This window comes from Aphelocoma coerulescens, assembly GCF_041296385.1.
Source record: "Aphelocoma coerulescens isolate FSJ_1873_10779 chromosome Z unlocalized genomic scaffold, UR_Acoe_1.0 ChrZ, whole genome shotgun sequence".
Classification (NCBI taxonomy): domain Eukaryota; kingdom Metazoa; phylum Chordata; class Aves; order Passeriformes; family Corvidae; genus Aphelocoma; species Aphelocoma coerulescens.
In genome coordinates, this window is record NW_027184085.1 from 58,503,909 (window position 1) to 58,575,997 (window position 72,089).

Consider the following 72,089-nt stretch of genomic DNA (forward strand, 5'->3'; position numbering starts at 1 on the left):
TTGAAATAAGGAGATATGGATACAGATATAGATGATATAGATATAGATTAGATGATACAGATATAGATTATATAAATAGACATATCCACACACAATTATTTTATAATCAGAGACAATACTTGGCAATTACAAAGTAATTTTTGTACCTGAGCAGTGACTAGACCCTGCTACATCAAAAAAGTCCAGAAAAGTCTCAGTACAGGTGAAAGATCTGTAGTATTTCATGGGACTACCGGATTACCACTCTGTTTATAGTCCTGACACTGCAGAAAGTTTCTGAGCAGCTCATACTCTTGCCAGGTACTAATTGCTTCACCTTGGCTTGAGATCATTGAATGTTGTAAATCTAAAAACGAAGTATATAATGTAAGATGATCAGGTAAATGACAGTAAATGGAAGTAAGAACAGAAGCTCCAGTAGGAAATTAATCCCACTTCTCCTAAACGTCCAGTTTAGAATAAATGGAATTGTTCTTTGGAGATTCTACTTTCTTTTCAATATCTTCCAAGAAATTCTAAATCACAAGCTCAGGGTGAACATCTCTTTCTTTAAGGCTGATGAAGATATGTCACATAAATCACAGCTAGCATTTGCAACCTATAGAGCTGGATTTAATTCCTGAGGTCTGCTCTCTTTTTTCCTTAATTCTCTCAAGTTCCATTCCTGCTGAGGATCAGTAACTCTGACTGAGGTGAATTTGGTTGAAATGGTCAGATATTTGGAATAGCTGGGTAGTCTAGCAACTCCCCTCCCCTCCCCTCCCCTCCCCTCCCCTCCCCTCCCCTCCCCTCCCCTCCCCTCCCCTCCCCTCCCCTCCCCTCCCCTCCCCTCCCCTCCCCTCTGTCCTCTCCTGCTCCTATTATTTCTTTCAGTCATTTCCTGTTTCTGATCTAAACTTTAACCTCAGTAGTGCAAAAAGTCTTCTGAGTTGTGAAACATCTTTTCTTTTGTAACTGTGTAAATTTAAGCATCTAGCACTGAAAGTCCTCAAGGACAGATCTTAATTTTTCTAGATATTTATAACATAACAGGCACCATGATTCTTTCCTTTGAGAATAGAAAGTTATTCAGATATTATACACATGTAGTTAAACATGAACAGGTGTTTAAATACACACTTAAGGAAGACTAATTATTTAAGAAATTTAATATTATAGGAACTCATAAAAACTAAATTAAATAAAAACTTTAATTTAAAAAATATTTTATGCATAAATACAGTTGAATAGATAGTTGGCTGGGGTTTATGCTCAACAACTAAACACAACTGGGGATGTTAATATATAATGAGGAAAGACATCCTGACACCAAAGTGAAATTCCAGAATGTATACATATCTTCTGGCAAACAGATAATCTGATAGAAAGATCTGTTTCTGTTTTGTGATGGCTGCAACCCACCTAGGCAATCTAGCACAAAGACCATGACAGATGGTAGGAAATACAGTTTGAAGGCAGGGAATTTGGAAAACATTTTGGCAGAACAGAAACTGTCAGGTAAAAACCTACCAAGCCAAAAGAGATGTTACTCTCCTGTGAAGTTACTGCACAATTCCAATGTGGGGGAATTATATTTTTTCCAAACTACACTCAATCACAAGTCCATAGCAAGTACAACAGAGAGAGAAATATTGCAGAGACAACAAGTCCAGCTCTGTGAGATGTCATATTTAAATCTTGTCCAACAAAAGTATAAATCTGACGTTTAGAGTGCTGATACTCAAGCCTGAACTCATCTTTATCTTTTGAGGCCTCATTCAAAAGTATATGTTCCCACTAAAGTCATGGAAGCTGACCTGCAGGAATGGCACTGAGGAGCTCCAGATGCTGGAAGTTGCAGCAACGGTGACAGGAGAGGGAGCAAGTGAGTACTTGCACAAACCTAGAGCCTCAAAGCAGACAGCCAACCAACTGAGCATTGAGCAGCAAGATCCTGAGTAGCATCTTCTTCTTCCTCAGCACAGAATTTTGTTGTGATCATCATCACCACTATCATCACCATTGTCATCGTCATCATCATCGTCATCATCATCATCACCATTTTATCCAGTTTATGTTCTACATTGCTGTGAATGTGTCTAACCATGAATTTATTCTTGCCATTGTTGTGATTAAAAAATGCAATGAAACATAAAGTTTATGTATTCTTCTTATTCTGAACACCTTTCCACGTAAATCAACCTCCCCACAAAATCTGAAAAAAGTTGATGAGCTTAGAAGTAGATTTGTAAATTGAGCCAATATGTCTCTCTCTGAAAAACAATGTGCCACCAGCAGCCTCAAAGAAGACTGCCTAATAATTGGAATACATTAATAACTATGTCTTATAGAAGCTGAGTTTGGAATTCAGAGATTACTGAATCATTTGTAAAATATTTCTGTATGTGCTGTAAAGAAACACAATTACAAATTAAGCTATTAGCTGCTTCACCTTCAACACATTAACACTGGCTGCCTTTGAGGAAATAACTTCTGAACAGAAGGACATGTAAAGAAAAAACACGTTTTATGAGTTTATGTACATCACTTTACCAAAGAATTCATTTGGTTCTCAGCCACTTAGAAAGAAAGTACTTGGAAAATAGAAAAACAAAGTCCTCCCTTGAACACATCATTTCAAAAATGTTGTGCATTTTATGTGGCAACTTCTGAACACCCCTTGGCTACTAAAGACCTTGTTGTCAGGGGTGTTGACCTGAAGTTCTTACTGAAGCCAAAAATTGATCCAAACTACAACATTTGTAGACGTCAGAACTATATGTTAGAACATGAGCCGTCAAAAGAATATACTGCAATCCAGCCTGCTACGTTCTGGCAAGCCAGTCTGAACAGTCATAAGAAAAATAGCCCAAGAAATTTTACTGAGAAATGTTTATGTCTGAACTACACTTCACAAGAAGCAACCAATCCAACAGTGTTACCTTCCCTGACTTCACCAAATGTGGTTGTTTTGGGGGTCAGATCAGTGGTATCATCAGCATGTTTCTTCGGCCGAGCAGATAACAGGGATTCTACTGCCTGGTAGAGACTTATTTGTAACACTCACAACAGTGAAAATTACATGTATAAGTCTGAAGAGTAGACACTTTGATCACATCTGCTGCTCACATCACTGCTAGCTGAGCTTCAAATTAGTCATGCTGTGTAGGTAAGTTTACTCTCTCCATAAATCTGTTACTGCTGCTTTCCAGCTTCATGCTCTGTCATTTGACAGCCTAATGTTGTTCCTTGAACACCATTTAATTCAGGCAATTTTGAAAGTCAGCAATGTGGAGAGTGAAGCAGTGCCAGCAAGCTAGGAAAAACCAAATAACTCACAAGAAGATATTTTAGTACATTATTTAAATATATTCAGCATCCATGAAAATGTCACATTATTCCATGAGTTATTACTATGGTAATGTGAAAGAGAAAGAGAAAAAATATTATTTTAACTATACATACAATTAATTAAAATATTGTGAGGATAAACTTCAGGAAATGAGCCTGAAAATGATGTTTTTTAAAAGGGCAATATGATTCCATATTTTCTTTTCTTTCCCTAATATCTATGAGCTTATAAAATAATAAAAAATACTAGCAATGGAGGGAGAGGGTTATCCTTTTTTTTTGTAGCCTCTATACTTGCAGGGAAAAAAGTACTTATCACTACATGCAATGTCAGCCAATATCTTACAGAAGTCCTCCCTAATGGACTGTGCAGCTCTTAAAGCTTTCTGAGTGCATTTTATCTGCTAATAAATGGCTTATAAATACATACCATCTGAATACTCCAGCAGGTGAATACCAACTTTTGTTAACAGACTTTTTAAGTGTCCATCCACTTTAAAGAAAAATAGAAGTGTGTTCTGCCATTTTTTTCTCTCTTTTTGCTCTGTTTATTCCTAGCTCTAAAAATCAGGGCTGACTTTTGTTTTTAATGATCCAAGATCAGTAAACTCAATGAAACCTTATGGTGGTAAGGTTGGAATAGGTGTACCATAAAGTAAACAAATGTTGAATGCATAATAAATCTATATAAGTTAATTAATTTGTGTTATTAAATGCATTTACAGATGGAACAGTTTGATACAAGCCTTATTTATTTAACTATTTAACACTGAAAAATTCAGAGGCAAATATAAAAAACAATGCATTTATGTTTTTCTACCACTCTATCAAAACAATTCTTTAAATACCAATGCTGTTGGAATCTACATATTCCACCAAAGAAGTTCCTAACCTCAGCTCCATTTCCTTTTATATGATGTCAGATATTTGAAACACTCAATGAAAACTCTATCTACTTTTGAAACTATAAAACCAATTCAAGAAAAAACTGTTCCTCTAAGTTCTTTCCCTCAAACATATTTTATGATTTCACTGTAGCTAGGTAAATTAAAAGAAAAATTCTATTATTCTTATCTTTATATAAAGTATTTTTCTCTAGTTAAAACTTTGCTCTAAAACATTTTGCTTAACAGAATGAATATTCATTTGGTAGAAAGAATACAACTTTAATTCAAAATTCCTCAGGATCAAGGATCTTAACTTCCATATCTCATAACAGAAATGGTTTGTTGGTTTTTAGCTTACAGATACAGTGCATGATTTGACTTCTACAGAAAGTCAAGAATGTCGTTAATTTTGACTTCCTATTTTGAACTTTAGTTATTCTTCAAAACAGAGATGCTTTCCTGGAATAAGACAATAGTGTAAGATGATACTGGGATACTTGAATTGAAAGAAAATGGCTTAGGCGTCTGGCTAGAACCTGGGTGTCTAAACTCAGTCTCAAAGTCACAGAACGAAGAGGCATGTTACTTTGATTTAAACAGCCTTTGATCCAGAGCAGTATAACTGTACTAAATAAAATAAGATTCTATCCACTTAGTTCAATAGACTTAGATCAGAAAGAATATAAATGGAGAAGACATTGCATCTTTCGATACAGTCAATGTTTCTTCAAAATGACTCAAAGGCACAGAAATAGTTAATAAAAATATTTATAAAGATGGAGAGCTACTATTTCTGTAGATGCAGCAATCAGTACCAAAACCATGACCTGGGTATTATCAGCATCCGCTCATGATTTTGCAGCATAACACCAGCTTGAGTCCAAAATCAAAATAGCCTGTCAGTTTCTCTGCCTTTGTTTTATACATATAAACTCTTGTCTCTCTTAATAGTTCTTCAGTAACTTTCTCCTGTTGCACTCCTGCCTGCAGACTGTCTGCCCAACGAATGCCATCAAACCACATTACTTTGGTATCAATCTACCTTAGGCTTGATGCAATTTCCTAATGGAGGCTGTGATCTTTATCTTTCTGTGAACCCAGAATGGCTCTGGTCATGTCCTATCAGAAATAGGGAGTGGAAATTAAGATGGCAGCTGGCATTGCAGGATAGAAGTGGACTAGCCTATTGTTAAGTAGAATTGGCCAAGGGTGACTGTATAAAAGAAAGATGCCCTTGTGCATTTAGGTAGAAAATAGTAATTTTTTTCTTTCTAAACCACAGGAACTTCTAAAATGCTTAACTTTTGAACAACTTGTTATATTTTGTAATGTTAGAGAAAAGCTAGATCCCCTTAAAATTACAATGGGAACATATTTTTTTCAGGGCAAGAAACTGTCACCCATTCCATCTTCCTTGAACAGAGTACATAGAGTCTGTACAGAGGAGATAAAATATGATATTGTATCACCTAAGCTTTATTATGTGATGGGGAGAATCTACATTATCTTGGGAGACTATCATCTGGTAGATAACAAAATGTGTAGTCTCTTCAAGTTTACTGCTTATTCTAATATATTCATGGAGAATCAAGCCCTCAGTTAAATGAAAAGTGAGAGCACTTTTGCAGCTGCCAATATGTAACTGTTGGAACTCTGCAGAGGCAAGCTAGGTTCAACAGGAAGCATGTCACCTCATGAAAAAAGACACCTTCTCAATGAATATGCCACTCTGGTTCATCTTCATTTTCATATACCTGAGTTACTTGGAAGTGAGAGAAAAGATGTTTCTTAAATGCTTAAATCTGTCATAATGTAGTGTATTTCATCAGACAAAAGCTAACCTGAAATAAAAGTTCAAGCACACTAAAGAGTTGAACATCTGTCATGTGGTAAGCTTTGCACCTCTAATTAGCTCATTTGCTTGAAAAGCTGAAGCTATGCTTAGCACGTTAACAGTGGTCTCAAATCCTATAGAACAATCTAGTACTTTTGTCCTCTTATTGAGTAAATAGTTGCTCAAAAATGCAGGAGACAAGAAAAATCCTCTGCTCTGCTCAGTGAGAAGAAAAAAATTTTCTGCAAAAGACCTTTTGCAATACAGGTCCTGACATTCAAATAATGAAACTCTGGTTCTAAAGTTTATGTGACCTCCATATTTCAAAAACCTGTCTAGCCTACATAACCTTGGAGGATGCTTTTCAAAACTGTGCAACAGGACACACACCATCTTCTGACCATAGCTTATTATTAATTTGCAGATAAGATTTCCCTTTTTTTCATATCACAGAAAGGACGAAAACAAAAGATACAAAATGCTTCTGCTACCTACATTCAGGAAGTTCATTCATAAGTATCAGGGTTGTCTGGATTCATCGCCTGTACCTTCACTTTGAACCCACATCTTTAGAAAATGCTTTTTCTTTCACAGGAACATACCTCAGCCACGAAACAACAAACAATAAAACATGGAAACTACGTCTAAACAGCAAGGATATTCCTCAGGAAATTCTCAGTCTTACTGAAATGTTTTCCCTTTGTGTCAGTTCCTTTCAGCTTAGTGCAGGCAACTGTCTCAGGAGGTTGTGTCTTGGGAAGTTTTATCTGATTATGATCTTGGGAAATATCCCACTGTTTTTCATACAATTCCCAAGTATTCCACTATTTCCTCAAACAGACATTCTCAGAACAAAAACATGTAACAAGTATCTGTTTTCTATGAAAATCAAAACAAAAGCTTTTATAGGTGGGGACGACTTGCAGAAATTATTTATTATGTGCAATATTAAAGAATTATAACATTAACATTTAAATTCACTTATCCTGATATTCCTCTTCAAATTTTTATGGTATTTCCTTGACATTAGGAAATACTAATGCATTTGTACTCTGATTAAATGCATCAGAAATCTTAATTTCTGAATTATCTGCTTACTGAATTTATTTAGCAAAAAATCTTCAGAGCAAGAGTCTTACAGAAAAAATGTCTGGTCAAAATGCCAAAGGAAGAACTCTTGAACTTATCTCTGAGTCAATAAACAACATGAGTCAATAAGTAACACAGTCACAGTCTTCTGACAACCAATTCAAAAACTGAAGAAAAATACTAAATTCAGTAAATACATGACTGAAGACATGCTGCTCCATCCTTACAATATTGGCATGCTTGCTTATTTCTCAAAACCAAAATGATTATCATTCATGAGTGGCAAAAAGTTTCAAGGAACAGACATAAGAATAGTAGATTAGACTCCCTAGATTATTTACCTCATCAAATACAGGGAATTTTCCTAATTTATAGGCTTGTTTCAATATGTACCCAAAATGTTCATTTGCTCCATGACTTTGCAACCATTTTCCATGGGGCAGAATATCAGCATAGGTTTTTTTCACAAGCTGCTGTATGTACACCACATATTAATCAAGAACATGAAAGAACTCAGTCTAGCACCTACAGCATTTAATTTGGCAAACTTAAATACAAACTCACTGGAAAATTCAATCAATGCAAAAAAGTCTGGACATTATCTTTTATTTCAAACACAATCATATGCACTGTCTCTCAGTCACCAGTGTACGTGTCTCTGAAGAGGACAAATGCTTTGCTCTGCCTGGGCACTTTCCTCAGTCCATCACTTCCTCCTCTACATCCTCCTTCTCATTTGATCTAGTAGTGATTTCTTATCAGGTCTTGAGGAAGTTTGAAAGGGCTGAAGTTAGCTTCCATTATATAGAGGAGAATTTAGGCCTCTTCAGCTATTTGTGATGAATCCTGCCTAACCCAACAAACACTGTGACAGTCATAGCAACCGCACAGTGCAAGACTCCAAGTCAGGTGTCCTGCTCAGCCTGTGCAGGGTGAAGCTCCTGCCCCAAAAAAACCTTGCTACTTCTGTGAGATAACCTGAAGAATAATATTCCATTTTTAAGTCAGACTGTCAGGCAGACAGAAACATAAGAATCATCACTCCTTCTTCTAGAGGGAAGAGGAACTTTGACTACTACTATTTAGGAGACAGTAGAACAGGGAATCTGGTTTCCGGTCCTATTATTCTGGGGTATTGACAGTCTATTTTACCTTCTTCTGTGCTCATGTGGCTATGTATCACCATCATCCCCCATTCCTTAAAGAACCTAGAAACAGACTACCTTAGACTACCCTCTGTCATTTACAGATACCTGAAAAATATCATTTGCAGATGCCTGAAAAATAGTTACCTTCTTTTTGCATAAACAGCATCTTAATAAGTTTGGATTGATTTTGGGTTTTTTAACAGGTAGCTTTGGGCATGTATAAGCAACTAAAGTGTTAAATAGGGGGACAGTCAAATTAATCTCACTTTATATTTGCACCTTCTGGTGTATGTTGACCCATGGTTTTGACTTTGATCCCTCTTGAACCTGTTCAGAGCTTAAACAATTATACGGTGTTGACATTTCCTGGCTCGGTTCCAGTCATTACGATTTTCATGCAAGATATTTCATACAGATCTTGTTAACTTTCCAGATTAATTCTCGCCCTTCATCATTTCACTGCATTATTGTACCTAAGTAATGTTCTACAGTAGTTCCTGCTGTTTTAAACACCACAGTCTTTTGATAATACAGAATTAAGCTACTTGAAGAATGTCAAGCATTTTTATTTTTATTCAGATTTCCGTACTTGTTAAGTACTCTTGAGGATTTCGGGGGGAATTTTTTGTTTATTTGGTTTCTTTCTTTTTCGTTCCTCTGAATAAAATTTGACCCATTCAACCTAAAATATTAAGCTGCAATATTTTGTAGTGTAACATTTCTCAGAAAAAAAAAAGAGAAATTCAAGTATAGAAGAACATTGAAACATAATTCTTGCTTCATCTTTTTTTGTTATTTGTCAATCCATTAGCAATATCTTAAGTCAACTAAACTGATTTTTTACTTTGAAAAATATATGCCTTTTTTTGATGACAGCAAAGTTGTCAGAAGCATATTCAAAATCTCATGTTGGAAGCAGGTTACAGACTCAGTAATATATAACCTCTGTGGTCTGGGAAAGGACAAAGGTAGAGACTGAAATATGGTTTAGACAATCAATAATCACCTATCATTAGTAGTATCTTTGGTAATGATGACAGAATAGTAATTAAAAAATAAAAACAAACCCAAAACACAAACCCTATTGGGATTATTAATTACAGATGTCGTTTCAAATAAACTAAAAAGCTAAACTAAAGACAGTTTTAAACTCTGGGTTTGAGCCCTTTTGCACTGCTGAGAAAAAAATATGTGGTTAATTTTTCTTGCAGCAAATTTCTTATATCTAAAAATAATCATGTTTGATTATGATTTTTCTTGATTTTTAGTAAGAACCTCAATATAGTTCACAAGAATGAAGTTCTTAGATGTTCACCGCATTGCAATTCTAAATCACTATTTCCATTAAGATTGGACTAAAGGCAACCTGACTTCTAATTTACTGAAATAACAGTCCAGCTATGATTTGCTACCATTATTACTTTTTAAATGTAAAAGTATCAGAGACAAACGCATTTAAGAATAGCCACATAATTTTTTTTTATGTGGCCTGAAGAAAATGGTAGAATTAGGTAAGGAGAAGCATAGGGGTAAGACAATTAACCTATTAGTCTCAGAAAACATTTTCATACATACTACCCTAATGTCAGAAATTGTGCAAAGACAAATTTAAAAATACTTCTGTTTTCTGAGGAAAAGACAAAGACATTGACAAGAGGGGCTCTGGGAAATTTTTAATTTCAACTGAATCATTGCAGCCTTCAATCACTGTGGATGGTCCTTATTGTCCATGCACAAAGATCTTCCACAGAAAAGCAGAAATCTTAACTTTATGTCTTTCAAAATGAACCTTCCTTTATACTTCAACTATTGATTGTTTGCAGCAGTAATCCTGTTCTGTTAAATGATGCCTCTGAAGACACTCTATGCAAAGCAGTTAAATATACTTCTGTGTATCTATGAGAAACATCACCAGTGAACTTCTCAACGCTCCCAGGAATGAGTGGGTACAAAGTAAGACTGTGGAGTTCTGTGGAGAGAGATTTTTCCTGAGTTTGTTTAGGCTTTTCTAGTTTTGTCCAACATACTGGGGCTAAGAAATGTCACTGGAAGTTGGACCAAACCCAGCTCTGAGAGTTTTGTACTTTTCTTTGATAGCAAGGCCCCTTCTAATTTGTCCTACTTTGTTAGAGTTGTCATCCTACTTCCCCTCTGTTTTGCCTTATCCTTGGGCTTAATCACTGTAATTTGCTCAATGGGTATACAATTCTCTTTGTCAAAAGCTGGAACAGCATCTGTTGGTAACACCTTGTATTTGTACATCTACAGGACCAGATGGTTAAAAACTTTTGAAAGAGCTCAGCCAAATCAGCCACCTACCAAAACCAGAAGGGGACTAAGGAAAAATACTTGTGAAATCTGGTCTGAAAACCAAATGACCTATTAGCTGCTGGGAAGATGACACCTCTTCATTTGGAAGAAATCCAGGACCTTCAACTGAAATTTCCTCTAAGGAAGAGAATTTTTGTACACAGATAATTTTACAGAAATATCTTTCTTCAGTCAGTCTCGTGCAGCTATTTATTATCTGCATCGAAATACACAGACATGGCAAGCGAGTTTTCAAAGGTGAATGCAGAAGTGTTCCTATAAAATTTTTGATCTTCCTTCACTGACAAATTGCTGCCTTAGATCTGATGAAAATCTTTTCTGTGCTAGAAACCCAAATTAAAATTCTGTTGACAACATTTACTTAAGAAAATTAAAATGCTATTTGAAATAAAACTGTTCAGGACAGCATGGAAATGAAGGTTCAGAAACTAGGAGATTCATATTTGAATCAAGTATTTTCTGTGGCTATTTTTTAGACTTCTTCCACTACATGAGATTTAAAGGGTTTCTATCCTTTGAAAACATTGATAGAAACACAATAAAAAGCAAAAGGAAAACTTCTGAGAACTGTATCTCAATGAAATCTAACTCCACCCTTTTGGTACCGCTGCTTAGATACTTCAGGATATTCAAAATAAGTTGGCCACTACAAATGAAATGAATCCCTTTCACTCCCACACATTTCTATACTCCTGATAAGGAAATGGTGTGCATGGCAGGGGATTTAGCAGACTACGAGGTTACTCAGAGGCCATGCACCATCTGTTTAATCAAATGCACACATACCATCACTCTTTTAAAGCTCGCTTTTTTTTTTTAATCTTTCTGGGGTTTTTGTTTGGTTGGTTTTGGGAGGGTGGTTAGCAGCAAATGCACTTTTATGGATCATTTTACTTAAATCTTCATCTTTGCAAAGAGTACCAGGCAGGAAAAAATCCAAAAGTCTTTTGATTGGAAAAATAAATAGTGAAGTATAAACCAACAAAACATATTTCTTTGAATACCAACTTTTGTAAATTATAAATAGTATTGCAAGATGCTGAGGGGAATTAATCCTTCCAATGGCCATGTAATATAAGCTCAAATATTGTTCAATCTATTCTCCCACTATACTAAGGAGGAAGCTTCGGTCATATTATTGGTGATGTTATTAAACAAAAGAAAACCAAATCAAACCACAGCAAAACCAAACAACAACCACCTCCCCTACCCCCCAAAAAAACACACACAAAAAAAATCAAGACTAACCAAAATCAAGCTAAACAAAACAAATCCAAACAAAACAAACCCAAAGAAACAAAACACAACACACACACGACCCACCCCCCGGCCAAAAAAAAGGCCAATAGCAACAACAAAAAAAATAAGTGTTTTGAAGTATTTATAAGATTACAAAGGCTTCCCAGAACTGTTTCACTTTGTATTTCAACCTTCAAAGAAAATTGATTTGGAAAGAAAACCTTATACTGTAACTTCAGCCTGAGTGAGAAAGTAAGTGAGAAGTAGTGTCAGAGAAACACAGCAATATAGACTTTTAGTAAGAGAAGACTTGGAGAAAATATCATATGGTGAGAACAGATGACATGGCTGGGCACAAGGGAAATTTCACTGGTACGGTTTGAAAGGATATCTAACGTGCTTTACAACCAGCATGTCAAAATTTCTGTCTAAGAAACAAAACAGAGAGCTGTTTCAACGACACTGAGAAAATGGGTCCAACTCTGGAATAAGGCTTTTCTCAGCACCAGACTTTTTAAATTCTATGCCCTTTTTTCCAGAGTCTGACAGTTCCTACAAGATATAATGAAATAAAAATTAATATATTCTTTTTTTAACTGCAAAGTATTGACAGCAGACTCCCCTCTACTGATGCAGGTAATAAACATGTGGGGTATGTGTGGTCAAAGGTGTTGCTTGGATGTAAAAACAGTAAAACTGAGAAAGGAATCAGGTGAATATGTGAAGCTAAGAGATTTAATATCATTTCTAATTGTAAAAAGAAGTTCTCTACAAGCTTGTATCTTTTGCTTCAAGTTCATAATATTTCCCTCTCATGTGAATTTAATAAAAACAGCAGTGTTGTTTCATATTTCCTTTTAGAATGGGCAACAACAAAATCTCCATTCTGCCTGTCTGTGTAATTTCATAAAATATGCAGAGACTCCATGAGACTCAGAGAGTCAAACTGCTGGTTCTGTTTGGGTCAAAACAATCTTATGCAAAAAGACGAAAAGGAATCCTGTGCTGTTCAACAGCCTAGGCTTCATCTTTCTATATTTACCTGTGCTTTCTTGGCAAATTTGTTTGCCTTTTGCTAGATTTTCACCTTGACTGATCTTACTGTTCTGTTGTAATACTCTACAGGGGCCCATCTGAAACTCAGTTCAGAAACAAGCCCCGATTCCTCATAAATTTGTGCAATGTAATTGACTAGAAAAGCTTTCAACAGCTTTTAATCATCTCAAATGCTATGCAAAAGGCACTTTTCTTATCACTAGATTCTGCCTCTTACTTCTCTCCAGAGAGCTTTCAAATTGTGATTGAAACACTGGTTTATAAAAAGAAAAAAATATTACAAGATAAGCTTCACCTTAGAATGCTTCTATTTAATAGGCTGGTCTGTGTATGTGTGACTTAAATGGGACAAAATGCTTGTGATAATTTTGACCTATGTGTACACTCACAAAGTTAAATGAAAGTCTAGTATTAACTGTTCTTAGGTTATGCCCATTTATGTTCACTGAAGAGACCTGAGGTTTTGGAGCAATTTGAGTTTTTCATGCTAAAGATGCATGATTATTACTCAGGAATATGGGACTCAGGAATTTATAGCTGAGGTGCCATAGCAATATGATAAACTACAGCATGGTAACAGAAAAAAAATCCCAATCCATCAGGTATAGGAAAATGGTAAAGTTATTGCTTATTGTTGAGTTTCAAAACTGAAATGTGATAATAGTTTTGGTGTCCAGAAGCTCTCAATGAACTGTAAATATTAATCACTACTTATATACTTGACCTTTAAAAAATTAAAATTTTAAATGGAAGAATACTATCAGTAAAGAAACATGTCTCTAAATGTTGAAGATTAAAGCATTTTCTAATGAGTGGGAGTGCCCAAAATTAAAAGATTGCAAGCAAACCCAATTTTTTTACATACTGTCAAAGAGTTTCAACACTTATCACACGACTCACTCAACTGATTCAAAGGAACCTCTTTTTCTCTTTTTTCTGTTCCAGGGCTCCTCCTTTAAATTTGCCATGTGTTTATGTTTAAACACAGGCAGTACTTGTGACACTCATAACCTAAGCATATCTGAAACTATGCAAATCAAACACCATATCCACTTCTTTTATATTATAGCACTATTTATAAAAACAACCTGTTGCTAAAACACTGAAGTATAAGGACATGTTCTTCAGAAGCAAGAGATACTGCAAAAATCCTGCAAATTATGCGTGCAGCATTATTTTCCTAGCCCCATGCTTTAACCAACTGAAGGTCTGAATGCCTAAAAAAACAAACTTTCAGCAGTATAAAAAAAGTTTCATGTGCTCTAATTAAAAGTCAGAATCATTGACAAATGAGAAAAAAACACTTGTACTTCAGCCAGATCCTGCCCAAGTGTCAGGATTTGTCTTGAATATATATTCACTCGGTTGTAACTCTGATGTTAGTCTTCAACCATAGCTGCACATAAATCAGTTTTCCCTGTTTTAAGTTTACACACTCATCACTTAACTGCTGGATGACTCACTATGTGCCTTTGAAGGCAAGTACCCATTTTTTTCCAAAAATAAATATGTCCATGAATGAAAGTAGTACGCTAAGTACGTGAAAGCAAGCATTGCCTTTTAAATGCTTCTCCATGAGCAGATGACAGCAAATTTAAAAGAACGTGATGTTCTTTCTGCACATATTCATAACACACCATTTTCTTCTCTGGTAAGTGGGCATTTCTCTAAATAGGAGAAGAATTAAGGACACAAAAGTGTATGCATCCACAAGTGCCCAAATAGTAACATAAAATCAGGATGTGGAAGCCCCAATTTTAATTTATTTTAATAAAAACAATTTTTAACAGTGCAGAGTTTTACTTGCTCCTACTATTAATGCTTTGTCATCCCCGATATATTTCTGTATTCACTTTAGGAGGCTAATGAAGGTAACCTTTCCTCAGAAGAAAAGTTTTCCTTAATACATGGAAAGAAGTAGAAATAATTTTTAGTCTTTTTACATGAGACTCATGGCAATATATTTATGAAATACATGTTGACAAAAACAGTTAAAATTTTTCCTGGTAAAAGTAAACAAAAAGTATGGAAACCATTCTGAAAAACTTATTAGCATATTCACACTTCAACATGTCATCCAAACGGTACAAAGTTACACAAAGGCACACAGCATCACATAAAATCTAAGACATTTTGCACATAGTCAGCTATTTCAGCACACAGCTTTAATACAGGATTCAACTGTATAAATAGAACATAAAATACATTCTAAGGAAATAATGAAACAATAGGAAAAACAGATCTAATGTATGTCTACATCTTTGAAGTCTTCATTTAAAAATGAGGCTGCTGCTTCTATTTCAGCCCATCCTGGCAAACTCAATGGTCTTGCAAAGTATATAATTTCAGTAAAATATGTACTGATATCAGCACTGCGGTATTTTGCATCATTTGGTCTGGTAAGAACCACAGCAGACCACAAAATTTGCAACAAAGACAAAAATTCCATCTGGATTCCAGAAGGTGCACTCCTTAACAAAATGAATTCTTACACCTAACAAAATAAACTCTAATCTTGATGGGGCAAAGTTGTAGAATCATTGAATCATTAAGGTTGGAAAACACCTCCAAGATGATAAAATACAACTTTTTCACCAAAGAAGATAGAAGTTATCCATCTTTTCTAATTATGTGTATCTGATTTTTTCAGTGTAATGGGTTATCAGCCACAGAAAGGATTTAAAACAAAGCTGCAGCTTTATAGGATCTATTACAGCCCTCCCACTCCCACAACCTGAGGGCAGAGTGAAGGTTTGAGTGGTGAATTGAGGCTGGAGACCTGTAGGTTCACCCTGCAGTGCCCTGCACGACTCTGATCATGAGCTTCTGAAGCTTGCTGAGCATGGAACAGAAACGGGAGCAGGGCACACAAGGGGCATTTCAAGGAGAGGCCTCCAATCTCAGCCTCCCATCCCCAGAGAAGCCATGATACATGAATGTTTTGTAGTTGGAGCTTCCTGCTTTCTGTTTCCTGATGGGACCTTGGCACTGATAGTAGTGATATGCTTCTCAGGAGTTTTCTCTTAGAGATAAGCCTTAACAAGGGAAAATTAAAATTTTTTTCTTGGTCCCATCGAGGCATTTTTTTAAAAAAGCTTTTTATACAGCTGCATAAATTTTCAAGATTTTTAGTAATATTTGAAGAATTGCAAAATTAGGAAAGAGACTCCTTTAAAATCTACTAACCTTGTGTTAGTGTACTCTTTACTCTTTTGATTAACATCTCAGTTCTGAATAAACTGGGAATTTATGTTCTCATTTCATTCCATAATGCAGGTGGCTCTTAAATATGCAATATGTGTTTGCTGACTTCACCTTGCAGTTTTGTGATCACTGAGTAGATTTATTTAATTATACTGTTTTCATTCCAGAATCATGCCGGGAACTGGTCATCGAGCAGCCAGTTACCTTGGTTTTCATGTCACATTTTACCAGTTTAACATTATGGTCAGTACCAGTCATAAACTGGGGCAGTTTGGGTCAGATGTAGCTCTGTACACCACAATCAGGCTACTACAGATTACCGTTTCAGAGAGCTAAATCCTATTTTTTATGTAATCCATCAAATAGTACCAGTGCAACAAGTCATACCAAAAACAAAGCCGATTTTTCTTCCCCAAGTATTTTCCAGATCACTGAGCTGACTGAAAATGCATGAATGAGAAGCACATAATTTCACAAAGAGTTTAGGGCTTGTTGCTGACAAGCAAAAGAATTTCTTTGGTTTCTAAAGTGAAAATATTTAGTAGAAAACTTATTAACCAAGAATAAATTGAAAACATAAATTAATAAAATTTATAGAAACAGGTGGCAAACATTCCTTACTGAGAGCAAATCTATTTTTAGTGAAAGCTAGAAGTGAACTCTAATCTATTGAGTACAGCTTGAAAAAATTAGTATTCTCATTAGAAGTTTGTCATTTTGTTTAGCATACTTAATAGTATAGGAAATTAGCCCAGCCAAAAAATGTTGGTTTATGTAATAAACACTGCTCTGACTGGTCAATGTGATAGGGATTATGACATTTATCCCTTTTGCTCAATACAATAAAGATCTATAAGGGAAAAAAAAACCAAAAAACAACTACCCTCCAGGCTTAATCTTTATTGCAGAAATAAAATTGTATAAAGAATCTTTACAATAATCCTCAATCTGTAAAATAATCTCCATTTAGATTTAACAACACTGCCAAAATAGGTTAAAAAGGTTAGGAGCAGCCCAAACCTACATATGCAGTAGCCAAAACCCACAGCATTATTAAAGTTCAAGAGAAATGACAGCTTGCTTTGTCAAACTGCACTATGTTCCTCAGATCATCTAAGCTCAGCGTGGCAATTTGTCATTCACAAACTCAGCAGCTGGAGAGCACCAAGGAGTGCACAGCTTGAGCAGGACACCAATTGGGCCCAAATTCAGGGCTGGTAAAATATTGAGATCACGACACATCAACATATCCTTTCAGTGGGATTAAAGGTAACTATTATGGAATACAGCTTTTTATTTTCCAGACAGCTTTTCTTAATTCCTGTAATCACTGAACACCAGGGCTTTAGTAAAATGTCAAAAGCCCTCTCCCTGCTTTGGGACCAGTTAGCTGACCTTTGCCAAGAAGGCACTACTCAGTAAAAAACTGCTGTGCAAAAGTTGAAGAAATGCTGATTAATAATCAAAGTCTGGAAATAGCAGTGAACTTCATTATGTGGTATTTAAGGACTTTCCCTTAAAAGTCAGATGCATTTCATATATGATAGATATTTCACACCCTTCACTGCACCAAACAGCCTTCCTTAAGGACCCTCTACTGTCTGCACTGCATCTTCCTTCAGTACCCATTTTTACTCCTTTCTATAGAGTATCTGTAGAGGAAGAGAGGTATCTCAAACTGTTAACTCTTTCACAGGATGCTTGATAATCTACTGCAGATAATGTCATGATATTAGGGGCATTTTCTTTATTTAGTACTAATCTTCCAAAGATTTACACATGTAAATTTGCTTTAGTACATGTGGGTCAATACCATTCCTCTCAGCCACACTGCAGAGTGATGCTGCTCATGCACTTCTATAGGATAAGAAGGGGAAGTAACAGGAAAAAAGGACAAACTGCTTATTCCACCATTACTATGAAAAGGAATGCCCATTAAGTGAGTATAGCAAAATCTGGGCTTTTAAAAAAGTATCTGAAAACAATTGATAATAGAACCAAATCACATAAAAACTCAAACATTGGCAGTGAATAATAGAAGGGTAAGCAGTTGGCAATGACCTGAGCAGTTTATAAAAAAGACAGCTACAGACACAAAGTCATGCAAAAATTTCCCCTTGGGGATGGGTGGAGGAATTTTGTGAGTCTCAGTAAATAAATAAACTATTTTTTTACCAAAGAAATTATTCCAATACAAACCAGAAAATACAAAAGCTTGTAGAACAGCTACAGTGGGGGAAAGATTCTCTTGCTGCAAAGAACAGAAATCCTGCTGAATTTTCAGTTATTTAGGCATGTAGAGACTAAGGTGGAGTTATGGAAGACACTCAGAGGTGCCAAGTAGTAACATGCCAACTTCCCATTAAAATCAAAGTACAATGCAGCCTTTTTCAAAATACTACTTGTAGTTATTATCTGCATCTAGAGGATTAAGAGGATGGCCATGAAATCAGAGATAAAGAGCATCGTCCCTTATATTTATATAAAATAAAAAACTACCTTTTAGAAACAAGTTATAAGAAGATATTTTGTTACAGATACGGACTCCATCAATAGTAGAAAATAGAACACCATCATGACTACAGCACCACAATAAATAGGATGCCAACTAGACTACATGAAGAGTCTCGGGAAAGTAACCAGTTTTGTCTTTTTCTTGTACTTTTCACTTCAGTGTAAGGTTTGCTGCACTTGCCCCCAGTTTTGAAGTGTTCTTGAGAAGATGACCAATTGGAAATGCATCAATATCATCTGCCATGGGATTCATCCTTTATTTTCCTGACAAATCTGATACCAGATATCTGAAATCTGGTATGATTCGTATTGATTTACAGCCTCCTGTTTATAATAGCAGATCTACTCATACAAAAATCATAAACAGTCTTTGGCTCTTGGATAACTGTACAAAACCAAGACTGTGCCTTCCACACAGTATTTTAAAGTCAAAGCCAACTCAGAATGTAAATGGGGTTACATGGCTAACTATGGTAGACACAACCAGGTGTAACCAGCTAGTAAAACTAACCTTGAGAGGAACAGGATACATGCCAGGCAGATGCTCTCTTCCAAGGATTTCAATAGTCCTGAGTTCCTGAGGGACCCTGATGCATTCAAATACTGGATGGTCTTGAATAAACTGTTCTATATTGATTAATAGCAGCCAGAGGGAAGGATAAAGGATTTTCTCAAATACCATGATGCTCTGGATAGCAAGATTTTTGAAGCACAAGTCAAAGTGATATAAAATCAAACCAGGCCCAGTGAAGTGATGCTTATCTCCAAATGTTTATAAAGCAAAAATCTGCCTCTTTAGAATTATAAGTGATGTAGGAAATGCAGAATTTTTAAACACTTGTAAAAAAAATTAGCAACCAAAATCTAAGAGTAACAAAACGTCCACTTGCCATATATACTGGGACATCAGACAGTCCTTTAGGGTTTAAGGAACAAACCTGGGCACAGATTATGCTTTGTGTCCCTGAGGTTCCCAGCAGTAGCCTGGGTCAAAATTTCAAGTTAAATATCCACACCATGTACAAGAAAGTGCATCCACTTTGTGACTCATTAGAAGATTTCCCCTCCTTTTGAATTGAGAATTGGTTTGAGCATGTATGTGTGTGCTCTGTAATACGTACAGTAATCTTGCAAATGTCTGTCACGTACATGATAGTACAGGCAATCTGTTCTGACACAAAAGCCAGTATTGAGTGCAAATTTTGCTCTGTTTCATTAACTGTTGTAGTTTGGTTTTTTGCTTTGGTTTAATCAGCTTTCACTGTGTTATGCAAGTGTAAAGAATGGCTTTGTGATGTTCTGTTTGTTGTTGCAAATCACCCTTCAGTACCACCACTCTAAAAACGTACAACACAATGCTACTTAATACTACATACAATTTCTTTCTGCAACTTTCTTGAAGTGATAAGAACACCACACCACACTACACTCAGAACAAATATTAGTCCTTTTTGCAATTGAGAATTTTTAGGAAATATTTATGCATAAGGAAGACATAATTGGTATTAGCAGTACTTGAGAAAAAGTTAAAATTTGGTGCCATAATCATTAGTGTCTTTCATGACAGATTAATTTACAGTAATTAAAAAAACATGCTGATCTTTCAATTGCTTTGACAAAAGACCAAACTCACTTCACTGGTTTTAATTGCATTTTCCCCCATTCTATATTAAAAGAAAGAAGTAGAAGAAAGAAAATTTTTAAAATTGTGTTGGTTTAGGGGTTTTGGGGTTTTTTTCTATCTTTGTACTCACTACCTCCATCAGGTATGAGTTCCAAGTCCAGGATCCTGACTGCAAAAAATTAGCTGCAATGCTTGCCAGTCACAGGACAGTTGATGGTCAGCTCCTTCCAAATTCAAGTGGCACAGCTAGTCCATGTTGATTTCCAATCATCTGCTCCTTGGTTACTGGACTCTGATGTTTATGCTGAGTTTCTTAACTCTTCATCTTTGCACGAAATGTTTTCCTGCCCAACCCCCCACAAATTATTTGAATTTCACAGATTTCATGCAGCACAGCTTGACACTCATGCATTACAACTACAATTTGCAATGAAGGGACAGTTTTCCATCAAAGAGGAAAAAAAAAACATAGTCAAGGATAGCCACATTTGGGGGGTTTTATATAGAGAATCCTTTACTGAAGTATTTCCAATTTAGGGTTTTTTTCTACATATAAAGCAATATTTGTAAGACTACTCAGGGTAGTAACTGGACATATTTTTCCTTTTCAAGGGCTTCAATTCAACATAGTTTCCTCTGTCTTTAATGTAGAAAATCAAGGAATATGTGTTTCCTGATAAAATCTTGTGCATGGATCCAGGTTGGATTGGGCTTTGAGCAACCTATTCTAATACACAGTGTTTCTGCCCACAGCAGGGGGGTTGAAACCTGACAGTCTTTTAACCCTACTGATTCAATTATTCTATAAACATGTGTTTTGCATTGGGTGACTTCATTTACCATTTTAGTAGAATTTCAAATGTGAGAAATATTTACCTTTCCTCTGTGAACATTTTTTTCCTTTAACCAGGATACTGGTTTCATCTCTCAGTAATTCAGTAGCATGATTGTGTGAATACAGACTTCTCCTATTAAGATTTCATGGAGATAAAACATCTAATGTTAAGCCTATAGCAGCAAATTAAACAACATCCAGGGGCAATGCCAAGTACTGAATTGCAATTTTCTTTACCAGTGTTTGAGCAGTCCCTGGTATAACTTTGGTTGTGACAACTAGAACATCACTAAATAATTTCTCATGTGCTGTACAAGATTTCACACAAGAGAGTAGGATGGTCATGTTTATAATCAAGAAAGTTTAATTTTCTCTTATCTTAACAAGCAGTAGATGAACTAGATAAATAATTCTTCTTTCAAGGTAGGAAAGTTGTTTCCTTATCTAAAACTTTAACTATTCCATTCCTGCCACATGGAAGGAAAGCTTCCTTTCTTCCATTCAAAGTTTTCTGAAAAGGCTTTCTTGAGCTTTTTAACTGAACAACCAGCAAAAAAATTGCTATGGTTCTTATGAAGAGATTGAAGAACACATCCTCTTCAGCTGTATTTTGTACATAGGTGATTTCACAGGGAGCTGAAGCTACCTGGCATTCTTTGGTCCTTAAGGGGTATCATACAATTTTGAAACTAGTTAAAACTGAGTTGTACACAACAACACGCTGGGAGAAGTGACTTAAATTTTTATTATCATTCTATCAGTAACTGTGTATTATGGTTTTATCAGTAATTAAAATTCTATCAATGAGATTTTTTTTAACTGTTAAAGCAGTTCCTTTTCCCCCTTTTTAACAAGGTAATATGAAATGCAGTTTGTGTGCTTCTTTTCTTCACATTAAAATATTAACTGCCTGCATGAGCTTTCATGAATGTTACTACCAGCTATTTTTTAATGTCCAACTAAGCTTCTGACAGCTGTAAGAGGCTGCTGGGCAGACCGGTAGCAAGACAAAATTCCATCAATTTTGGGATATGAAAACTTTTTGGGTTTTTTCTGCTTTTTTTTTCTGAAAAAGAGATTGTAAGCATTGAGACAATGTACTGAGACTGCCAAAACAGCCTTTGAATATTTAGATTGTGTTACATCCCATGGTCCACATGTAACATCAGCCAGCAGAAACTGCAAATTTCTTTGTACCTTCACTCTGCTGTAGAAAGATTGGTTGATACCTCATGGCACAAGATAAAATCTTTTCAAGATATAAAATTTTAATGCATTGTATAGATTAGTGCACCAAAAGGAACAGGTTTAGCTGGCTTTCTAGAATTAATATGATTTTATATTTATTAATACTATTACACGTAATTTGGCTGGAAGAAATTTTTACTGATTTCTGCATAAAGAAAATACCAAACAGGGTATTTTTAAAAATGAACACCACTGCATCTGCAAGCAAGATTTAGTATTGCTCCCAAGTGCTGCAGAGATTATTCTTACAGCAGGTGAAGAGGAATGTTCTTGTAAAAATAAATCAGATAGACTGTAATTCTCCTATTGTAAAGTTTTATTTGGTTCATGTCTTGCCAAAAATTAAATCAAGAATGAAGACAAAGAGAGAGGAAAAAAAACAGGGCCTTAGTGATAATTGTTTTATTACATAATTAAGACTTAATTACAGGATAGAGAAGAAATAAAATTTTCATCTGGATAGACTGTGAGGGTGAAATACTCATGTCTCTTGCTAATTTGTGTGGCTGTATGATAAAAAAATAAATATTTTAGTAAGGTTACAGCTTGTCTTTGTCAACTGACTCCAAAATCCCTGCTCCCAAAAATAGCTTCTTGTACAATTCAAAGATTACTCACTTTATTCCAAAGATAAAAGCACTTAAAAGGAACTTATAAACAAGATACAGGGAAAGATATAAAAGCCTGAAATATGCTATCAAATAGTTTTACAGACAGAATCTGTGGGACAGTTATCTCTCTTCTTCGCTTACAGTGTACAGATTTTTTCCATAGATTAAAATTTCATAGATTTTCATTACACACGCAAGTATAAGTATTTACCTTTCTCTTCCTTTCCTTTTTTTCCCTTATTTTTCTCCTCTGAAACCTGTTTCAGAAAGACAAAATCAATGCTTTAATTAATATAAGCAAGAAGCATTATGTGCCATGCAGCTCATACACATCAAATCAGAAAAATTCCTCTTTGCCCAGAACCAGCCAGATGCTAGAGGCAACCTCCAGGATAAAAGACACTCTAATGACAACGTGTTATCCTTTAAACTCTCTAAGGACAATTTTCATTATTTTTAATTAAATGCATTGCCCAAAGTATTTTCTACACTTTGTGTGAGAGAGAAATATTTTGAATCATAGCAGCTTTCAGTTGCACAGAATCACAACCAGGGCTAAACACAGTTTTGGAAATATCAACCTTTTTAAAGCGGAGATACGAAAGTGTGGTATAAGGAATACAGCCAATGGGATACTTGACAGGAGGTGGGGTTGAGGCTGAGGAAACCAATGGGATTAACACAAAGGAGGGATTTAGGGAAGGAACCAATGGGGTGTCGAGTACAACAGAACTTTCTAGAGTTAATCATATTAACTTTGGGCAGATGAATATTAACAAACTTATACATAAAACAGGGAGGGAAAAACATGAACCTATCACATAAAAATATGTAAACTGTGGAACTAGGGGATTATGGGATCTCACCCTAACCACGGAGTGAGGCAGTAAACTTCGGGGCCTGACCACCACAGCTTCGTGTCTGTTGGATCTTCAGGGGTCAGGGTGGCTGCAACCACTTGCACTGTTACATGTTTATATTTTGCAGGTATATATAAATAATACAAGAAAATGTAAAAAAAAAAGAAAAAATTATGTCCCAAGATGAGCAAACAAGCAACAAGCATTGAAAAACAAAGGATGAAAATAGAATAAAACAATTCTTGGCAAAAGACATTGTTTGGAATGGAGAACGTAGCTCTTCTGAGCATGTTCAGCACTGACTTCAATCTCCTGTACATTTAGATCCACAGAGTTTTATATAGCCCTAAATAGAAACATACCAAGAAAAGCAGTATTTCTCTTCTTGGCAACAAAGTGCTTTAATAAGGCAAGTCGGAGTCCCACCAAGGGTTGAGAAACTAATACCCAAAGGAAACATAGAGCTTGACAGAAAATGTGCAGAAAGAAAAAAATACCTGTTTATGTTTTCATAAAGGACTTATTTAATCAACTTTTTGATTAAAAGAAAAGGGAAGTGGTCTGCAATATGTTCACCAGTATCTGACAAAATTAATTTAATTACTACAATATGATATATAAAATTGTAATTGCTACTAGAAAGAGAAAGATGGGCTAGTCTACAGATACTAGACACCTATCTACATGAACATGCAGAAAGAAGAAGTCCACTTAGCCTCAATGCTTTCTGAATTGCTAAAAATGAATGTTTTTTAAACTGCCATATGCAGAACAGACTTATCATTACCCAAAGCATGAATACTTACATCATTATTTCTTTCCCTGACTTTTAATTTTTATTTTTTGTCTAATATTTTGCCAAACTCTGCAACTTACTACTGCAGATGTACATTTAACTTACTTTGCAAAGAGCTTAATCAACACAGAACCTGCCAGATGAACACAGGAATTTTTTTTCAAATACTCAATACTCACACTGTTTTAATTCAAATGTGATGACTGTCATGTCTTGGCATCTTTTCCTCTGTTCTCTGGGCTGGTTGTAGTTTACAGAGGCATGGTAAGCTGTGGAACCAGTGCTGGTAACAGAAACTGGTTGCAAGAGCTGCTGACAGAGGGACACACTCATCAGCACAGTCTGCACCTCACTTCTTTGAGTTGATTGCAATACGCTGTGGGAGACAAGGCCAAGAGAAGGAAATTATGGTAATCTTTCATAGCAAACCTTGTACAGGAAGCAGAACAGCTAGGTTTCCCCCTTTCCTAAGCCTAATACCTAACATCTTGACTCTTTTGATTGGGAGTGTGCTCTGCCTCTTCTCTGACAGATATTCTCATTTGCTTTAGCAAATTTCACACTGAGAGGCTGGACAAGGCTGCAAATATCTCGTTATTCATTTCAGTCAGGTGATATCCTGCTAATTGTTTCTCACCAGTAGCTTTACGTACATAAATATAAACTGTTTGTAGACTATCTGCTGGAAATAGAAGCGTTTTTTTCTATCTTTTGACGAGCAATACATCAAAATATTCTGTATCTCCACCTAAAAGCTCTCCACATACTTGTCTGGTCTGTGACAATTGCTAGCAAAAGGGAGTGTTTAGGATATACTCCTGGTACCATGGTGTCAAGTGTATAACAAGCAGTCACAGAAGAGCAGACAGGCAGTTATCTAGACAGTCAAAAAGAGGAAGCTGTCAGAACCACAACAGAACTCCAGTGAAAATGAACTTAAGTGACTGAAGGAAGGATTACATAAAAATGCATTGCTGCATCAAGGTCATACAAACCCACAAACCATCTTCATGCAAACCATTTTTTTCTGAAGTAGTAAAGCTAAAAGCCCAATCCCACTGAAAGGGATAAAATAGAATGCAAATTTTTCACCTGAAGATGTTGGAAATTTTTTTCCACATCATTAACTGTTTCAGTTCTCTGTGAACCAAATCCAAATGAACAAGAAAAGACCAAAAAGCAAGACATGCTTTAGCAACAGGTTTCTTGGTATCATTTCAGATTTTTTTTCTTTTGACTAGTATGGAAGAAAAACTTTTTTAAAAACTCTAAAATCCAATCTGCTAGAAAAAAAAATCAGTGCAAAAAGTGAAGAGGTTTTTTAATGGCTCTGTGAGAGTACTTTTCTGCCCAAGCTGTATTAATTTAATACATTACAGAGAGGATAAAGGTTTAAAAACTTTTCTATAATACAATGCACCAATATATTTATAATGCAATGCACCAATAATAAACACAGAAAAAAATTGGTTGGGTTGAAAGCTGTTTCAAATTTGAAAAAAGTTGATCAATAAATTAAAAAACAGTGTCTTCACTTCATCCTTTGGATGTCTTCTCACGCTTGTTTGAATAAAACTATAATTATTTACATGCATTCATCTTTTGTTCATTTCTTTTCTGGTTTTTTGTTTGCTTGTTTGTTTAGTGGGTTTTGGTTTTTTCTTGCCAAGAACATGCATATAAAAATTAGGAAGAAGTTTTAGAAAAATTATTGGTGGTTCTTACTAATATTCAAATTAGAATTCAAAGAGCATGCAGTCCTTGGGTTTAATAAGCAGACAAAATTGTTGATAGATCAAATGAATACCTGTCCATAAGATACCAACTTTTGTCATGTATGTGGTTTAACTCACAGAACTGTCAAACTACATTTCCAAGACAAGCTGTCTTTTAGCAAGCCAAGGACAAAAAAATCAGACTGTTCTTTCTAACAGCACTTTCATACTGGCTACAATTCAGAGCAGAACTACAACACACACAAGAAAAACATTTAAACAACAGTAGAGAACTTCATAAGAAAACTCAAGTTTAATTTCACAGGAAAACTCAAACTGCCTAATACATTACCAGAACACATTAGCTTGGACTCAGGTTCTTTCCAGCTTACAGCCCTCACTGGATGCCTCTCTCCTGCCAACATTTTGTGTAAAGACCTAAGTGATAAATCTTTTCCGAAAGAAAACTACTGCTCAAAAATCATGTGTAGGTTGTGCCAATGAAGTGAGAGGATTCCCCACAGGCAATTCCAAACAGGTGCTATGATAGTGTTTGACCAGAACTCCCGAAAAACTGGATCATACATTACAGTGGGAGGCCAGCCCAATACCTTACACAGTAGGGAACAGGATCAGATGGTATGATTAAAGGCAATTGAGAAAAATGAGGACACATCTGTTTCTGCAGGCTGTGTTTAGATATGCAGACACCCAAAGTGCACCTGCAGCCTTTGGCCATTTTGTCCCACAAAAATTTGGAGAGTCACATTGTGGTGCCAGCCTAAAGTCTCTCTGAAAATGCATCTCATACAGAAGTGCTTTAAAACTTTGTGATCAAACACTTTCTATTAAAAGGTTCTATGTCATAACCCCCGCTCCAAAAATTTTTTTAAATGCTAAGTATCAACACACTTATATAAATATACAGGGACACATATGCATTCCATATATACATCAAATTTTTTTAGCCTTAAAATTGGCTTTGAGTTCAATTGCCTAAGTTATCCTCTTTCCACAGTCTTTCTGCCAGACTCTGTAAGAGAAAAAATAATGAAAAAATGTTTGTAAGGCTACTGTGTGTTAAGCAATCACCTCAACCTTAGCTTAAGAAACAGTTTTGAACTCATTGCTTTTGCCAAGTTTCCAGCTGAGGCTCACATTTTTGCTAAAGTTCTGGGCTTCTTCAGTTGAAGCTGAATTAGGTGGCACATCCAGAGGCAGCCAGAGGGCCACTGGAGAACAGCCACATCATGCAGGAACTTGAGAATGTCCTGTCATGAATTTGTCAGCCCAGCACCAAAATTAATCAACAGCTAACTAGAACTGAACTTAGAGAAGATAGTAGTGTTAACCTGGGAGTCAAACAATGACTGGCATTTATATTCCTTCCTTCCATCTCTGTTCCCAACACATGCGTGCATCAAAGCAAGGGGCTCACTATCCTGGAGGCAGATACCAATTCTGACGTGCAAGATGCTTTTCCCTATCAGCTGCTAGCAGAAGACCAGGGGAAGGTAGCCCTTAGAGAAACAGGAAAACAGCAGTGCAGAGATACTGAGACTTAATGTCTTTCCTCCTTCAGTGGTAACATGATGCCCGACAGACAGCTACAACTACTTGAGGGAAGCCTGTAGTCACAAGATATTGCCGTGTAGCCAGAATATTTACAAGTCGCCCTCAGATTTCTTAAATTAATGAACTTCAGCTGGATTAAAATATGCCAAATGTCTTCCCTGCTTTCACACACAAGAAAAGAAGGAAAAGGTACAGCGAATTTCAGGATTACTGTAAGCTACCACAAGAATGTTTGCAAATATGTGGAAAATGCCACCCATCGCCAGTTTTTTCCCTGTGTTGTTTTCCCAACTGTGCAAGAAATTTCTTCCTACTTCAACTGTTATGACATAACACACAGGGAAACAGATCTCAGAGAGCAGAACAGATGGTTACATAAAGACCATGGAAGAAAATATGTGTCTGGGGATGTAAAGGGCAACAGGTCTTCAGGGAGAAACAGCAGAAAAGAACTAAAAAAAGTATAATTTTATTTTCTTTGAGTAGTATGAAAAAGCAAAATTAGCAAGAAACTCTACTTAAGAATTGTTACCTTTCTGCCTTGTGGTGGCATTATTTGAGATAGTTCTGTGAATACTATCATTTTCACTAGCATATATAAAGATTAGGGAGTATAGAATTCTTAATGTCTGAAATACAAGGCAAATACCATGCAATCTATCTCTCATTTTCGCTGGCTAAGATGCATGAGAATTTCACCAACATAGACTGTTCGTTACTCAGTGTTGACCTTTTCATGCAAGAGACGTAAAAATCATTGAAAATAGTAGCAGAACTTTAGAATTCTAATAAAGTACATCCCCAGGTCTATATTCATGAAAATTTTATGACTTATCATGCTATGTCTTTGATTATGCAAGTGCAATAGTTTAAAAATTCAGTAAATAAAAATCTCAGACGTCTTAAGAAAAAGCCATGGTTAGATTTTCGGTGATATTATGTAGAAACAAGAACCATGTTTGAGCCATTTTTCCATAACTTTTGTGTCATTTATTTCCGTTTCAGTTCAGCAGAGTTCACACAGAGAGGTACTAGCCCGAACATTGTAAAAACCTCCAGCACTATATTAATACTCTGAATCAACGGAAAATACAGCCAGCTATTCCCAAGTAAACATCTTATAAACCAAATAATACAGTTTGGTTATTCATAATAGTTTCCTTCATAAAACTTAGGTTAAATTTGGTAAACTGGGATGGCAGGGTGCTCTGTACTCTTGAATGCTCCCAACTCACCATTCAGCATAGATAGGTGAAACATAAGTTAAATTCCCATCTGGCTTGCCAGATTTAACTCCCAAAATCTGGTAGTGCTGTGGGGAAGCCACAAATGTGGCTTCCTTCTCTCTCTTAGTGTTCCTGTGCTTAAAACTTGACTGTAATCAGAGCAGGAGCTGAAGGGGAGAGCAAGGGGAGGATTGAATGAAAGAGAGCAATGGAACCTCCACACTGGAGACGACCAGCTTTAACCCTGTTTCAGCTCTCTGACTAAGAGCCTTGCAGCATTCCCGGAATGCAGCAGGTTTTGTTTACTGTGGATCTGGGAATCATAGAAACATCCCAAAGCAAATGACTTCTCAAAGAGAGATTGGATAAGGAGAAGAGGATAAGAAAATTCCTAGTCTGAGAGACACTGCAGTTCTTAACTACATCAATGTGCTTTGGTAAGAGGCTTTCAGGTAAGATGGTCTTATCCCATTAAATATTTTAAAAGTCAACACTGCTACTGTATAGAGATGTTCTAATTTTTAATACTGATCTGCAATGAACTTTTAAGCTAAATGACACAGCCATTGAATTAATTGCAAATTTTGATATATTTAATGTCATCAAAAGCAGAATAAACACACAATCTGGCTTCAAGAAGCTGAATTGAGTACAATGCAAATCCTGTAATCTCTAAGCAACCAGAAGAAACTAAACAGAGCTTAAAACTATGAGCTTTAAAAAATACTGCTGTACCTCAGAATACCTTGGAATGTTGAAGGATGTTGCATCCTGGGACATGCATCAATAAAAATTACAACTTTCTTGCTGTTTCTTCAATAAATGTTTATTTGTTTAGCAATAAGTAATGGTTTCAAATGCCAAACAAAATAAAGTATGGAATTAAAATATGAAATTCACCTGACTGCAATAAAGTATAGGTATGTTCTGAAAAGTAGAAAACAAATTCTCTTGGGATCAAAAAAATCCAAATCCACAACATGAAAGACCTTAGGAGCAGAAACATTTCTAGCATCTGGTTAAAAATGTCTTCAATAATTTTGCAGTACTCTCAAATTTAGGTTAGTATTTTTCAATTAGGCCTGGAAGCTGGGAAAATTTGTATTTAGGTTTTAAAAAATTCATAACATATTCTGATGTGGCAGATCTACAAGACTTGTAAACTGCCATCCTCCTCTGAGATCTGCTCCTATATGTAAAACTAGGCTTCTTGCAGTGATTCCATTACTATCTTTTTACATCTGGTAAAGGATAATAGATTTGTAATATCTTTTTTTTTTTTAATGTAGAATTCACCATAATTTTGTTCATTATATTTCTCTTTTTATTCATCTTTTGCATTCTAGATTATTTATCACCTGATATATACTCCTTTCCTTCAAGAGTTTTGTAAATTTATACCACTTCTTAGTTGTTTTTTGTAATATATTGACTTCATAACAACATATTGCTGCTCCTTTATACACAAATTTTATTGAAGCAATGACTAAAACTGGGATATTTTACATATCTTGAAGATTAGTAGCTACACAAGGAAATATATTTCCTTGGAAGTATAAGCTTGTTAGCTGCTGTTGACTGTTAAACACATACACATGCCCACCATACACTTTCAATCATTATTAAAGTTTTATAAAAATCTCCTTGACTCTGTTGGGCTTTGGGAAGTTGTCATCTGTGCAAATGTTAACTTTCTTAGAGAATCTTCTTGGAACAGGTATTCCAGGGAAATAATTTGAATCACAGCAGGCAGTTTAAAAATTGCATTATCCCTGAGAGTTAGATAATAACTGATACTCAGAACCTTAGGTTTCTCCCTCACTGTGTTTTATTATAGAGTCTGACTGAACAAATTTTTGATGTACACCATCTGAAATAAAATGTCTTGGAGGGGTTAATTGAATTAATTTCCCATTACTCTAAAAGGGAAGATTACCCATATGGAATCTCTCCTTCAGATATCTGCTATGGCACAGGTCTTTCAGAGCTCTTCTCTGCAGCAACAGTGGTACAAAACATCTCCTGCAATTTCAGCAGAATACAGAATGACAATAGCAAGCCTGGGGACAGAATAAGAGCTAATTAAAGGAACACCTCAAGAGTTGTATAGCTCAAAAGGTAGCCAAAGGCAGGTTTACTTGATTAGCAATTCTCTCTCTTTTTAACCACATTATAGCTCATATAGAAAGTTTTCTTAGAAATAATAGCCAAAACCTTATACATAGATTCTTTGCAATTCAATCTACACTGAGATACTAAATTTTATTGGTTCGAAAATCAGGGATTTCTAATGTTTGTACCATTTTAAGATAAGATATTCCAAGAATTTAATAATATTAGTATATTTTAAAAACATTAGCATGGGAAACGTATTTTCAAATGTATTAGCTGTAGATATAAATTACACCATTTTGTAATGGTGTAATTTACACCATTTTGTAAACTTCAGAGGAGTAGAAAATTTGCTAACTCTTCAGTCGTGATGTAATTTAGAACTTCTACATGCTAATTCCTTGATCTTTAGCTCTTCTTAATAGTTGAGCAATGAGATATGTTTACCCAAGAAATACATAGTATGGTATTCTGCTGGGCTTTTATTACCAGATGGATTATGTTTTCTGGTTAAGCAGACATAGGAGAACAAATCTTGTTGCTTGGGGGATCTGTTATACACACAGAGCAGATGTAGGTTGATACAGGCTTGGTTAATAGTCCCAATATATCGTTGTTTCAAGAGAAGTCCATATACTTCAAGATGGAACAAGACCTTAGCATGAATTGAATATGCTCTGTCAGAGTTCAAGTCAAGATGAAATAGCGTGTGTTTACACATCTATTCGTTTTGTCTTTATGAAAACCATGAATTAGAAGGCCATTATTGTATGGATGGAAAAATAAGGAATAAAGTCACCCCAAGACATTCCACCCCTTATCCCATATCATTGGCTCAATGTCCAAACTAATATATTCTAATTCTTCACACACACATTAATACATATATATATACACAGCTATGTACAAACAGTGACAGTGACACTCAGGAAGCAGTGATATAGCCACTGGCTATACACTGTGATAAGCAGTGGTGTACAGGCATTTCACATTACATGTGGTTTTCACCCAACAATCAGATCTCCCTGTGGTACACAACGTGTTGTTCCATCTTTCTGCATTACCCACCATGTGCAACCAGGTCCCTGAGCAAAGACAACCCCACGGATGGGTTTGTCTGTACTCGAGGCAGAATTTATCCACACAGTCTTTCCTAACAGACCTCTGACATGCACTACTGGGACCTTATCTCCATCTGTTGTATGCAGGGATTCAGATGGGGCTGGACCAGCTCTATTGGTGGAACCTCGGGTGTTAACTAACCAGGTGGCCTTTGCTAGATGCTGTTCCCAGTTTTTGAAAGTTCCCCCAACCAGTGCCTTCAGGGTGGTTTTCAACAATCCATTGCACCGTTCCACTTTGCCTGCAGCTGGTGCATGATAAGGGATATGGTACACCCACTCAATGCCATGTTCTCTAGCCCAGGTGTTTTTAAGGCTGTTCTTGAAATGAGTCCCATTGTCAGACTCGATTCTCTCAGGGGTGCCATGTGTCCAAAGGACTTGCTTTTCGAGGCCCAGGATGGTGTTCCGGGCTGTAGCGTGAGGCACAGGGTAGGTCTCCAGCCATCCTGTGGTGGCTTCTACCATTGTGAGCACATAGCGCTTGCCTTGGTGGGTTTGAGGCAGTGTGATGTAATCAATCTGCCAGGCCTCCCCATACTTGTATTTGGACCATCGCCCACCATACCACAGGGGCTTCACCCGCTTGGCCTGCTTGATCGGAGCGCATGTCTCACAGTCATGGATCACCTGGGAGATACTGTCCATGGTTAGATCCACCCCTCGGTCCAGTGCCCACTTATAGGTGGCATCTCTGCCCTGATGGCCTGAGGCATCATGGGCCCATCGAGCTAGGAACAACTCTCCTTTATGTTTCCAGTCCAAGTCTACCTGTGACACTTCTATCTTTGCAGCCTGATCTACCTGCTTGTCGTTTTGGTGTTCCTCATGAGCCCTACTCTTGGGGACATGGTCTTCTACATGGCGGACTTTCACAACCAGCTTTCTTACTCGGGCAGCGATGTCTTTCCACTCTTCAGCAGCCCAGATTGGTTTTCCCCTATGCTGCCAATTAGCTTTTTCCCACTTTTCCAGCCAACCCCACAGAGCATTGGCTACCATCCATGAATCAGTGTAGAGGTAGAGCTTTGGCCACTTCTCTCTTTCAGCAATGTCCAGGGCTAGTTGAACAGCTTTGAGTTCAGCGAGTTGGCTTGATCCACCTTCTCCTTCAGTAGCTTCGGCAACCCGTCGTGTGGGACTCCATACGGCTGCTTTCCACTTTTGTTTCATCCCTACGATGCGACAAGAACCGTCAGTGAAAAGAGCGTAGCACGTGTCTTCTGATGGCAGTTGGTTGTACGATGGAGCTTCTTCTGCACGAGTCACTTGTTCTTGTTCTTCTTCATCAGTGAGACCAAAGTTTTCACCTTCAGGCCAATTTGTGATTATTTCCAAAATTCCAGGGCGATTCAGTTTTTCGATACAGGCGCGCTGTGTGATGAGAGCAATCCATTTTCACCATGTGGCATTGGTGGCATGGTGGGTAGAGGGAACCTTTCCTTTGAACATCCACCCCAGCACCAGTAGTCGGGGTGCCAGGAGGAGTTGTGCTTCAGTACAGATTACCTCTGAGGCGGCTTGGATTCCTTCATAGGCTGCCAAGATTACCTTCTCTGTGGGAGTGTAGTTGCTTCAGACCCTCTGTAGCTTCGGCTCCAAAATCCCAGCGGTCGACCCCGAGTCTCACCAGACACCTTCTGCCAGAGGCTCCAGGACAGACCACGGCTCCCGGCTGCAGAGTAGAGCACATTCTTCATTTTGGGTCCTGTCCTGACTGAGCCAAGGGCTACAGCATGAGCAATTTCCTGCTTGATCTGGGCAAAGGCTTGCTGCTGTTCAGGGCCCCAATGGAAATCGTTCATCTTGTGGGTAACCAGGTAAAGAGGACTCACGATCTGGCTATACTGAGGAATATGCATCTTCCAAAAACCTATGGCACCTAGGAAAGCTTGTATCTCCTTCTTGTTGGTTGGTGGAGACATTGCTGTGATCTTATTGACGACCTCAGTGGGAATCTGACATCGTCCATCTTGCCACTTTACTCCCAGGAACTGGATCTCTCGGGCAGGTCCCTTGACTTTGCTCTTCTTGATGGCAAAACCAGCTTCCAGAGAATTTGGATGATTTTCTCTCCTTTCCCAAACACTTCTGCTGCAGTGTTCCCCCACACAATGATGTCATCAAGGTACTGCAGATGTTCTGGAGCCTCACCCTTTTTTAGTACAGTCTAGATCAGTCCATGGCAGATGGTGGGACTGTGCTTCCACCCCTGGGGCAGTCGGTTCCAGGTGTACTGCACACCCCTCCAGGTGAAAGCAAACTGGGACCTGCATTCTGCTGCCAGAGGAATGGAGAAAAATGCATTGGCAATGTCAGTAGTGGATTACCACTTCACTGCTTTGGACTCTAGCTTGTCCTGTAGCTCCAACATGTCTGGCATGGCAGCGCTCAGCGGTGTAGTCACTTCATTCAAGGCACGATAGTCCACAGTCAATCTCCATTCTCCTTCAGACTTGTGTACATGCCAAATGGGACTATTGAAGGGTGAGTGGGTCTTGCTGACCACCCCTTGGCTCTCTAGACCACGGATCATTTTGTGGATGGGAATCACAGCATCTCGAGTTGTCCGGTACTGTCGGCGATGCACTGTCGAGGTAGCAATTGGTACTTTTTGTTCTTCCACCTTCAGAAGGCCGACTGCAGATGGGTTCTCTGATAGTCCAGGCAAAGTGTTCAATTGCTTAATGCCCTCTATCTCCACAGCAGCTATTCCAAAAGCCCACTTGAGTCCCTTTGGGTCTCTAAAATACCCGCTTCGGAGGAAGTCTATGCCCAAAATGCACGGGACCTCTGGGCCAGTCACAATGAGATGTTTTTCACTCATTTCCAGTCAGGCTCACCTCAGCTTCCACCAAGATCAAATCTTGTGATCCACCTGTTACACCAGCAATAGAAACAGATTCTACCCCCACATGCTGCGATGGAATTATTGTACACTGCGCACCAGTGTCAACCAAGGCATCATATTTTTGTGGTTCTGATGTACCAGGCCAACGATTCCACAGAGTCCAAAAACCATGGTTTTCCCTGACCTCTCCCTGGCTAGAGGCAGGGCCCCTCTATGCCTGGTTATCCTTCTTTCCCTGGGCCTGCATCTTAGAGGTTCCTTCATGGGAATTGGACATGCCATCGTCTTTTCCATTGTTTCCGGCAGTTTGGCTACAGGCAACTGGAGCAATTTCCTTTTTGGTAGAACTTCCTTTCTGAGACTTGTGCTCCTTCAATTCACACACTCGTGCTTCCAGAGCAGAGGTGGGTTGTCACTGTCACACAGAAATTTCCACAGCTCACTTCGTGGGATGTTCCTTCTCTCTGGGGAACGTCTGTGGAGAAGGCACTCTTTAATCTCCTGGTGATTCTTCTCTATTTTCCATTTTGTGCATACATGTTTCCACAGCTGCAATTTTTGCATGTGTTGGTCCATGTACAGAGTCTGCATATACTCAGAGCTTCACTGCCATATCCCGCACGGTCTCATTTGCACCGTAGTCCAGTTTTGTTATTGCTAAAGCAGAAGCGTATTCTTGTGGCCCAAGTCGTATAAGTTTTTGCCACATGAATGGATTAACTCTGGCCTGGTCTGGACTCCTCAGTCCTGGGTCATCTGTGAAGACAACCTCTACCACCCCGTTCTCTCAGGCGTTGGACCCCTTGTTCTATGGTCTTCCACTGGGTTTGCTGCATGTAGAGATCATCTCCACACATATATCTTTCAATCACGCCTGTCAAAACCCATCTCCAGCGACTGACAGAGTCAGCCCCCCTTTTCATTGCTTGGTCAATCACTGGATCATGTGACAGGGATCCCAAATGCCTCGCTTCAGCACCGTCCAGCATTACATCATCACCTGCAGCATCCCAAATACGGACCATCTGACTTATTATGGATTCATCAGACTGTCAGGTGTAGTCCTTTCTTAGGCTGTGAAGGTCCTTTATGGGCATGGACTTAGTAATGGTTTCCGTGCCTGAGTCAGTTGGTGGTTTTGAGGTTCCTTCCCCTGCATCTTTTGACGTTCCTTCCCCTGCATCATCATCATCTTTCACTGGGCGATCAGTTTTGGCTGTGTGCTTTTTCCTCATGACAGGAGTCACTGTCAGTGGCTTAGGCTTTCCATCTGGTTTGGGCTTGCTGTCTGGTTTGGTTGCAGTCTGAGTGACTGGGATGTCTGCAGGCTTTGCTGACTTATCTTCCGGCCCCTCTACCCTTACCGGCTGCAGTGTGCGATAGGCATATGCCAAAGCCCAACATATTGCAAGGAGCTTGTTCGCATTAGAATTGTCATTGTATTTCTCTTTCAGATATTTCGCCTCAGCTGGTTTCTAAACTTGTTCAGGGGGGAAATTGCAAACCATTGGGTCAGAGAATTTCTTTAGGACTTGGCCTATATCCTCCCATTCCCCACACCACTCAGGATGCTCCATCTCTGGGTCAGGTGTCTCAGCAGTCGCCCGGGAAATCTGAGCTCTTATTCTAGACAAGCTGCAAACCACATAGAGGAAGATTACCAGATTAAATACCAGGAGGGTGGTGTTATCTCTCAAAAGATAACCAATGAAATTTAAAGGGAAGGGAAACCCTGTCTCCTCCTCTTCTAACAACCTGGTTGCAATTACTAATAATTCCCAAAACAGGCTACTGAAGCTAGGACTGGGGTTAGGACGGAGAAACCACATATCATACACACTTCGAACAGCTGCCTATATCTCTGTTAACTTCTTATAAATCATTATCACCAAGCACAGCAAGATAGAAATCCTGATTCGTCTCCCTTCTCTGTAAAATTTACGTATCAGGGACAAGATTGGAGCAAGTTGTGGATAGGCAAACAACCCTAGGGACCAGAAAGGCACTAGTACCTTAAACAAGCCTACGGACCAGAAATACATGAATATATCAAGCCAGAGAAACATGAACTCAACCAACATGGTGACTATTTTACCCCAACACAGAATAAATTAATTCAAACCAAAATGTAATTAGCACAGGATTTTCACTTTCCTTTGAGCCACACAGTTGGGCACCACTAAATTTGTACCGGTTTGGCCAAATTTAGAAATACATCCTCTGAGAGAAGGCAGGTCACCACCCCTCCCCCACCAGGTTCGGGAAAAAATAAATTTTCCTCAAAGGAAAGTGAAAGAGATAAAAACTATTTATTTAACAAACACACGGGAAAAGGAAAATAATGCTAAATAATAAAAATTGTGTATAGTGTATAGCCAGTGTATAGCCAGTGTAAACACATGGTGTGGCACAGTGCTCCGCTACGAAGCATCACCCCTGTAACTACCACTGCAGCCATGGGGTCAGGGCTGTGTCTGATCCTGTTCAACATCTTCATTAATGAGTGGGATGATGGGACAGTGTGCATCCTCAGCAAGTTTGCAGAAGGTGCAAGACTGGGAGGAATGACTGATAGACCACAGGATTGCTTCAGACCTGAAGAGGAAGAAGAAACGGGCACACAGGAGCTTCATGAAGTTCAACAAGTTGAAGTGCAAAGTTCTGCCATTGAGGAGAAGCTACCCCAGACACAGGCACATGCTGGGACCACCTATTTGGAAAGTAGATTTACAGAAAGGGACCTGGGGACAGAAGGTTGAACATGAGCCATCAATGTGCTGTTTCAGTAAAGCATTGTCAGCTGGATGGGAGAAGTGATCCTTCCTCTTGATTCAGTGCTGTTGCAGGCAAACTTGGACTACTCTGTCCAGTCCTGGGCTTTTCAGTATGACAGAGACATGGACATTCTGCACACAGTCCAGTGAAGGGCCACAAAGATGAAGGAACTGGAGGATTGCTAAGAGGCAGCTGTAGTGTTTTGGAAAGTGTCATAATCCATCAAAGACTCCCAAAGTGTCCTGTGATCCACAGCATTATATCATCCAGTGCCAAACTCCCTGCTCTGGGGGAGGTTCCTGGGTGTTCCCACTGAGCCACTGAATGTATGATACCCCACAGGAGGGACGTGGTATCTCATGGGCTTCCCCTACCCCTCATGGATCAAGACTGCCACCATCATTTCAACCAACAGACAGTGACATTGCAACAGTCAAGTCTTGTCATGGGATCCACAGGTGGTGATCGTGTACCTTACTACTCTGATCCTTTCTTCCTCTTTCTTTCTTTTCACTTATACATTTTCTTAAGTTATTTTTCGTGCTTTTATACTGTTGTGTTTCTAACCAAAATGGGTATATTTTAAAATTTGACAAATACCTTATACTACCTTAATGTTTTAAAGTTTGCAAGTAAAAGTTTGTCACTGAACCTCCTGAGAATTTTGTTGTTTCTTCCACACTCCACCCAACATAAATCAAACCACCTTCCCCTAAACCCACAAGCACACCAGACAGAACATCTGACAACTTCAACTGTTCTGTGATTCTGTGAATACATGACATTTGTAATGGTGTATGTCACCAGAAGACATGGAAATAGCCACACTTTCATATCAAGTCCATTCTCAAATTTAAGAAATAATAGAACATCTAATTTCCTTTAAAATAAAATAAATTTCCTAATAAAATGTATTAAACTTTTGGATTGTACATAATTTCAGATTGCAATCTGCCATTTACTTAACTAAGTTGTATAAAATATAATATGTTAAATTTTTTTACAGAGAGTGAAACTGACTGGAAAAGGACATGATAGCAGAGAAAAACTAACATCCAAGTGGAAGAATAGACTTTAAGCCGTTTCCAACATCTATTTTAAAATTAAATCAGCAATTCATGAAAGTGCTGCAAGTTCTGTACATACCTAAGATAACAAAAGGGATGCATTTTGTTAAAAAATTGTCTTTTGAGTGGGCTCAGGGAAACAAATGAGATCATTAATTGAGGGTAGAACCTGCTAATTGCAAAATGTGTGTGACACAAGCATCAGATGTACCCTGATCAGGTAGAAGAGAAATAAATGTCTTCCATGAAAGGAAATTAAAACTATGGGGTTTCTTGAGAATTTGCCACAGGAGCAGAGTGAATAAAGTATGAACAGTATACATTGTGTGAGTCAGCAGCAGGAACAGTGTGGGGAAGGTCCAGATCAGCTTAAGAGCACCTGATCCTTCATGCAGACACTGGACACTCTTGTTACGGGATATTTCCACAGCTGTGAAGGGGACAGCCATCCTCAACACCAGGACAGAAGGTAAAGTCAAGTTTTGATTTGGAATTGGTGCAGTTGTAGACAAGCAGCTGCTGTTCACCCTGGTGTGGCTGCTTTGTGAGGGGGAAGTGGCGTACACTTGTATGATGTAAAGTGATGCATTAAACTAGGAAAACCTAGGTGCTTCCTATTAAACAAATAATCACTGCTGATTCACATGCCCCCTGGACAGCAGAGGCATAGAAAAGCAAAAACTTGTGGTGAGAAGACGGAATGAAATTCTTTCTAAGCAGAATATAGAAAATGCGAACACATTCCCTTTCTTAGTTATTAATAGGCCCTGGTTCAAGGCTGTAACAGCAAAACTGACACGATAATGACAGCTTTCCAAGGCTTTATGGCCAAGACCCCTTAAATATGACAATGACTAATTCTTCCAGCTATAATTCTCTGACATGCCACCAGGGAGACAGCAGAGCTGCCTATTGGTATTCTGAGTATTGCTTCACTTCAGAAAAAAAAACTTCTACAGCTTTTATTATCTCCATGCCTGCTGCCACAGAAGATGTTCTTGTGACATAGAGAATATGCATGCGCCTTGCCCTTTGGATACCAATAAATTCCCTTTACCCCTTAAATGTTAGGGAAAAGGATCAGTAGATGTGTTGGAAAATCTCACCTGTTACAAAAGCTGCAACAGCAGCATAAACAGTTCAATTACCTCACAGCAGGTTAGAATTATCCTAGACCTTACAAAAATTGGTTATCATTATTGCTGATATTTTAGGACAAAGTATAGCCTCTTGTCCCTGGTCCTGCACAATGGAGAATTTAATTACAATAAGCTTTTGTGGACAAACCTCAGTACTGCAGGTGCTGTGCCAGCTGTGATACAAAAAACTCTCTCAGTGACAGCAACAATAATAAAATACCATCAGTAAATAATCAAATAATATAAGTCACTTATGCAGTGAATAGTCCAAAGGAACTTAAGAAAAGGTGAACTTTTAAAAGATACATTTATACTAAATGAAAAAGGCAAACTATATCTCATAGAAAAGCAAGTACTTGTTCAATACACCTAGAAATTTCTACAAAACCTAATATTCACATTGATTAAAGTGTAAAGCAAAACTAATGAAAGAATCAATGGAAGGAAGAAAACATACCTGAAAAAAACAATCAAATACAAAACAACAAACAGCCACACACACATATATCTTCAAGAGAGAAGAGTTTGAGAAAATTGGACAGAAATGGCATACAAAGGAAATGTCAAATGTGAAGAATTTTAGTCTAACAGAAATTATCTTCAAGAACAGTAAAAGAGATTGTAAATACATAAACAAGACTGGAGTTTTCAATCTGCTTAATATAATTTCACATCTAGTAACATAAATCTGAAGTGTTCTGCCTTAAGAAAATAATTTGAGATTATTTATTTAAAGGGTCATTAAATACCTGAGCTGTTAGATGCAGACATTTTTGCATTCATCTTTCTTTACAGTACATTAGATTCAAATTCAAAGAGTATTTTGATGTTAAGTCACATAAGCACTAATGGAATTAAAATATCACTGATCAGGTTCATAATCATATCTCTTAAAATGCAAACTAAAATGTTGGAAACTTTTGGAAGAAACCAGTAAATATTTTTAACCCAAATAGATAAATTTTTGGCTTGTTGAATGAAAAATTTCTTCAAACAAAACATTGCTCTGAATCCCCTCTGAATTCTCCCAAGATTATCATTATTAGCATGGAATTGTCAATAAAACTGTGTCTCTTGCAATCTTATTTTTGTCCACCTTATCATTAAAATGCATAGTTTTTTCCTCTAAGGACATGAACTGGGAATGAACCTATCAGAAACCGTCCCCCAAATTATAAAAACTGATAACAGGTGTTTTATGATGTGTTTACAGTGTTACACCTTTTCAATCCATAAATGCCATGCACCATGAGAGCACAGTATATAACCTCCCTTTCATCTGTCCTGTAAAAAAAGAAATATAATTATTTTCCTTTCTCTGTCTGTGATAAGTACAGATGGCAAAAGGTACAGATAGGATAATAAACCCAGTTGATACAATCCAAAACAGAAATGCAATCAGCGTATTGACTGTTTTGCAGTTGCTGTGATTAGCTTGTGTAGTACAGTACAAATTCCTTTGACATTACTTGGAGTCTTTGCTCAGGGTAGAATTATTATGTGAGACTTTTGTTCACACAGTGACTGCCTGGGAAAATCTAGTCACGCTACATAGGCCTCAGCCTTTCACCATGGGTTTGTGATGCAGTTAGAAGAGTAAAGACTGAACCATCTTTTTTCCAGCAGTAAAATATACCTTACTATTATGGCAATTGACATTTGGTGACAAGATTTGTACACTATCTAACAAGACTGGTAATGCACTGCCACCTCATAGAAATGCTTTCTTTAATGGCTGCCAATCTGGCCTTCCTCTCTAGAGATTGAAATCCTTTCATGCTGGCTGCCACGAAATAAATGCTGTGGACTAGAAGCTGGCATGTGAAAGTTCAGACTGGAAGAATGCACCTGGGGACACTAGAGAACATAGCTCAAGAGAAGCAACTGTATCACCCTGGAGATTCAATGGAAAATATTTGTGCCAAGAAAGCTTGCATCAAGTCTCCATTGAATACTGTAGAGAGCACAAGAGAGAAGTACGAGACAGCAGATACTGATGGCCACTTCAGTATACGTTTGTCCCAAATTCACCTGCAAAGACACCCTGTTTACAAGTTTTGCTGTAAACTTTTGTTGACCTAAGGCATAACTATGACTTCGTTCAGATTCAATAAAATACAATACAGGAACAGAGGCATGTTAGTCTAGCATGAACAACTTTGTGGCAGCAAAGATTTAATACATATTTCTGACAATTAAGTTTTCTACTCCTGCCCAAATGTTCCACCATCTTATGTATTTTCTGACATTTTCTTGCCTATTTTCATCTCCTTCTTGCTGAGACTGTTTCTCAGTTGAAAATGCAGGAATTAGGGACTGCTACTATGCCACCAGCTTCCTGTAAACCCCTCAGGCACAATACCAATTTTTGTTAAACACTGAATAATGTACAATCCATGACAGACAAGCCATAAAAATGCAGTAGTATTAATTTTCATGAGCATTAAAACACATTAAACCTGCGGTTGTGTTGGAACTCTGGGTTCGGAGAATTTTGGTCTTTCAGTGCTGACAGGCAATGATCTTCAAAAGCACACTGCATTTGACCTGAGGCCTTGGGAAAGGCTTCCCAGATTATGTAATAGCACTGAGATTGTTGCTGTGTAATTAAAGTTATTCCTCTGGGTGGAATATGTAGAGATGTAGAAAAATTAGGTTTATGGGATATAGTAACAGTATGGAGGATTTTGGGTGTGGATTAGTTCTTCTTTCCTCCTTCTTCTTCACAAATCTAGGTGGTTTGGTATTGGTTCAAAAAACTCACAGTGCAGATCATGAATAATTGGTTATTGGATTATAAGGAAAAATAAATTAGTTGGCATTCCCTAATTGGATAATTTGGGCTTTAAATGGCCTTGGAAGTTAGAACTTGGGGCCATTTTCCACCTTGTTAACTTAGAAGGCACACTCCGTGCAGCTATGCCATAGATAAGAATTAATAAACTTCAATTAGAAGAACAATTCAGAGTCTTCTGCCTTTTAATGCAAACTCTGAGTAAAAGAACTCTCGAGTCGGAGGCAAAACGAAAAATAGAAAATATAACAGGGTTGGAACTGTAGTATCTTTAAGGTCTCTTTCATTTTAAGCCATGCAATTATTCTAAGAAGCCCATACTTTCAGTGGCACCACCTCCTAAATTCTAGTAAAATGAAAGGAATTCAAATGCCTAAAATCCTGCTGGCTTTATTAATATAGATTTATGCTTTCAAACTTAATTCTAGCTGATTTCTTTACCTTGTACTCTTCATAACTTTCAGAAGAAAGAATTTGGGGGTCCTTGAAGAAATATAATAAACAGTGGGAAGCCAGGAGAAGAAAACATGGTATTTTACTGATAAATAACTATATGTAAAAGTAGTTATTTCACAGCGCAAAAGCCTTCCCTACCGAGTGCTAGAATGAAAGTGGTATATGTTGTCTCTGTCAGTGCTTCAGACACTTTCTAGTTTTATGCCTTTTTCATAGACTGCTAGAATATTCATCTGTCTTAATTTTTCCATCAAAGGAACTAGCTAAGAAACTTCTGTCATTTGAAAAGCAGTACCTCACTTTTAATCTATAGCTAATACCTGTTTTCAGCAGGATGCCAGTGAAGAATGGCAGACTGCAAGGAAGGCTTCATTTAACTTCATCCATTTTTCAGGGAAAATGTCTGGTGATTACATAAGCTGCTATCAGCATTAGTAGCCAGATAGATAAACACATTTTTAAAAGAGTTTATAATTTCTCAGTTTCCTCCTCACAGTGGTTAAGGTGGAATATTTGTGCTTCATATCTGCATTCTTCTTACTTCTAAACGTTCTCTTGCCTTTTTTTTTTGACTCAGAAACATTTGGATTCATACTATGAGTCTAATGTTTTCTTTTTTTCCCCTTATGTAAAGGTTGACAATGTATGGGGGGAAAAAAAGTCCACTGAGAAATAGCAACACCTGAGTGGTTTTAATGTACATGATGTGGTTAGACTAATTTCTCATTTGAGATGACTTTTAAACATTGACAGCCAAGAGCTTACAGGTTTGTCAAAGAGTCAAAACATACAAGTCCCCTTCGAAATTTTTTTAATTTTCCATTGAAATGCATGTTTATAAAACCCAACAATTTTCCCATTTAGAAAACTTTAAGTTATTTGGTTTGACCCTGCAGAGTTTTCTCACTTGGTAGCACTCTCTTGCTTTGGCTGGCTCAGTGCAATACAGTTGACTTTCCAACACTATGGCAGAGGGTTCTCAGGACTTGATTTTCACACTGTTATTCTGTCTTGCTGTACCTTGGTAACTTTAGATCTTTGTGTTTTGAAGTAAACACTTCCAATCTAAATACAGAGAGATTAATTTCTTCCAGAATTGTTCTTTAATTCCATGACTGAAGAGCTTCAGCATACCAACAGTTAGCAGCCTAAAAGTACTGTTTATCATTAAGTTTAAAATGTCCAAACACAAGTTATACAGTAGGAGTGAGAAAGGCAAGACCTGACAAAAATGACACAGTTTTTGATCTTTCCTGTGAAGCTTTAATTGCAGCCCATTCCACCTTTTTTTGTACTGTGACCAGCTAAGAAAGACTTCAAGGTGAATGTGTTGTACAGCTATACTAATTCATGTCTGGCCCTGTAGAAATTTTGAAGTGCAAAATCATTCCCATTGGAATTTTGGTGCGAGCACAGAAGAGGTGCCTTAGAAGCTGCAGTGCAGAGTTGTAGGAGGACACACAGAGGAAAAAGAAAAAAGCAGTAATTTTAAATATGAGATCCCACTTTTGATGGCAAAATAACTTAATGGAGTAATCTCTTCTCTTACAATTTTTAGCTTTAGGGAGTAAGGGTTTAGACAACTATGAAAATGTGGGTATATTAATTAAACTTCAGTTCTAAATCATTCTAAGTAATTTTCAACTTTGGCAGTTATCACACTAATTACATAATCAGACTAATATGATAAAATCTTACAACCATGGTACCTTACTTTCTATTGCAGTATTTAAACATATAAGGTCAACACTTGAGCTATCATATACATCAAAACCTGCATATTTTTCCATAACATTTTAAAAAACCATTTTCATCATTAGGGAAAGATGGGATAAAATCAGGGGACTATAGAAATAAATAGAAAATAATAGAACAGAAACTGCTCACGTAACTTACAAAAAGATTGAATTCAGATAATACTATTTTCTCTTCTAAAGGTAGAGATGCAAATGAGCACTCAGAGATAGAGGCTAATTTACATCAAAATCAGTAATCCAGTGAAAAAAATCTCTTTTTCATTAGTTGGTGTTCCTAGAGATATCTTCCTCAGGCGAAAGAAATAATAAATAAAAGGACACCATTCTGACCTGTTTACTAGCCTTTCATATGGCATTTGTTCTCCTTGTTCTTATCTTCAACCAAAACTAAAATTCTTTCAAGATTTCTCCATTGAATGAATGGAATGATGAAATGAAGAACACCTGATACTCTTTCATTTCCTAGAACTTCTTCACTACTTTCCTCCTTCCTTTTGTTCCATAGAATAGGCCAACTTCCTTGCACACTTTTTACTGCTTTTGCGTAAGCTTTCCCCATGCTTTTAGAAAGCACTTTGCATTACTATATTACAGGAATGATTAAGGACCTTCTTTATTAACCCTTTTCACCATCACAGTCTTCATAACTTCCATCATGGGCTTCTACAGGGCAGTCAAATGTTTCCTGTATCATTTCTGTGGAGTCATATAATGGCTGAGACCTCAAATATTCATGTTTGCTCTAGCATGATTCTACAACTTTCATCAGCAGAGTAACTAGTCATCTCTCAGATATACAAGCCTTTTTCACTTGACGTGAGGCAGGAACAGTCCTGATCTTATGCCGGCGAACCTTTGGCTGCAGTTTTATATCAAAAAGGTCAAGCTGGTAAAACATTTCCCTTCATAGTGTCTCTTTAAAACTTTAACAGAATCGCAGAATTACAGAGTGGCTCGAGTTGGAAGAGAGCTCTGGAGGTCATCTAGTCCAACCCCCTTGATAAAACCAGTTCATCCAGAGCAGATTGCACAGGGTCATATCCAGGCTGATTTGAATATCTCCAGAGAAGGAAATTCCATTACTTCTTTGGGTAGCCTGTTACAGTGCTCTGTCACTCTCAGAGTAAAGCTGTACCTCATATTCATATGGAACTTCCTGTGGTTTGGGTTGTGTCTGTTGCCTTAAAGAACCATTTCATTTAAAGAACTGCTCCAAATACAATCTCAAATTCTAACATTTGTACCTGCTGTAAAAAGCAGTTAAGAAGAATATAGAGACATTTCCATGGGTTTTTGTCTTTTCCTACTTTCATTTCTTCACACAGGGAGCACATAGTGAACGTCCATCCTAATCAGCAATGGTTCATTATCCCTGAACATTATTAATAGCTATAAATGTTATAATTGTACTCAAGTCATTCCACATGGTGTTTGAAGATTACATATACATAGCACTCCCAAATTACATGATTTCAATTTCATGCTTAAAGTTTCTTTTCCAGCAACAGAAGATATTTCAGAACTTAATTTAACAACATGTTAAACAAAATGAGTGATCTTGTAGAAGCATTATTCCACATAATTAAATAATGCCAATAACTAGATTTCATTTTAATCCTAAGAGAATTATCACATTTGTTTAGGCAGAAAAATGCAGAGTTCATTTGGATCTTAATATAGTATTCTGCAAACATTATAAATCAAAGTAACATGAAATATTCAAGCTATTCAATGTAATACAACTGAAAGGTGAAACTCTAGTATTGTGTCATGTTTTTCAATATCCCATCTATTCATCAATTTTAATAAAGAGAAATAACAGCATTATATCTATTAAAATATTTATTAAAATATCTGTGAAAAAGAAATTCATTATAATAAGCATAAGACTTGAATGCCTACTCAGTACACACCGACACACTACAAAAGACAAATACAGTAGACTGGAGCTCTGTATGAAGAGTGACATTCCCATCTGGGTTCTTAGTACATATTATAAATTATAAGGAAGGCTTGACTACCTAAATGTCACATTCTGAAGCTTTGACTATTTTTCTTGAAAGCATACTTTCTCTTCCCCCTTGCTAAAGAATTACCAACTTCTATAGTCTAAAAGTATAGTTTTAATACTAAGTGGTAAGGGTTTACATGCTTTTCCAACTTTCAGTCTGTTATGTGCCATCCAGCACATAATTAACCGGTTCTTTAACTGCCCCTAACAGCACCTGGCATTTTTCAGACTGGCACTAGGGCATGATTTAGGTAACTAAGCGTACCTTCCCGGAACTGCAGAGAAGCATGTTCAGGAACAAATACCACAATTTACTTAGAGCAAGAATAAATTAATAGAAAAAAACAAAAACAAAACCAAAAACAATAGCAGCAGACAGAAGCTATCAAGAATAATAATTAATTTCGATAATTAAATGTTGCACTTTTCTGTTCATATATTTAGACAGAAGGAAAGGAAAAAGGTGTTAAGCCAGCCACAAAAGGCATGAAGGGCCATTTTAATCCTCGTATGTTTAATGATAGGTGAACAATGCCAGGAATTTCGGGGCACAAACTGAGCTGGGTTTGTTATAATTATGAAGAAGTTATGCAAATTGTTTGCTCTAGGTGATAATTGCAGCCTCTTTGAACAGCTATGTACATTGCCTTCCATTTCATATTAGTGAATACTAATGTGATTTCTGCAATGGCTCATGTGATTAATTTTTCAAACACTGCAGAGTATACAGGAAAGTTACATTTCCCTGACAAGCCATGTTGCTGTTGTGGTTCAGTGATAGCAAAACTGCCAAAAGACAGAAGACCAAAGAAGAAAATAAACATTATTGCAGTCTAAGGAACTCCCAGTCCAAATCTGTTTTATAAACAGACAGGATCTGCTGGGAAGTTGGGGTTCAATGCAAGAAATTTTCATTGATAAGCAGAAGTCAAAAAAGAGATTCAGAAGTGCTGGATCTAGCAGTGGGACAGCAAACACCTCAGCTATACATTCCTACAGAGAAGGAAGGAGGGGAGAGGGAGAGAGGAAGGGGATCAGCACTGGATATAGAAATATTTAAAGGAGCACAAGTCTGGAAGACATTTCATGTGAGATTAGCTGAAGAAAAGGGGGAAAAACACTCATTGATGGGGAGTTAAGGGGCTCTGAAGAGCAAGAACTAAAATATTAAGGAGGCAAAAAAGACGAGTTAAGATTTATTTGGGGGAAATGCTGAAACTCAAGAAGCTGAGGAAATAATTTATTTCCTCTGGCAAAGGCATTGTAGAGGAGGAAGAACCTGAGACAAAGTGTTGCAGAGAAGACCGCTGCATGTTCTCTGCAATAGAGACCTGCAAGAAGTTTTGAACAACAGGGCAGCACACAGTCACCACCCCTGTGGTCCTCCCCCCGCTGGGGTTCCAGGTGAGTGACATTCATGGGACCTTCACAGGACATTCACAGGACATTCACAGAGCCTTGCAGCAATGAGCTGAGGTCCTCCCTGTACCAATCTTCACATCTTTCTCTCTAGCACCCTACAGCTGTCCATTTCAGCTACTTTCTCTTCTACTTGGTGGGACATGCCAGCCTCACTACAGTTGATAATGAAGAGGTGACTGAATTTGTTCTGTTACATCAGTTTCCCCTCCAAAATAAGAAATAAACAGAGCGACACAACTCAAGCCCATGGAAAGCAGCCTTGATCTAGTGTGACCAGTGCATCAAAGCACTTCCTGACGTCATCAAAAAGATGTTTTAGTTACAGAAAGTATTGCACATTGTGTAGAATAATAAGAAATAATTCACCTAGAAGGGGAATTACATTTCTGAAGTTGTGTAACAGCAAACATAAAAGAAGTGTCCTAGAGAATAGCTAAGCTTCAGTGTCAGGTTTTCATGTCTTCTTTGGGTGTACAATGTTCTGCTACATTAGACTGAAGTGTTTGGATGTTTTGTGTGACCATCATTTCAGTTTATATTGCCTTTAATCCAACTACTTTGTAGTGCTTTATAGCACAAAAATAGAATAGCACATCAAATCAAATTACAAAAATGTTAATTAAAAGCCCCATCAAAGAGAGATTTAAAAAGGCCAAATGTTGTGCTTCTTAATAATTCATTATCTAAGCAAAATATTAATAGCATCAATGTGAAGTTTGTTTCAGTAATGGATGAACAACTCAACATACTGTCCAACAATGAAAATTAAAGTTAACATTTTCGCAATATTTTCCCCTATGAAGCATATTGCATGGATTAATTATTTACACTGTGAACACTTTTGGTGTGAAGCTAAGAGTTTCCACAACTCACTGCAACATCTAGCAGCTATACTAATATGCAAGAGCATTCCCAGATGTGCTATATCAAATAGTGGAAAAAGAACATTTTTTTAAAAAGCACTTCTGTGATATAGTCAAGATCCCAAATGTGGGAGAAAATCTTGATGGTACAGAGCTTCACTGACCAGGAGGTTGAAACTCCAGACAGCACAAGATATTGATAAATCTATGTAGCAGCATGTAGTTTTATGTTTGCACAGTAGCAGATGTGAGGAAGTGAAGCACAAGTGTGTGCAACCCTTCCAAGAATATAGGACTGCTGCAAAGCTGATGGTACTTTTTGATCTTTTGTCAAGTATAAGGGCCTCCAGTACTAGAGGAAATTAAGGTGATTATAGCTGGACTTTTTTCCCTGCTAATTATATTTACCATTGTATCCAGTTAAGCAGATCTTTCTCTATCTGAATCTTTCAGGTCTTCTGCCAGCATACTACCCACTGATAAGCAGCAGAATAATTTTTAGATGCCCTGAATTTCTACAATTAGGTATTTTTTAAAATTTCTTTTCTCCTGAAAAAAAGTTCTCTAACCTGAGAGTTTTGAAAGCCATAAGGATGTATCTCATCTTCGAAGTACATAAGGAACACAAAACTTTCCAGAAGAGCTTCTCTTTTCCTTTTTCTCACCTTTCCTTTTGCAATTCACAGGTGTTTTTTTTCCCTTACGAGTAATGTCAAGTGATCCAGAAATAAGGAAGCTGAAACATTCACTATCTCTTATCCAATCTATACACAAATGTAAGTATTTGTTATTATTAGGTTTCATTTACCATAGTCACTGCTAACTTAACTTTAGGCTGTACAGTTTAGGTTAATAATGACACAAGCAAAGTGACATTTCCCAGTGTGCCAGCATGAAAACTAAAATGCTCAGGGGCCAGAATGTGTTCAGGACCAAGGTATGCTTGAGCCTACTAAGAATCAGTGAAACAAAGCACAGACAATAAGAAATCAGCATGGTATGGCCATACCGAGATTACAGATAATAAACCGGGTAATTATGAACTACAAAATGTAAAAATAAATAATCACTTGTAAGAAAAGACAGTTCCATCAAAACTAATATCCTACAAGGAAACAAATTACATTTTAAATTGCTACAGTAGAATTCTGCCAGTGTTGAGTCGATTGAAATCTAGCAAATGTATTTGCTCTCTCCGACTGAAAAATAGTTCATTAGAAAATTACTTTCATATGAATTGCTTTCCTGTTTCCTTAGAGAAATATATCATTTTCATTCTCTGAAATTACTTTTACCACTAACAGCTATCAGAGTTTAATTAATTTCCAAACAAACACTTACATTGTAGGAGAAGAGAAACATAGGAAGAAAAATGTGTTACTGGGCATTAAGTGGTGCCCCAACTCAAGTAATTTTCCTGATCTTCATGCCTTTATTAGCAGTGTCAACTCCACAGAGTTCTAGCCCATAACTTTAACATCTTATCAGTTTGCAGCTACTCCTCTTCCCTCACTAATGGCTTCAGGCACAGAAGAAAATTATACTCTCTGACAGTTTGGTCATGACCCTATTACTCCTTTGCACTGCTTTTATTAAAAATTTAGCAAACTCTTTTATGGGGGGTGGAGGGAAACAAGTTTTATTCTATAGCAATTCAGTGAACAAACTTAAATTGTTACCCTTTGGGATGAAAGAAATACCCTCAAGCACCCTAGGATACCATACAAAGAATTAGTATCTTAAAAGCTTTGTCTTAGGAGTTATTTTTTATAAAGAGCAGCATTAAATTATGTCCTTTTTCCTTTTTGTTACCCACCTGAAACCTCAGAGAAGACCACTGCCTAAGCATCAATAACAATTTTCTTTAAAATTAATTTAATCTTTAATCTGTCTTAATGAAAGCTGATCAATAAGAAGTTGGCACACATTCAAAAAATTTGAATTGTTTCATTCAATAGTGGTCAAAATGAGTCATGTCAGTGAAAACTGCCCTTTTCACATGTATCTACAAAACAATAAAAGATTACAGGAAGGAAATCATGTGGCATTTTATACCCATCATCTGAAAGGTACTAATAACCTTTGGGGCTGTTGTGCAACCAGGGTTCATCAATCCTAATCAACTTCAGCTCTAAATTCCCCTAAGGTTTGAACTGGCAAGAGCAATAAAAGGTTGGCTCAGCAAGAAACATCTTGCAGGAAAATGTCTGTATTTAAAATCAGTACTGCATTGACGTGCTGCAGTCTGTCATACAGACAGTGACATATTTGCAAAGAGACACCCAGGTTTGGCACAACCCAGAGGCACCTTGTTGCAGGAAGGGAGGCGGAGGGAAAAGAGATCCTACTTCATGCTAACATAAAGTGTGAAACTACTATGCAAAATGTCCTAAAGTGGGCAACAGAGAGCCAGATGACAGCAGTACTTGGATGCATCTCACAAAAAGTAGAAGCGTCAGGCCACTTACTTCTGCCTGGGAGATCTGGCAGCCTTTATTTATGTGTATCCCTATTTGACTTGAGGCAAAATGTTTCTACAGAACTCCTGATCTCAAAACAGCATAGTTAAGGTCAGCATTGTAAAAGGTCATGCTTAATAAATTTTGAAATGTGCATAGCATTCAACACTAGCACAATTAAAAATTGTCCAGTTCCAGAGATATTTCCAACTCTACATCTGGAGGAACAATGCCAGCAAAGAGAGTGAATAGGGCTAAGAGCCTGGGTATTTTGCAGAAATTTTTATGCTAGAAACACAAGAGAGAAATTGTGTTTCAGAGATTGTTTGAAAGCATGATTTGCCTTCCTGTTCAACAAATTTACTCTGGAAATATGAAGAGAAAGAAAACATGATGCAAAGATTTTTAAGAACCTCAATGTTTTGTGACTTTTCAAGATCACCCAACATAATTTATCTAAATTATTTCTAATTATTTTTCATATTATACAACATCAAAACCTAAATCTCAAACTGGCTGTTGGAAATGAGCTTTTATCAAAACCCAGTCATAAATTGCCCAACTCTGCACATTCTCTGTACAGACAGTGCAGGGGAGAAACTGAGAGGTAGAAACATTCTCCATTCTTACTTTTTGGTCTGAAGTTGGATAGATTCTGTTCTCTGTCATGCTTTCATTACATCATGACTCTGTTCACTTCCAGAGAGTTGTGCTAATGCACAAATTACTACTCTACTAATGGAAAATCAGACTCCTCTTTATCACAAATGACTTGAATGAAAAAAAATCACACTCATTTTACTTAAGGATGGCAATCTAAAAAGATTACAGGGTGATAAGAACTTCTTGGCAGTTATAAAACATGAAAGATCTTTACAAATTGGCTTTTATTTAAAGCTGGCCTTTTGGAGCATACTGTGACTAACGTTCATCTCACTGAGCAGTGTAACTGAGAGACTATTTTTGTAATTAAGTATTTATCCAGTGAGATGCACCCTTTGTTCTTTTTTATTTTGCTGCACACAAATGACAGTCTGTTCTGATTCTTTATCACCCTGAATTGTCTGGCCAGCTTTTACTCTGACATTTCTTTGAAACTTTACAGACCTCTTAGTTGAGCCTCATTTTCTGCATGTGTTCCAATGCAAACAGTATTCCAAATAAACTGAAGCTGTAAACACACACATCACACACATCTGGCCTGGTTGATTGTGCACAAGTTAATATGCACTTCGGTATATGTGTACAAATATGCTTTTCTCTTTCCATTCATGTGTGCAGAAGTGTAAATATCTCTGTATATAAACACAGTACAAAGTTATTCTTAGGGAGGGAATTATCAGGACTTCTCATGGATTAGGCTACACATAGGACAGCTTCAGACAGCAGACGTCCTCATAGCTGTCTAACCTACAACAAGTATTCAGGGAAAGTAACTGACCTCAAACCATTTCTATATATGATATGTTCAGGGTATTACAGACATGTTTGGCAATGTCTGAGCCACTCTTGGCTTTGAAAATCAAAACATAAGACACTCACTTCCATGTATGAGCAATTTAACCTATCATGGAGTAATTTCGATTTCCATGTCCCTAACAAACCCATTTGTCATTCAGAAGAGTCTTAGACTAGACTCCTACAGTCAAAGTGTTTGTTCTGCCCTTAGGAGCAGCAGCATCACAGTCCTCACACAGAACAGCAGAGTCATCTCAGCCAGCACAGGTCAGCAAGCCCTCATCCTTCTGGGCTGCCAGGCTAACACTGATGGTTAACCCTGATGCTGTAACCCATACAGCGCTGATTGCCTCCCTCTGCCCATTCAGATGTTTTGGCAACACACTGAAAACAGAGGGCCTGCTATATTACAGCCTCATTTCTTCCAAAATTTTATCTTTTTATTAGCTGTTCTGTGACTCATTTTGCAAAAAGCAAGCATCAAATAAATATATTGCTAATTCTTCTGGTCTTTACGACAGTCTCTAATGATCACTGTATGATTTAACTAGTGCATGTTATAACATATAAAGATGACAACAAAATAAATCTGTATCATATTTAGTAAATACCTGGGTAAAAGCTGTTTTGTACAATTACAAATAATTTTGCTTAAGTAAACTTTTAAAAATGAGATCATTTCAATTTCTTAGGGAACAAAGAATTTTACAAACAATATTTTTTACCTTTACTTCTTGTGATGATTGTAAGTTCAGCTTGTGAGAAAATGATTGAAATTCTGCTATTGTATTTTAATATAACATCAAAGGAACATACAATCTTCAATAACAAAAAAAAAAGACAACAGAGTCAAGTACCTCAAATAGATGACATTAGCAGGGAGCTTCCGACAGTAAATGCAAAGTCATAACAAGTCATCCACACCATACAGAAACTAAGGCAACATCTCTGTAGGAGGCAGGAGGCAGTAACTCTGATCCTTACTAGCTACATGCTCCAGCACAAATGGCAAGGGCTTGTGGTTCTTTGGCCACAAAGCACCCTCAGCTAGTGCACACAGTTCTGGCAAACTCCGACCCCAAGGCAAAGCCTCCCCACTACACGCACAAATGGACATAGGAAGCCAAGAGCATTTTAACCTAGAAAACAAAAACACTTTCCAGCACAACACATTTAAATCTGCATCTCTTGTGATTGCAGAGGGATAACCTACTCTGATGCCCCACTTTAATATAGCACTTCTACCCCTAAACAAAAAATTCTGTGCCAATTTGGCCCTGTCAAAAACATGATCACACAAAAAGCATAATGATACCTCAAATTTCCTGTTACATTTTATCTTTGTTCTGTCTGCTCTGTTGGGTTAACCTTATTTTGAAATCATTCAGACTGCCTGTCTTCATGAAAAAATTCACAGCAGAAAAGGAATGAAAATTTTGGGATATGCACATTTTGAATTCACTAAGCAAAGTAATTCTTGACAAATTTTAAAATCCAGTAGAAATTCTCCGTTCTTTCTATATCTGAATGAATTGTAAGAAAATTTACTTAGATCATCAGCAATTGTAAAGCCTTTGGTAACCATTTTATACCATAAACACTAAAAATCCCAGCATTCTTAAATGTAATTAAACAGCAGTCTGTCCATGGCTTTAAATAAAACATGTTATTTACTGTTGTTTTGAATCTGTTAATTTTGTTAAAATGATGTTCCGTGTGTTTATAGTCAGAAACATATATTAGAATGTTTTATGCTAAAAAACATGTAGATTACACAAACCAATAATCATAATTGATTTGGCAATTAGCAACCATGTTGCTAATTATATCACACAACATTTGCATAGAAACCTTATCTTCACTACTACAAAGACTGATTAAGCCAATTTCCCACTCTGAGTTGATCCTTTCCTTCATGTTCACAGTGGCCATTATCTTAACCTCATAAAGACTATCAGGATAGATTTGTAAGATAGGAACAGTATTTTTACCTGAGGCTTTGTGTGATTTATTGATTTGTATAATTAAAAGCTGTACCAACAGTGTTAATTATTAGGAGGAAACTGATTCCCATTTCATATGTGAAGACAAGGCTGATCTATATTAATTATGTCTATACAAATTTGCATTTTGGTTGGGGTTTTTTCATTCATTAAACCTACCCAGCAACCACTGACACTCAGTGAATCCATGGTTTTTGCTTTTCTGGCCTCCTTGTAGCTATTCTTGATTGTCCTTTAGAAGTCAAACAAATCATAGACTCACAAGAGGGTTGTGAAAGAGCACGCTCTTAGTAAAATCAGTTTGCAATATTGGTTATGAACTTGGCAAATATTTTTCAAACATTTCAGACATTACTAAAACAATAATGAGTAGAGGTGGAATGACACAATTCGCAAACATCTTAACTGTGTGTTAATGAGGAACAGGATGTCCATGCCTGTTTCCCTCACTAACATTTACTTTACCAGGATAACCTTCAGTTCAGGACATGAGTCCTTTTTACATTATATAGAGTACTAAACCTCTTGACTTTGGGCCATCCACAAGTACTTCATCTACACCCACAATCAGGCACTTCTGTTGATCTGAATTTCGAGAGGAGCAAACAGCAATGCCAGACATGAGTTCTCATACAGACATCTGTAAAGAAAATTTTGGAGGCCAAGAGTTATTATGCAGACATTGATTCACTGTTCCACAGTAATTTAGGCATTTACTACAGAGGATAAGACCTGTCTTCAGTCTAAGACCATGGTTAATATTTTTTTATATTTGCAATGCTAAGACAATTGTCTTTCACCTTATCCTCTGGAGACAAGTCTGACTTGCAGCAGCAGTTTCATCAGTCTAAACTTTTATTAAATTTTACATAGTTTAGGGGAGCATCAGGTAACTGTTTAACAATTCCAATGCAGGAAGCAATTCATGGCTTATGATAAACAACATTACAGTGGAATGAAAAGCTTTCCACATAAGTCTTTTTGTTCTAGAAAAGTCTATCAGAGCTGTTACTAGTCCACTGTAAACTGCATCAGCAGAAAAAAACATATCACATACAGAAACTATTCTTGCAAGGATTTTGTTGATAGCAACTTTGTAATTTCCAAGATTACCGACTTTCTTCTGGTTTTTCACCCATCCCTCTATCCCATCAGCTTCCCTTCCTCACAGATTATTCTCTATTTCTTTCCCCTCCTATGCAGCACCTCTAGCTCTGCTGAATCAAATATATTTAATTTTAAAGTGGTATCAGATCAGGAAGCCTCTCTTTTGCTGCCCCAGTAACACCAGCTTTAACACTGTTACTGGGATGTTCTCAAAGCACTTCTCAGCCTTATGGCACCCTCTGAACAACAAAGAAAATTTCTGAAAACTGATGTCCCAGGCTAACATTTCCTCCTCCCAGTGCCAAAATGAAGCCATACTCTGCTGCAATGTGTGCAAAAATCCATTGTTGTTTATGGAGGTATCTGGGGCAAGTTCATTTTCATTTAGAAGTACAAAAAATGCTTCTCATTGGTTTGTCTTGGTGCATACAGTTTCTTACATTAATTTTGGCCCAAACTTATTTAAAAGTATAAGTTCGTTGAAGTAGCAGTTTTGGCTAGGACTACAACTTCATTTAAGTTTTTAGACATCACTACAACAGAAGGAAGGAAAAAGCAACTGACGTGAGAGATCTGTTTTGTTCTCTCGCGAGAAACACTGTTAAACTGATCACGAAATTCTGAATGATTCTTGTGTTTTGCTCTCAATGCTATGAGTCATCTGTTTGTTCTCTTTTGTGCTTATCTTTGATGACCTACCTTGGTCACCCTGTTTCCAAAAGCAGTAATTCACTCCCATGGTGAATCACCATCCAGGATTTAGATGCTTCCAATGAGTCATGCTTAACCTTATAGAAAATACAACTCTTAGGCTGCATAAATTGTGCACTTCAAGCATAGTGGGCTTTGATGTCCATGTCTGGAAAACAAAATTATATATTTCAGAGACAGAAGTGAAATAAAATGTTGAACAGTAGTCCCTACTTTAAATTCTGTATGAGTAAATTTTTTTTTTTTAATTCAGGTAAAAAACATTGGTCGAAGTACATGTGAAAGAGAGCACCCATTTAAATTTTTTCCATTGCTGCAGTCATAGGCTTAACAATCTCAGTAGCAAAGAGTTCTAACATTGTGTTCTCAATCAGCAAAGACTGATAATATCAAAAACTCCCACTCATAAAACAACAGAATTCATATCCAGAAATTCAGGATGAGCTCAAGGCCTACATTTCAGAAATTAGGCATACTCAGATCCACTGTTCAGGAAAACTTACTGTATTGCATTTCCTTTCACCTGCTCTTCTTTGCCCCTTATTATCCAAAGCTACATAACTGCCTTCTGTTATAGGAATTGCCTGTCAGAAAAAGTTATTTGTAATCAGATCCCATTGATTCCCATGTGAAGACCACCTGTAGAAAACGAGAAAGCAGGCTTGGTTTTTGTTTGGTTTGTTGGTGTTTGAGGTTTTTTTATTTCCATTCTTACTTAAGAAAGGAATTATCTCTTTAGAACAATGAATGTCAAAGAGAGTGAAAAGGTCAAATGGGACCAAATAAGGCAACAGGGTTTGCAGGCAGTATGTTACCAAAATAATTTGCGAATGCCAAGGGGTGTACTGGGGGTGATATTAAACTGAAGCTTCACCCCTACAGAGCAGATTCAGATTCTAGTCTTGCTTTGTCAGCATGAGTATTCTGTCTGCTCTAAATGCCTCCTAAATTTGCCATCACTGGGTGCCTAATGAACCTTCTTTCTCCATCAGTGAGCACAGCACCAGCGAGAGTCTGCCTCTATTCTCACTCATTACTGTTAAGTCTGGGAAAACTACTGAAAATTGCTTAATTATGTGGAAGAAAGAGTGTAGTAAGACACAGAGCAACAGTGTACCTTACCTGCATCATCTGTGAGAAGCAAACAAGTTTTAGTTTTTTTGGTTATAATAAAACTTCAAACTACATCAACAAATGTTCTGTAAGAATTTAATGATTACAGTGATGTGTAATGACCTTAAAATATAGCTTTCTTCTTTTTAATCTTTGCAGAAATGTGAAGAGAGGCTATTGACCTTTTTTGCACAAATTACTAGATGCCTGCATTAAGAAAGTGCAAATTAGTAAGGCTTTAAAATATTTAAATGTTTTCAGATCAAAACAATTATTATCTATCTTTGTTACATTAGATGTGGTTAACACTAAAAATTATGCTTTTTCTCGTTAAGACACTGGCACTGAAATGGTAACCTTAAATGTTTGGTATTTCACCTATGTTTTCAGCCTCCTACTTTCAGCTGAAGGAAACTTCATGTGTTTACACAATACAAAACTTGCAAATATAAAATATAACAATGGGTAGAGCTTGCAGGTATGTCTGAAGCAAAATACTTCTGACACATGTAGCCTACAGGTACACTTTGTTGTTTTTGTTGTTTATACTTTAAGATGTACCTGGACAGAGCAGTAAGACAGTGTCCTACTCAAAGATCACATATATCACAACATACATAGTTTTTTGTCAGTGTACAGCATAATCTTTTATAATACTGCAATACTTCAATCCCAAATAAAATACAATCAGCTCAAGATTGCTAAATCTCACATTCCTAAACAGGAACTCAACTATTGAGTTATATATTGTGTATTCTACCATAAGCAGGAAGAAAAAAACCTGGAAAATAAAGTTGCCCTGGACACAGATGCAACAACAACTATTTGAAAATAGTCCTGATCCAATAACCATAATTCTAATTGGAGTTCTGCAGAAAGGAAAACAAATATTTTCTCCTAAAGAATACTGAACTGCATCTTCATCCACAGTATGTTAACACTACATAATTATCCATATAATAGTGATTTTTAGATTAAGCTTTATAAATAAATTGAAAGCACATGTATTTACAGATCAAAAGGATACATGTATGTGTCTTCTTGTATCAAATTTTCTGTTATAGTTGCCTTACATAGCATAATGCTTTAACAAACCTGATTTCTTTCCTACATGGGCTATGGTTGTGGAGTGCTATTCTGTCCTATTACAAAATTGCAAGTGAAAGAGGGACACTAAACCATTTTCCAGTGGTCACACTTGGGCTGTGAACTAAATGTAGGTCTTCCAAGTAATGTGACAACCATTCTCAGTTGGTGGAGTGTGAAACACCAGCCCTAGCAATCACGAAAATACTTTTCAAAAAATAAATAGAACATAAGTGAGAAGTGTGACTATACTTACAGTGCTCATTACACTACGGTCACATAGGGCTTATAAACTAAATTTGAAAAGTACCTCAGTTGTGTTCTCTGTCAAACCTCTACAAAAAATAATAATGATTAAAAAAAACAGAGGTTTGTTAATTCTCATTAAATGTTATAACATTCCTGATTATACTTCTGCTTGGCATCTGTATTTTTCATAATTTCCTGTATGAAAATATAGCAAGAGTTATGGTGGAATTAAAATGTATATCCCACTTTCATGTGGTATGTTATGTCACCAAGCACAGTCCCTACCTTCACTATCCTCCTTCCATTTATACTTTGACATGCATCTGGAGGGCAAACCTGGGTCACTATATACAATTATTTTCTTTTAATCTTGGAATGAAGGGGGTAAACTGAAACTCAGAGGTAATATTCTTCCCAACATCTCTCATTTTTAGAATACTTCTAGGACCAAACAGGAGATAGGCTAAAGCAAATTGGATAAAAAATTCTCCACAAGAGTGTTCTGCCCTTGTTTGTCTAGTCAAGAAAATGAAACTTAAAAAAAAATACAAACTAAAAACAACCAACCAAAAAAACAAAACATGTAAGTAGAGAAAATAAGTAGAAGCTGAATAGAAAATATCACACAGCATTTTGAGAATACTCAATTTTTTTACCAAGAATGTATTGAATTTAAAATTTCTTCCAATTGAAAGCTGAAAAATAGCCCAATTCTGTTATCTATTTTACCATTTCAAATTATTAGAGTTGGAATTTATTTTATTTCAGCATAATAGAGGAAGCTTTATATTTTCCTGACATTAATTGCAAGGAGAGAATAAAAGAAAGAACAAAATACATGTAACAGACTGTTGTAAAAGAAAAGTCTTGAGGTTATTATTATTATTATTATTTATTAGTATAATAATAATAATAATAATAATAATAATAATATTCAATGGTCCTATATGGGTAAAGAGCAAAGAAAAGAGCAACAAAAAGCAAAAGCTAAAGCTAGGCCAAAGATAAAGCTAAAGGAAAGAAAAGAGTGTCTTAAAAGAACCGCCAACTTTTGTAGTCAGTTTACTTTATGATTCATTTAGCTAAAATAGCCCACTAAAATAGTGCACCCCTATCTTTTTAAAATACCTGCTAAACCTTAAAATATATCTTGAATTATCAGTGCTTGCTTATGTAAAAGCAACATAACTAGCAAGATCATTTTTCTTTTAGAAAAATAACCAATTCCTCTCTGCCAGGAGAAGGGTGGTCCACACCCAGTCCCGACACCCCGAGGAGGGGCGGCCCCGAGAGCAGAGCCACGCTGCCTGAGGACAAGCCCCAGGCTGCCGACACATGACAGGAGGGTCCTGGCTGCTGTTCCGTGACCCTCCCATAGTCGGAGCAGACAGCTCGCCCCGGCCATGGCCCTCCCAGGGCCAGCTCACGATGGCACCACGGGAGCACAGCTCAGGACAGGCACCCTCCCGTCCCTCATCCAAGTCCAGGCTGCCGGATGGCTTCCCTGCACCACCTTCACCCCTGGCTCTGCCTCCTGCGAGGTGCTGAACATCCTTGGATTTGCTGCCCCTCAGACACCATTGTTGTCATTATTTTCAGTTTCTTGCTTTGTGACCAAGAGGGTTCACACAAACTACCAGACATCACCTGGCCACAGGGCAATCTCTTTGACTTTCCCTGGTGCTGCTGTCTTTTTTTTTCCTGGTGTTCCTAAACCTGTAAAACAGGGAAGGGATTCAGGTGTCAGTTAGCTGCTTTCAGGTATACACCTCCACTGTAACAATTGACTGTGTGCCTTTGTTTTTCCAGCATTTACAAAGACCATCCTCTCATTAAGAGCTGGGCAAATATATTTTAAACCTCATCCTGTCTGAGAAATGCTTTCAGGCACATGCTTTGAATCCGTGATACTCAAGTCTCAAATGACAGCCTCACTCTTCTGTAGCTGGGTTAAAAGCTGGAGCTGAAAATCATCATTCTTTTCCACCATATAAGCCTGCTTATTGAGCTGATATAGAACTCTCTGACTAGTTTAATATTGTTTCATATATTCCAATCAAAAGTTCCAACTATTTGGCTACTTTGAAAGAGGGCTTAGGTGAGACTTTTGTGTGCCACCTTCTACTGGGTTGCATAAATATATCCTGAGAGAGACATGGTCTAACCAACACGACACCTGTAGCTGAATGTTTGGTTCATGCACTGAGGTCTCCCAATTGCACCACTAAGAAAAGCTGAATATCCTTTAAAAAGGAAACACAATTTATTATTTTTTTTGAGTAAATTAATTTTAATGTTTAGTTCTACCTGAAAAACCTTCAGTCTAGGAGTTTTCCTAGCTGGAAATGTACCTCAGATTAGGTATTGACATGCTGCTGCTACTCATAAATCCCTTTATGTTTCAGGTACCTTTTGTTCCCATAAGGCCATAGTTCACTGTAACATGTTTTTGCTTCCTGATCCTTCAAGTGCCTGTAAGGAAACAATTGTTCAAGCAGCTGTTGACCTTTGCAACTAGACCTTAACCCCCATTCTGCCTGACTAATACATGTTTACTGATCACTGCATGTATCAGGTCTGTGTAGGTGACTCTCAACACACAGCTTAAAGTGCTGTGAGCTGAAGCAATGAATTACAATGGCAGGACTTAAAATAATCACAGCCAACTTTAATCCTATGATTTTGCCATCGCCAATCTAAATTGAGAGGTATCAGTTTGCAAATACTGATTGGATTCATTTGACTGGTGTAGTCATTCATGTTTACATCTGTGACCTTCACTAATTTTAATAAGCTCTGCAGGCAAATAAAAGGTCGTTGTGTGCATACTGTTTCTTGTTTGATTAGTACTATGTAATACTGAAAATGTACATAAAACTGTATGATTTTACTTTTCTGAGTTTACAGGAATTCTAATGCTCACAAAAAGTGTTGAAACAAGACTACTAGAATCTCTGTCTTGTTATAAAAGATATGCAAAGCCCTTTATTTTCTTGCCTGCTATTAGATTTATGTCTTTCAACCCAAGACTGAGAGAGGAAACTGCTGAGCTACCATAACTTCTCAGATTGCTTCTTGTCAACCTGTCTATCCAAGCTCCAAATAAAACAAGCCATGGCTTTGTTAAGATATGTACACATACCCTGTGTGACCTTGATAAACTTCACCAACCTTTTTCATGATAATACATTTGACATCTGTGAGGAACAGCTGAATACTGGCAGTCTGTCATGAACTTAATGATGAAAAGTATTCTTATCCCTTGGAACAGTCTTCTGGAAAGATTTCTTTGATACATCAACACCTTGGATCACCAAGGGACTGAAATTCTTCATTCAACAATGGTTTTCAACTCTCACATGTCTATATCATACAAACTGAGCAAAAAAGTAGGCTAATAGGCTGTGTGCATTGCATTGCTGCTTCTCTCTTCGACATCAACTTCTTCTCATCACACTGGAGCACTTAATGGGCAGCATTTTGTAGGATACTAGCAGGCTAGGAAGCAGAGATCACCTGATTACCAGGTTTGCTGTGAGTGGATGTTACTTGGCAGATTATTCAGAATGTGCACTTAACAGCAGTAACATAAATGTTCTTTATCTGCATGATTTTTTTTCCATTTTAGACTTTGAATGCTTATTGCTTTCTTTTTATCATGAATTTTGTGGCATGGAAAAGCCAAAAAAGTCTTTCTTACTCTCAGCTGCTTAACTTAAAAAAAAAAAAAAAAGTAAAATTCAAACATTCAGTAGCTTAAAAAGCACTTAAAAGAATCCAAGACCCATCATAATAAGATAATTTATACAAAAGAAATTTGCAAAATATATTTTTACTGTAACAAGAATGTCATGACTAAATGAGTGCATCCAGACTCTGAAATAATATTAACTGAGTTTCTATTTTGCTACTTCTGTTGTTAAAGTAAAATAGCTGTGAAGCCTATTAACATTCTAAAATAGTGCTTATGAAAATAGATGGCAACTAAATGAATAGAACATGATCTACACAGGCAGTATCAAACATGACATGCACAGGACTAAATTTTAGTCTGTTTTTAGAATAAATTGTAGTTTGAACTCAGATTATAATGGATAATATTTATACTTGTTCAACCTGGTACCTGTTCTTCCTTCAATTACAGTCAGAAAAGATTCAAAGATCTGATGGTGTTAAAGATTATGTTAGAAATCAATATGCTTTCCAAAAATGTGTATTATAAAATACCTCTTGACTAACCACACAGTAATATTATATATATATTTAGATACATTATTATGGCATTATTACCCAGCATGGCGTATTGTCCAACAGTATTTGAGTTGCAGTTAGCAGCAGACTGAAATCTCAGATTCCCATAGTGATACAGACCCATACATTAAACTACCCCTTACTCTCATGTGCCAAAACTGAACCACCCATTCTGCATTTCCATTACCAGGGCTTGCTTTTATTGTGGCATTCAAATATTAAGGCAGAGAACTGTACTTGCCCCAGAGCTCCTGACTACCTGTAATTCCTACAGCATTTGGAGGGCTTCTGGGAAGATTCTGGCTGTGGAACATCACCTCTTTCTCCTGGTGTAGTCTTTTGTAGAAGAGCAGCAAACCTACACAAAATCCAGTGCATTGGGATCTGCAAGTTGCTGATCAGAAAGGTATTTTGATATGAAAACTCAAGAAAAAGTCCTAATGTAAGAAGTCTCTCTTTTAAATTTTTCCTTCTCTAGAAAAGGTGAGACGTTGCCTGACAAATCTCAATTGCCCCCTGTTGGAGACTGAAATGTTAATATTTAACCACTCTCACAATCAACCATTTACAAAAGCAGCAGGTGCTTTTCTGAGACCAGGTTTGCAAAGTAACAGCCCAGATGCAGAGGGGGCGAGCACCACCACCAGAGGCTGCAAGCTGGGTTTGAGCCAGATAAGGTGCACACCCTGTGAAGGTGGGATAGTGCTTTTTGTGATGTAAATGTCCTCCCTTACACAAGCTCTCAGGTGAAGAATTCCTCCCTCCCTGTTGGGGGAGGTATCAGAAAATTCACATGTAGGCCTGAGGGTTTTCTTCCCTTCTGAAGGGGCATAACTGGCGCTACCACACCGACATGAGAGGCAGCTGCCATGTCTTACTAAGCCCCCAAGCACCCTCAGACTCATTTCTGGGACCTTCCACCAGACTGCATGTGATCCACAGTGTTGCAACAGACAGTGTAAAACTCCCCCCCTGCCCAGGGGAAGACCCTGGACATTCCACACTGAACGTCTATTAACCCATTGAAATCTATGTCTTGGGCGCTTCCCTGATCTCTGGCAAATCAGGACTGTGACCATCACTTCAACCAATGAGCACTGAAATTGCATCAACCAAGTCTCATTAATGGATCCACGGGTGGTGATATCTTTCCTCCCTGCTATCTACTTTTACCCTTTATTTCTCCTTCTATTTTTTCCTTTCCTTACCTATTTTCGTAAGTGATATCTTTATACTTTGATATTGCTATATTTCTACAGGTAATAACTAAAACATCTATATTTTTCTACTTTTATATTGCTATATTACTGGAGATAAAAATAACCAAAATGGCTGCATACTTCCTTTCCATTGCAGCCAAATTGTTGTAAACCATAAATATACATATACATATGTGTATATGTATACATATAGATATGTATAAACATTGGTCATTCAGTGCAGTTGCACTCTAATCTGCCCCCAGAGATCTACTAAGAAGAATCTGATTTACCCTTTCCTTCGGAGGCAGGTCATAACCCCCACTAAGAGACATTACTGGATTGCAGCACTACAATGCTGTAGATTAAACAAAACTAAATTTTAATGGAGAAATTATCTTCTATCCAGAAAAAAAAAAAAAGGTCTTAGGGCACTAGCATGACAAATTCTGACCTGTATTCATCTGTTTTCATCTGTATTCATCATATGTATTATGCAAGAACACCCATTTTATTGAGTTCTTATCCCAACATTTGCATAAGAAAATCCTGTAGTACAACGGCCTAATACAAAACCTTCTCTGTCCTCTTCTCTGTGTGCCTCTGCATCATTTGCCTTAGCAACTCTGCAGTCCACCCCTCCCTTCTTGGGATCCTTACAACAGATTTATCATTTTCCAGCTCCAATTTTACTTTTCTTCCACTGATGACATAATGTGCAATGTTCAATTACAGAGTTTCATCCTTACATCACACTTTCTCTTGATTTCCTCCTCTAACAAAATCTCCTTGGTGATCCACAACACAATCTGCCTGCAGCATTTTGCTTTATTTCCTGCTGTTTTCCAGCATTCTGGCTGCCACATCTATTATCCTCAGGCTAGATATGGCAGAGTCAGCCCTAGTGCCAGATTTAGCACATTGCATGTCCTGTTCCCCAGGCCACCCTGGTCCTGCCTAATAGATGTACTTGAAATGGAAATAAGCAAGAAAAAAGAGGTTGCAAATTAAAAAATGAACATTACAAAATACAACTAATGACTGCTACTTAAACACTGGTTTGAAATAAAGCTTTGGTCAATGTCATTGGTTATCAAAAGTGATTGTTAAGCTGGTGAAATATACGATCAATAAATAACAACAGAATTCAGTTCTGGAAATGCCTATTAATTTCCTCTCTGAGAAAAGTCTGATCCCAAACACAACAACTAAAAGGCAAAAATTGGTAAACATAAAATTATTCTTATAATCACAAACCTTTATAGTGAGGAAATATGAAAGACTGTGACAAAACTCCATAAAAAATAGGAAGCTACATGCAACACAGCAGTATAAATAAAGCTGTTTAAATGACGTTTCATCAGAAACAGGATTAGGGCCACAGCAAATTAGCATTTTCTTTAAGTAGCTTAGGGCATAAATCTTCTCACAAATGAAATATATGAGCAGCTGCAAATAAAAATTATAATAAAGCAGTCTACAGAGATTAAAACCAGGGCGTTGTTACAGTCTGTAATTTGGTAACTCTAGTGAGCATATACATAAATATGTGTTCTAATTAAGGCATCAAGGTTATGGTGAAATTATAAGCATATTTTACCAGCTCATACAGAAGATCATCATTCAGCCAGTAGTCCCCTCCACAGCTATCCAAACCAGCAACGGCTGCATTAACTGGAACCAAGAAGGTGGTGAAGTTTCAGCTTTGAATTTCTACATCTAAAAGCCAAATTAGGGGAAAGACGAGGAAATTAAGTACTGCAGCTCAATATTCTATAATGGATCGAGCTGTCTAGAAATTCCCCCATGGGATAGTTTTCCATGAGACAATGCTGCTTCTACAGTGTTAAAGCATTTTGCAGGAAAACATAGGTTTCATCCAAAAGTGCAATGAATAATCACTGGGATATTTACCTTTCATAGTTCCATACTCAATTCAAAATTAAATTATATAAGAACACAATACTGATGCCCTTACCTGAGGTAAATAATTAAACTCAAAGAAATTGAACATTTTGATATGGTTAAAATTGGGTTTGGTGTATTTTATTTCATCCTGGAAATCAGGACTTTTCCATTCCTACTGAAGCAATTGCTGAGCATGTCTCTTTCCAGACAGCAAAAATCACTCATCAAGCTTTTCATATGGAATAGAAATTAAAATGGGCAATACAGTGAAAGTTTTGTAAACAAAGGTGTATTTCTCATAGAGCAGGAATATAATAGGCATTTTCTAGAAGTGCTTGTGCAAAGATGTTGTCATAAATGAACTGAGTTATCTCAGAGAGAACAGGAAACCACTGGGAACAGAGTGGGAAATTATGCTACCTGGAGTCGTGTTAATGCTGGTCTAAAGCCCTTACCTTGCCTACCTGGTTGTATCAGAGTGCACAGGAAAATAGAGAGAAAAGAAGCAGAATTTCCTCCAAACCAAGAGAAAGTTGACTGAGATGGGAAATGTGCCAGTATGAACACACAAATCACCAACTCTGTGCTTGTGAGGGGGAAAGAAACTCAGTGACAGTCATCTCTCCCTTCCAAAGGGCAGGGTGATCTACAGCAAGGAAAAAAATGCTGAAAACTCTGGGAAAAGATTATATCTGACTTAATGGTATTCTGTGCTCGTTTGGTTGGTTGGTTGGGTTTTTTTTTTTAATTGTACTAGCAAATGTTTATCCATCTCCTTCACAGTGATGAGTTCAAGAGAAAGCAAAACAAGAGAGAACTGGAGAGTAAAATGTCCTACAAAGAACTATCAGAAGACAACAGTAAGGAAACAAATTTGTACTGGAAAGCTGCAGATGCTGTATAAGAAAGTAATGGTTGATTTGAAGATGACAGCAACGTTAATTGTTAAGGAATGAATATAAATGAACTCTCATTTTCATCCACTGTTTTTGTTTCTGTTATTGAGATAGAGATGGTAATACAGGAGAAGGGAGGTAGAGGATGGAATTATATACACACTGTTATAGGAAATACGTAAATAACATTCTGATATTTCTTGAATTATTGTCATAAGACTTCATGCAGTGATAAATGAGTGATAAGCTCAGAGAAAAAGAGGATATCAGAGACTACAGGAAGCAGAAGAAATGCCATGCAAGTGGTACAGGGAGCTGGAGAGCAGAGACATAAAGTCAATACAGAAAGTAATGTCAGAGGAGTTTTCCTGATGAAAGGATAGGAGTGCAAATTTACACTGAAGGACATAAACCATTAGAAGAGCCTAGGTAAATAAACTACTGTAGCTCATTCTTTCATGTATAATTCACATAAAAGTTGTTTGGTGCTCAGACATTGTAACAAAGTAATATTGATAAAATATGAAGGAGTATCAAGTAAAAATTCAAATATTGAGTGTCCTGACCTATTAAGGTATTGTGCATACATATGATCATCTGGGTTACTCCTGACGCGAATTTAGGTAAGACACAGGGACTGCCTTAAAGAAGTTCTTGGAGCAAGTTGTTGTGCAGTTCCATAATCCCTGCTGCCAAGGGAGACTGGGAATTGTGGGATCTGTGCCTCTGTGCAGAAGACAGTTTCTGATGTCATTTAGAGTCACTCCAGAGGCCTAGTCTTATTTCCTTCTGTTCCAAAGCAAGCAGTTATGCGATGGCATGTCTGTGTGTAAACACCTACACAGCACAATTGATTAAAAGTCGGGTTGATTCCTTGAGTTCACTGAAAGGTCAATTTGAGTTACAAATCCACCTTCATTTTTGTACCTGCTGTAGTGGAAATCACACAGCTGATATTCCAAAGAGGCTGCATGTTTTTACCCACATAATATGTCTTTTCTGCCCAGGAATGTCTCCCTTGACAGCAGCCCTGTACAGGTTGCTTTGCACCACTGTGACCCTTATGTACACTAAAAAGCTGGGGTGAGTATTTCACCCACCAGTGCTTCCTGTGTTCTTTGGAGCTGCTGGTCATTGTCTTAGATCCCTGTCTATTTTCAGTGCTGAGAATTCTGAGGTTTCTTTTTTTTCTACTGATATGCACATGTTGTATGTTTGTATATTTCCACACCTCTTTGTTCCTGCCCTAAAACCTAATAATTGGAATACATATGGAAATGTACAGGAAAGTATTCATAAATTCCTTATAATCCAGAAGAAGAATATTTGAAATGTATTGTAATAATAATTTTTTAAAAAATGAACGAAATATAAAAACCAATATAAAGCTATAAATTTTTTTTTTCAAGCTATATTTCATTTTTTGCAGACTAGGGTCACACTTCTGATGCTTTCCTATAATCATCCAAGCTAAGAAAAATTTGACTTCTGTATCTCTCTTTTAATAAGTATTTTCAGCTTCAGTAAAAATGCAAACTGCCTATGAAAACAAAAAAGGAAATTGCAAAGTTTTAAGAAAAAGGAAGTCCCTTTCATGCTAGTGAAAAAAAGAATGTGAATTAATCACATCACTTTGTTTAGGCCTGTTACATGTAAATTTCATTCATGCTCAGCTTTTATATTTAGTTCTACATTTAAGTTAACATGTTTTGTCATAAGTACTATATAGATAGATAGATAGATATAATTATGTCACACACATATATAAATGTACATAGCTATATTTATAGGTATATGTACAAATGTGCTTATAGGGGCTTTCTCTTCAAGTACATATTATGACTGTTACAGTTTCATATTCTGATTTAAGGAAATTAACACAATGTAACATGGCCAGGTAAAAAACAATTTCCTGTCTTTATGTTTGCTTCCCTCTCACTCCTTTCAAAATCTACAGGGGAAGATGCAGTTATGAGATGTCTGCCATGCAATATCTTCATATGAATTTCTCTCTTGGCCTGCACAGCCAGGTTTTGGTAGTGGGGGTTTTCACAGGGGTGACTTCTGTGAGAACCTACAGAAGTCTCCCCCACGTCCAACAGAGCCAGTGCAGTCGGGTCCAGGATGGCCTTGCTGGCCAAGGCTGAGCCTATCAGCAACAGTGATAGCAATGTCTCTGTGATAGCAGATTTAAGAGGAAAAAAAATGTTGCTGCACAGAAGCATCCAGAGAAGAGAGAATTAGACTATATGAGAGAAACAGCCCTACAGACAGCAAGACCAGTGAAGAAGGAGGGGAAGGAGGTGCTCCAGGTGCCAGAGCAGAGATTCCCCCCCAGTCTGTGGTGAAGACCATGACAAGGCACGGACAATGTAAAATACTCACTCTTCTTAGCTTCATTTTTACAGAACTTCTGTGAGTTTCTCAGCCTTACCCTGGATACAGTAAGAAAAAGGAAAGAAAAAAGCAGCTATGTGAAACATCACGAGGAGTCAAACTTGCAGTCAAGTTAATAGAACTCAAGCTTCAACATGCATTTCAAAGCACAGCAAAAGGGATCTGGATGAAGTTTTTAAATGGGATCTCAAAATAATGCTTTAATATGTTAAGGCTCTTCTGTTTAAGCACTTGTTTAGACTAGATTTTCTTGCTAACACAGCCACAGAGATAAAAGACCTGATTTGAAGTTTTCAATATACTTTGAAGCACACCTATTCTATGCAAAAGCCAGGATCTGAGGATTAATGAAAGCATTGACTCATGCAAGGCAAGAAGGACAAAGGAAACAACCCTCTCCTTCTCTTAGGACCTTTGTCTGGATATAAGTAAAGATTTGGCACATCTCTTCAAGTTTCCTCCATGTCAGACAGCTGTCAGAGGAATATTTCCAAACCCAAGACAAATGCCTGGGAGCAGCGCTGCACCAGGCAGGGCCCCATCACTCCTTTCCCTCCCCAGGGCCTCTCCCATGTCCCTGCAAGGCCCTGCAGCCCAGGCTGCTCTGCACCCTGGCGTTTCCAAAGCTCTCCTGCAAAGTTTGCATCTTCTGTCCATAACAGATTTTCACCCTGGAACAATTTGAGTCTGTCTCAGGGAACTCCATGAGCACAGAGCTCCTTCCCCTCTGTTAAGGAACCATGGAAACCCTCTCTTGTCTTTCAGATGTGTGCTTTTGGTAGGCTAAACTCATCACTGTTACCTACCTTCTCTCTTAGCATATTTTCTTTTCAAGGTGTACTTTGTCCCTCAAATGGTATTTTTATTTATTTAGTCATACAGTAATCTGAAATAATTTTGGGAATTAATTAACAAGATGTAAATAAAATAAAGAAGGAAGCTACATACTGTGAGGCTCACTGCCTCTTATGAAGTTGAGTTTTTTTACAAAAAAGGGAGCAGTAAACAAACCATAAATTCCAGTCACGTTCTATTTATACGTTTGGTAGATAACTCCATATATGTTTTGTTTTATTTTACAGATAAGACAAAAGTTATCTTCATTAACTTCATGAAGCTTAATTTCTCAATGAAAAAGCCTAGGGTATTCAATGTGTATTAAATGAGAATGTCATCTTCCAGCTGTATTATTTTGATTAACTAACTGATGTTACAAAATAAGTTACTGCATTTATTAGCGTCTAAGGCACTGCATGACTGTAAATATGCACCAGTATAAATGGTTTGCAGAATCACCGCTCTGCCCCAGAACAAACCTGGCAGCATGGTATAGGCCTTTCCCTATGCCTTGTCTTCACCACAGCCCCCAAGAGCTGGTAAAACCAAGAGGTGGCATCAACACTCATCTGGGTCAGGCCAGGCACAACATGTGCACTGTGCTCATTTCTCCAAATATGCCCCTCTGCTTTGGAGACAGAGGGCAATGCTACTCTCCTTGCCCTTGTTTTTGAGGGAAATCCTAAACGTGTCATACCTGTGCAGAAAAGATTCAGAGATCACAGAATTATGGAATGTTAAGGACTGGAAGAGACAGTAAAGATCATCTAGTGCTAGCCCCAACTGCCATGGGCAGGGACACCTTCCACTAGACTGGGTTGTTCAAGGCCTTATCCAAACTGGCCTTGAACACTGCCAGGGATGGTGTGCCCACAGCTTCTCTGGACAACCTGTGCCACTGTCTCACCATCTCCACAGTAAAAAA